Consider the following 72,089-nt stretch of genomic DNA (forward strand, 5'->3'; position numbering starts at 1 on the left):
TTCTTTCTCTTTCTTTCCTTCTCTCTCTCTTTTTCTTTCTCTTTCTACATGAATATTATACTTGACTGTGTTTAAATTCACTTGTAGATTTTTATTTTTAGTTAATTAGTCCTAAACTTTTGATTAATAGATTTTTATTATTAGTCATAGAAAAACTATAGTGTTATATGTATACTCGGAAAATTTTACTTGTTTTAGTTTTAAGTAACAATAACTGCTTGTAACGTCAGACTGATCTCAGCATGACATGAATCACAGGCTGCTTGATCACAAAATCTATTGTGTTCACATATTGCATATATAGATTTTTATAGATTTTTAAATTTTTACTTTTATATTCTGTTATAGATATAGTCTATATATTTCGAGCTATTACATATATTTTGTTGTATTACTCATTCTTAATTAAATAAATATAATATTTTAATTCTCTTTTTGTACCCTATTTATTTGTAATTTACACGTACATATATAGGATGTCCATTTCTTTCTCAGATATGTCTTCTTTCTTTCTCTCCCTTTCTATTTCAGATATGAATTAAAAAATTATTATACCCTAATTTACCCTAAACGTTTTAATGTAGGTAATTAAAAGATTATAAAAAAGTTTTTAGAAATGTTAATTATTTACGTTCTATGATCGTATATAAAAGTTCTCAAAAAACCTTTTCTAAACGTAATTAAAAACGTGCTGAAAACAATGAAATGTCGTTTTTAGGATGTTTTAAAAACATGAAAATGTTTGCTGGGAACTATCAGGTACACATCCGTGTACTAACCACTCCCCATCAATGTCTACCTTGACATTTTAAGGAACACACCTAACGTTTATTACATGTATCTAAAAATATAAAAAAAAATTCCTATACTATATCACAGGTTTCAGCTGACTGTACAGCCAAGTGTTCTCACTCACTAGAAGTGTCAATGTTTATATTGGTCCGCCTCTCCTGTGTTCAAACATTCTGCAAAAAAATAGCACAACATAATTTTCCATAACCGTTTGTTCTGGGCTGAGACAATTACACAGGGGCTTCGATTTTGATTACTGACCAATTTATAGAGTAAAATTCATATATTATACCAGAATTATTATTTTAAATCTGTTTTTCAACATTTAAAAAATATTGTGATTCTAACTCTGTTTTTCAACATTTAAACAAAAGTGTCCAGATGTTCTTTACACAGATGTTCAGAGCCAACTTTGTTGTTTGTATCAATTGTTCATATTGAGTAAACGATAAAAAAAATCGCTGCTGCTGGATGCTGAATGTAGTCGCTAACGATGACGATGTCGATCTTGCTTCTTCCCATGTGTAGACATCAATACCTGGTCCTCTTGTACTCCCATCCGGTACTCTTGAATGACGACAGAGTGTAGTAGAGCTGAGTGCCAAGTGACAGCTGTAGAATACTGTTACTTCGGCCATTAATCTTGCTCTCGACAGTCCACACGCCTTCATATCAATCACAGTTCACACGGCAGTCTTGGTGTTAAACTTGACGTCGCAGATGACCACAGCAGAGCAGGACTGGATGTACCAACGGTGTCTCTTAGCAGGAGTGGTGTCAGAAGGTCGTAGAGGCGGGTTGCTTGTTTGCAGAACAGGTGAATCTCGTCTTCCATCATTGCTCACGTCATCTCAGGCGTTTCTTGATGTCACCAGGTTACTAGGCCGTAAACACCAACTGTGTATACCCTCGTACCGCCGACTTTAGGCCAAAGGAGACAATTTTGCGACCTTCTATTGGCGAGTCCCGGTACTCTGTAGGGAAACCGTGCCTTCCACCTGTGACCGCCTTACTTCCGCTTTCTTGTTACTTCAGATGACGTAATCATTAATCTTCCGGCGAAATTCTTGAGTACTGCTACATGCTTTCCATTTCTTGACCTCTCCTCCAACACTGCTGGAATGGCTGCAGTCTTGATGACGCAGCAGATGGGTAGTGGTGATCTCGAGACAGCTACCCCGGCGTTGTATGGCACCTCCGGTGACTGCTATAATGTGGACAGCTCGCTGGCCCTGACAACCTCGTTAGTGACGTGAGGCGTCGGCCGGGTGACTCTTGGACAGTCACTTATCCCGAAAGTAACTGATGTATGGGTTACTGGGTCTGGTGGGGGGGAGGGCTTTGTGTAACGTGCCTCCCCCCTCGGTCTTTACAGACAAGGGTTCACGTGTGGCTGGAACAACTGGGTCGGTGTACCAATCAGACCTGGGAACAGACAGACACAACACAGCGGAAGCATAGATATACTCTGGGTTTGGTGGAGGTGGAACCCCAGAGCACGGTAAAAGTTGCTACCTGAGTCAAGTATAGACATAGTACATCTCATTGCCTTTACAGGAAAATCTAATGAATACTAAATTATACTAACCAAGGAAGTTACTTTACTGTATAGCGCGAGATCTCGTCACCATAGGGTGGCGAGACTGCACCTGACTACTGATGAGCGATGACAGAGGGTCATCCTCATCTTCTGACTCGTCGGTGAAGCCATGAGTCAGCACTGCTGAGTCAGGAACTAGATCCGCTGAAGGCAGTTCTAATTCCTCTCTAGCATGATAATGTTTCAATTTATTCACGTGAATTGTCCTTTCCACCTGGTCCTCGAACACTCCTTTTATAACAAGATTAACTGGCCCCGCCCTTTTGATTACTCTATATGGTCCTCGCCACCTCGGAGCTAGTTTCCTGCTCTGATTGGCGGGCGCAGCCTCATTCACTCTCAATACGAGGCTTCCTTCCTTCAACTCAAGAGGGCGCACTTTCTTGTCATAAAAATGAGCATACCGAGTCCGTGCCTTCTTGGACGCTTCAGCTGCAATATTCCATGCATTTCTCATTTTACCCAGGACCTCTGAAGGATAGTCCTCCCCGTATGCAACATTATGTCTGTTAAGCAGACCTGACGGGAAATTGCATGAATTACCAGTAAACAAATGAAGTGGTTGGGTGTTAATTGATTGGTGGATGGCAGTATTCAAGGCGAACTGAACATAGGGTAGGTGTTCATCCCAGGTGTTTGCATCATGTTCAGCAAGGATTGCAAGCATATCCTTGACTGAACGATTAGTCCGTTCCGTCATTCCGTTTGCTTGTGGGTGGTAGGCTGTTGTAAAAGCCGAAGTTGTCTCTAAAATCTTACAAACTTCTCTAAATATATTCCCATTGAATTCTTGACCCCGGTCAGAGACTAAAACTTTAGGAGGTCCGAATACAGTAACGAACCTACGCAAGAACGCATCTGCAACCGTACGAGAATCCTTCTGAGGTAATGCAACTAGTGTAGTGTATCTAGACAGATGGTCAACTAGCACCAACACATATCTGTTACCTGAATGACTGTGGTGTAAATCAATCAGATCGGCCCCCACACGATCTAACGGTTCACGAATTTCAGGAAATTCCTGAAGTGGGGCTTGTACCTTAAGGGTGCCTTTCCTCCTCTGGCAACGAGGGCACGACTTCACGAAATTGATTACCTCAGAAAGTAATCCTGGAAAATAAAATAGAGACTTTGCTTTTAAGTGCGTTTTAAAGATCCCTGGATGCCCTGCAATTTTTGAAGCATGCGCAAGCTTTAAGGCTGATGACCGCAACGCGTCCGGAATAACTAGCTGAAATACTGCCCTATCATTCTGGCTATTAACATAATACAGGACGCCCTGTTTCATTTCAAAATCATGAATAGGTAAATTCTTTTTCTTTTTCGGGTATTTTCCTCCCTCTAAATACTCAATAATCTCTTTCCATCTCGGCTCGTTCATCTGGTATTCTCTCATTTTATCCGATGGAATGGTTTCAATATTTTCATTAATCTGTACTGCCGCTATATTTCTACTTAGCGTATCTGGCACAACATGTGCTGGACCAGGCTTGTACAAGATCTGGAATGAGTGGGCCGAAAGTTCGTGAGACCAGCGTGACATTCGTGGGCATTTCGTTCGCTTTTTAAATATGTGTGTTAATGCTCGATGGTCTGTGTAGATTACAAAATGCCGCTGAAATAGATAAGGCTCGAAATACCTAACTGATTCTACTACTGCCAGTGCCTCCCGATCCGTAGCTGAATAACGAACTTCAGGTCCTTTGACCTTCCTACTGAAATAGGCTACTGGATGGGGTAAATTATCTGCGTCTCGCTGAATTAAGCACCCGCCAATAGCAATACCGCTGGCGTCAGTTTGCACCTCCCACTCTTTCTCAAAATCAGGAATAGCCAATACCGGTGTCGTGATTAGTTGGTCTTTCAGTTTGCGATAGGCCTCGTCATGTTCTGATTTCCACACAAACTTCGCATTTTTCTTTGTCAGATCAGTCAGGGGTGCTGAAATGCCAGCGAAACCTTCAATATGACGACGAAAATATCCGGCCGCCCCCAAAAACCTACGCACGTCCTTTGCTGTCCTTGGAGTAGGCATGTCAGCAATGGCGCGGCAAGAATCTGGGTCAGGTCGGATACCGTCTGGGCACACCTGGAACCCCAGAAATTTGAATTTCTGAGCCGCCAGGGTGCACTTCTGAACATTCAGCCTGAAACCTGCCTGATCTAACAACTTCAAAGTCTCAGTCAAGTCCTGTAGGTGTTCCTCAAACGTCCTGGAATATATCACAACATCATCCAGGTACGCTAAAGAATGCCTACCCAGTACCGGACTAAGGATAAAGTTGATGGCCCTCTGAAACGACGAAGGCGCTGTCTTCAAACCAAACGGCATCCTACGGAATTGATAAGTGTGCCTACCATCCAAGAATGCTGTTTTTTCCCTATCCTGTTCTGCCACCGGAATCGCCCAATACGCCGATTTTGCGTCAAGAGTTGAGAAATACTTAGCAGCACCAAATTGATCTATTATCTCCTGTATTCGGGGCAACGGATACACATCACCCTTAGTTAGTTCGTTCACCTTCCGGTAATCAACACAGAAACGATAACTACCGTCCGGTTTCCGAACTAGCACAACAGGAGAGAGCCACGGTGACGTACTAGGCTCTATCACGCCCTGTCTCAACATTTTCTGGCACTCCTCCCTGATAATGTTCTTTGCCTGTTCCGGCAACCTCCACTGTCTTGTGTACACAGGCAAATGGTCACCAGTTGGAATGGTGTGCTCGATCTTGTCAAGGAGACCAATCTGGTCATCCTCTGTCGCAAACAATTTCGGGAATTTTCGTAAAACTCCTCTCAGTGCCTTCCTATCCGCCTGTGCAACATGTTGCAAATCAAGTGCTGAAATTAATTTTTCCACTTCCTCTACATTCTGTGCAACATTTCTCGTTTCGTATTGTACTTTGGATGGTGTTTTAGTGTTCAACATGTTCAGTGCACTACATTGTGCAGTGACGGCTGGCGTCTCAGCTGACTCATGGTGAAAGATTTCTGTGTCCTCCACCATGGTTTCCTGAGATACCCTATCACCTGCCCTGAAGCGAAAAGTCTTATGTGAAAGATTGACAACTGGAATGAGTGCACCTTTATCGAGCACTACAACTAAGTGATGAGGAATTAATAAACTATCACATCTCCCAGCCACCTGAAGGGTGGTACCTGGTTGTATGTGACGTCCCACGGCTACTTTAATAAATTTAACAGAATGTGGTGGGCAACTCTGTTTGGTCAATGCATGCAAGGCGCATGACCTCTTAACTGTGTCTGGAAGAGACTTAAAAATCAATTTTGGAAAGTGCGCATTATATTTCAGCTTCCGTTTAATTGAAGCTACAACTGGGGGATGGTCGATCATCTCCACTGGGTAGGAAGTCTGTCCCAACTGCAACCTGCAGTTCCTAGCCCCTTTTTGAGCAGACAAGGAATAATCAAATCGCGACAGAAAATCAGTTCCCATTAAGATGTGACCAGGAAAATCAAGGTTCTCTACGATCGTACATGTGTGAGGCTGCAATTCCCCATCAATCTCAAAATTAACTGTACCTTGACCTACGATCTCAATCTTTTCCCCATTGACTGCTGTTAATGTCTTTGCGCAACGTTGAAGACGTGCATACTTAAAATTGCTGAAGGCTGACTTTTTAATTACCGTTGCCTGGCTTCCTGTATCAACAAAAGCTGTCAATCTCACACCTTCCACTTTCACCTCAAAAGTTGGCCGACCATCACTAGGAGCCTGCTTTCATGCTTTCGTAGGAGTGACTTCACAGTCCCTCTGTATATGCCCGCGCTTCCAGCAGGAGTAACACCTCCGCGGATCTCTGTTGTTACCCCGCGCAGGGTGGCTCGAACTTGCAGCTGAGGGCTGCTTCCCGCCTAATGAACCCGCGCCACAGTTCCTCGGCTTGGCTCCCTCGCCTTTACTTAACGCCTCTACGTATGGCGAAAACTGAGTGCCCGGCGTCTCCGTGCGCATCTGCCTGTCTAAGGCTGTGGCGGCCTGGGGTTGGGGTTGAGGTATGGTGTGGGTGGCCTGGGGTTGGGGTGTGGATGGAGGTTGGGGTTGAGGTATGGTGTGGGTGGCCTCGGGTTGGGGTGTGGATTGAGGTTGGGGTTGAGGTATGGTGTGGGTGGCCTGGGGTTGGGGTGCGGATTGGGGTTGGGGTTGAGGTATGGTGTGGGTGGCCTCGGGTTGGGGTGTGGATGGAGGTTGGGGTGGGTATGGGGTGGCCTGGGGCTGGAATGGGTATGGGTATGGGTATGGGGGGGCCTGGGGTTGGAATGGGTATGGGTATGGGGTGGCCTGGGGTTGGAATGGGTATGGGTATGGGGTGGCCTGGGGTTGGAATGGGTATGGAGTGGCCTGGGGTTGGGGGAAGGGTTGGTATGGGAACTGAGGATGGGGTTGGTATGGGAATTGAGGATGGGGTTGGTATGGGAATTGAGGATGGGGTTGGTATGGGAATTGAGGATGGGGTTGGGGTTGTTGTAGTGACGGATGAGGTGTACCTAGGTGGTCCCCAGTGGTGTCGGAAGAGGTGCTGTCCTCTACACTTCCACTTCCACTCCCACTGGTCCCTACTGACTGGTCATTATCTGGGTTAAACATTTTCTGTGATTCCTGGTGTGCCACGTCTCTTCTAAACTACCCTTTAGTACACCCTCGACCCGGACTCACTACAACCGTGATCTTATACAAAATAAAAAAAATCACAACTCTATTCTAAGAGAAAACTACTAAATTCCCAAAATAGGAAATACAACGATTTATCGAGAGAATCGCTGAAGTGAATCCAATGAATGAGTGTCTGCCCCGCACTCGTGTCTGACCGTGAAATATCCCGCAGTTCTATTGCTGAAACCTAAGTCCTTTACGTTAAAAAAATTAAAGAATCTAATTTATATAAAACAATTTAAATGATAACGCAACTAACGCGCAGCGCTCGTGATGGATTAATAAAGAATATTTACTGTACTTGAATACTAAACGCGCTTGAAGTGAGCAGCGTGGCCACTGATGACTGATGGAGCGGGACCAGCTGCGCTGAAAAAAACTAAGTCCCGCGCTTTTTCGCTTAAACGCTGAAAAATAAAAATTTTTGTTCTGAAGGAAAATAACTAGTTTTACGTTAATAAACCGCTCTAACAATTGATATAGACACCCAGGACATATATTTGCTTACCAAAAATTGAATTTTTATCAAAAACTGCGTTTTTACTCAATTGCTGGACTCTGCCAATTTTCCTGACTCCGAGGGAAAAATATTCTATCACCCCAAATATCACAAAACTCCTTTAATTCACAAAAATTTGGGTTTCTCGTTTCCAGATATAAATAAGTTATTATTTAATACTGACGTTGTATACAGAACAATACTGACACATCGGGCGGTTTCAACACTCACTAATTCGAATTTTCGTCAAAATCCGAGATTTTCACTTCAAATGGACTCTGACAAAATTACAACACGATTTTCTCGAAAAATAACTAAATTCGGCAAAAATGTAATTATCACTGTTTAATATAATAGGAAGGATAAGAAATTTAGATGATTGTCATGCCCTTCAAGAAAACCTGGATAAAATAAGTATATGGAGCACCACTTGGCAAATGGAATTTAATGTTAATAAATGCCATGTTATGGAATGTGGAACAGGAGAACATAGACCCCACACAACCTATACATTATGTGAGAAATCTTTAAAGAATTCTGATAAAGAAAGAGATCTAGGGGTGGTACTAGATAGAAAACTATCACCTGAGGACCACATAAAGAATATTGTGCGAGGAGCCTATGCTACGCTTTCTAACTTTAGAATTGCGTTTAAATACATGGATGGTGATATACTAAAGAAATTGTTCATGACTTTTGTTACGCCAAAGCTAGAATATGCAGTTGTTGTGTGGTGCCCAACAACAGAAGTTGGCCCATATCTTAAGAAGCACATCAACAAACTGGAAAAGGTGCAAAGACATGCTACTAAGTGGCTCCCAGAACTGAAGGGCAAGAGCTACGAGGAGAGGTTAGAGGCATTAAATATGCCAAAACTAAAAGACAGAAGAAAGAGGTGATATGATCACTACATACAAAATAGTAACAGGAATTGATAAAATCGACAGGGAAGATTTCCTGAGACCTGGAACTTCAAGAACAGGAGGTCATAGATTGAAACTAGCTTAACACAGATGCTAAAGAAATATAAGAAAATTCACTTTCGCAAATAGAGTGGTAGACAGTTGGAACAAGTTAGGTGAGAAGGTGGTGGAGGCCAAGACTGTCAGTAGTTTCAAAGCGTTATATGACAAAGAGTGCTGGGAAGACGGTCTCATCCTGTAACTACACTTAGGTAATTACACACACACTATATATATATATATATATATATATATATATATATATATACATATATATATATATATATATATATATATATATATATATATATATATATATATATATATATGTCGTACCTAGTAGCCAGAACGCACTTCTCAGCCTACTATGCAATGCCCGATTTGCCTAATAAGCCAAGTTTTCATGAATTAATGTTTTTTCGACTACCTAACCTACCTAACCTAACCTAACCTATCTTTTTTGGCTACCTAACCTAACCTAACCTATAAAGATAGGTTAGGTTAGGTTAGGTAGGGTTGGTTAGGTTCTGTCATATATCTACGTTAATTTTAACTCCAATAAAAAAAATTGACCTCATACATAATGAAATGGGTAGCTTTATCATTTCATAAGAAAAAAATTGAGAAAATATATTAATTTAGGAAAACTCGGCTTATTAGGCAAATCGGGCCTTGCATAGTAGGCTGAGAAGTGCGTTCTGGCTACTAGGTACGACATATATATATATATATATATATATATATATATATATATATATATATATATATATATATATATATATATATATATATAGTGTGTGTGTAATTACCTATATATATATATATATATATATATATATATATATATATATATATGTCGTACCTAGTAGCCAGAACGCACTTTTCAGCCTACTATGCAAGGCCCGATTTGATTTGCCTAATAAGCCAAGTTTTCATGAATTAATATATTTTCTCTATTTTTTTCTTATGAAATGATAAAGCTATCCATTTCATTATGTATGAGGTCAATTCTTTTTTTATTGGAGTTAAAATAATATAGATATATGACCGAACCTAACCAACCCTACCTAACCTATCTTTATAGGTTAGGTTAGGTAGCTGAAAATGTTAGGTTAGGTAGTCGAAAAAACATTAATTCATGAAAACTTGGCTTATTAGGCAAGTTGGGCCTTGCATAGTAGGCTGAGATATGCGTTCTGGCTACTAGGTACGACACATTATATATATATTTATATATATATATATTTATATATATATTTATATATATATATATTTATATATATATTTATATATATATATATTTATATATATATATATATATATATATATATATATATATATATATATATATATATATATATATATATATGTCGTACCTAGTAGCCAGAACTCACTTCTCAGCCTACTATTCAAGGCCAGATTTGCCTAGTAAGCCAAGTTTTCCTGAATTAATATATTTACTATAATTTTTTTCTTATGAAATGATAAAGCAACCCTTTTCTCTATGTATGAGGTCAATTTTATTTTATTGGAGTTAAAATTAACGTAGATATATGACCGAACCTAACCAACCCTACCTAACCTAACCTAACCTATATTTATAGGTAAGGTTAGGTTAGGTAGCCAAAAAAAGCTAGGTTAGGTTAGGTTAGGTAGGTTAGGTAGACGAAAAAACATTAATTCATGAAAACTTGGCTTATTAGGCAAATCGGGCCTTGAATAGTAGGCTGAGAAGTGCGTTCTGGCTATTAGGTACGACATATATATATATATATATATATATATATGTCGTACCTAGTAGCCAGAATGCACTTCTCAGCCTACTATGCAAGGCCCGATTTGCCTAATAACCCAAGTTTTCATGAATTAATTGTTTTTCGACTACCTAACCTACCTAACCTAACCTAACATTTTCGGCTACCTAACCTAACCTAACCTATAAAGATAGGTTAGGTTAGGTAGGGTTGGTTAGGTTCGGTCATATATCTACGTTAATTTTAACTCCAATAAAAAAAAATTGACCTCATACATAATGAAATGGGTAGCTTTATCGTTTCATGAGAAAAAAATTTGAGAAAATATATTAATTCAGTAAAACTTGGCTTATTAGGCAAATCGGGCCTTGCATAGTAGGCTGAGAAGTGCGTTCTGGCTACTAGGTACGACATATATATATATATATATATATATATATATATATATATATATATATATATATATATATATATATCGGACAATTAGTAAAAAAAAAAAAAAAATTAAAATTATTTTACCTTGTACCTAGATCCACCAGGCCTGTTTGGTGCATGTTTCAGTACTTCAGAAATCTGGAAGGTCACATCCTCCTCCTCAACTTGTGGATGTGTGTTGATAGATGATTCTGTAAAATTAAGTTATTTATATAATAATAAATTCAGTATAACAGTAATATTCTGTTAAATTAAAAGTAATTTATACATCAATCAGATAAAACTCTCCAGAGATGGTGATACACAACATATAAAGTACAAGTTTCAGAACAAAATATGCATTTAGGAATAAGGTTTTGTACATGTAGGTAGCACATGAGAAAATAAGTGGAAGGTGATCAAGTTTATATTAACATGTTAATGGCTTTGTTAAGGCTTTGCAAGAATGAAAAAATATTAATAATATAATATCACCTACCAATTAATTGTACATCATTTATAAGTCAATTATTTGCATTATTATTATTCAATACTAATGATATAAAAATGCATTTTGTAATCTACTATTTATGCAAGTATTAAGCAAAGGATCATGAAATAAACTGCAAAATACTGTAATGGATAAACCAATTAAGTTTACATTTTCCTATAGCTAAGTCAGTCAGTTCTATTAGCAGCAGAGAACAATTATGACCAACCTCTATTAAATGAAACAATCTTTAGAGCAAGTGATAGAAATATAATCATTTATGCTTGGGAAAATATTATGGAATGGTTCCAAATATGAAAAATATTAAGTTTTTTGGTTAAAATTTTTTAACTTAAAATTTAAATTTTTAAGTGAATTTTAAACTTTAAAAAAATTATTTAATTTTTTGGTTACTTACTTAAAATAACATTATATAGTTCTTGTTTTTGTAGAAATGCCAATTTCTTCTTTTGCCCTTCCAGACTGTATAGTGACCACAGGCCGTTTGTTCATATCTTCATTATTCTTCGAACCATGGTTGCACAATCAGACCCACGTACACTGGTTAAAAGCATCACCTAAAAGCAACAACAAAAATGTAGTACACTGACGAATTTTGAATAAATAAATAAATATATTATATATATATATATATATATGTATGCCATATACATATATATGCTATGTTGTATGCTACAACTTGGCTGATAATAAAGCCATTCACAACTGCAGGCCTAATAAAAAAAGGAGGTGGCATAGCAATATCTTACAAAGATACCTTCATCTGCAATAGTGTCATTAGTAATAGAGGCGACTATTCTGAATATACCTTTGCCAAGTTCTCCAGTAAATCCCTTAAATCCTCCTTGAACAAGAGGGTTTTTACTTGATCGAACCATATTCTTAACCTGCTGCAGGTAATTTTCAAATGGAAATGCTGAACATCTGTCCAAACTACCAAACTCTTTGGCATCAGAGAATATGTGTGTTAGGCAGTGTACATTGTACACTAAAAAATCCTTACCATACAGCTCACGAGCCTTTAACACAAAGTACAGCAAAAGATCATGTGCATATTGGCTGTAATTTAACTGAATCAATTTAGGTGATACAAGAATAGAAATGGCTACACTCAAGAGTCAGGAAATGGTCATTCAATTCTTTGGGTAAGATTCCCTTCAGTACAATCTTACCGGTGTAGAGAAGGAGTTGCCTGTATTCAGTCGCTTTCCATCTATCAACCTCTGAAAGACTTCGAGGTTTACCTGTTCTTTTAGGCGTCGCTTTTTGGCCCGTGACATACGCTGCCATCTTGTGTGGTATTCTCTTCTTCTTTCTATAATGTGTGCATACATTCTGAAGGAGAAAGGCCAAGTGCTACATTACCAATTACTATTACAAGATTATTAGTAAAGTATTGTACTGCAAAAAGCAAATAAAATGGGGTAAACTAAACTTTGAAAACAAATAATAATTAAAACAGGTAAATTAGTAAAATAACAAAGGCTTAAGCAGACATGACTCTGCTTAAGCCATGTAAAACAGACAGATAAGATGGCAATATATAAGGGGAAAAAATTAAAAAGCTAGGATATAAAACTAATTGAGATCAAAAGCATAAATTTCTAAAGTAGGGGAAAAAAACACAAATGACTTCATAAAAAAATTATCCAATTGCCAACAGCAACTTGGTAGTACGAGTCTAAGTCTAAGAAACAAAAAAAATTTAAATGCTGTTATCTGCAATGAAACAATACATACTATTGCACGTACCGAAACATTGATGACTGTAAAAAATAGAGAACTATTTGCTGAATGTCCCATAAATGGATTTAAACTATTTTACACAAAGAGGGGGGAGAAGCCATGTATGTTAGGGAATATTTGAAATGTAGTCTCGAAAAGTACACAACTGTGATAGGAAAATTCGGTCACATGGAGGAGTGGGTCTGTATACTATGGAAGACCTTGTATGCTCGGAGCTTCTTAACATTACAAATGAGGTGGTAGAGGTATTGGGATTAAAAATAGAGAAAATAAATTTAGTGATTATTCTAATATACAAACCGCCAGATGCATCAACACGCCTCCAGGGCCACCAACACGCCTCCAGGGCCACCAACACACCTCCAGGGCCACCAACACACCTCCAGGGCCACCAACACACCTCCAGGGCCACCAACACACCTCCAGGTCCACCAACACACCTCCAGGGCCACCAACACACCTCCAGGGCCATCAACACACCTCCAGGGCCACCAACACACCTCCAGGGCCACCAACACACCTCCAGGGCCACCAACACACCTCCAGGGCCACCAACACACCTCCAGGGCCACCAACACACCTCCAAAGCCATCAACACGCCTCCAGGGCCATCAACACAACACCACCATCAACACACCTCCAGCCAGGGCCACCAACACACCTCCAGGGCCACCAACACACCTCCAGGGCCATCAACACACGTCCAGGGCCATCAACACAACACCACCATCAACACACCTCCAGCCAGGGCCACCAACACACCTTCAGGGCCACCAACACACCTCCAGGGCCACCAACACACCTCCAGGGCCACCAACACGCCTCCAGGGCCACCAACACGCCTCCAGGGCCACCAACACGCCTCCAGGGCCACCAACACGCCTCCAGGGCCACCAACACGCCTCCAGGGCCACCAACACACCTCCAGGGCCATCAACACACCTCCAGGGCCATCAACACAACACCACCATCAACACACCTCCAGCCAGGGCCACCAACACACCTCCAGGGCCACCAACACACCTCCAGGGCCACCAACACACCTCCAGGGCCATCAACACGCCTCCAGGGCCACCAACACGCCTCCAGGGCCATCAACACGCCTCCAGGGCCACCAACACGCCTCCAGGGCCATCAACACGCCTCCAGGGCCACCAACACACCTCCAGGGCCATCAACACGCCTCCAGGGCCACCAACACGCCTCCAGAGCCATCAACACAACACCACCATCAACACACCTCCAGCCAGGGCCACCAACACACCTCCAGGGCCACCAACACACCTCCAGGGCCACCAACACACCTCCAGGGCCACCAACACACCTCCAGGGCCATCAACACACCTCCAGGGCCATCAACACAACACCACCATCAACACACCTCCAGCCAGGGCCACCAACACACCTTCAGGGCCACCAACACACCTCCAGGGCCACCAACACACCTCCAGGGCCACCAACACGCCTCCAGGGCCACCAACACGCCTCCAGGGCCACCAACACGCCTCCAGGGCCACCAACACGCCTCCAGGGCCACCAACACGCCTCCAGGGCCACCAACACACCTCCAGGGCCATCAACACACCTCCAGGGCCATCAACACAACACCACCATCAACACACCTCCAGCCAGGGCCACCAACACACCTCCAGGGCCACCAACACACCTCCAGGGCCACCAACACACCTCCAGGGCCATCAACACGCCTCCAGGGCCACCAACACGCCTCCAGGGCCATCAACACGCCTCCAGGGCCACCAACACGCCTCCAGGGCCATCAACACGCCTCCAGGGCCACCAACACACCTCCAGGGCCATCAACACGCCTCCAGGGCCACCAACACGCCTCCAGAGCCATCAACACAACACCACCATCAACACACCTCCAGCCAGGGCCACCAACACACCTCCAGGGCCACCAACACACCTCCAGGGCCACCAACACACCTCCAGGGCCATCAACACACCTCCAGGGCCATCAACACAACACCACCATCAACACACCTCCAGCCAGGGCCATCAACACGCCTCCAGGGCCACCAACACGCCTCCAGGGCCATCAACACGCCTCCAGGGCCACCAACACACCTCCAGGGCCATCAACACGCCTCCAGGGCCACCAACACGCCTCCAGAGCCATCAACACAACACCACCATCAACACATCTCCAGCCAGGGCCATCAACACGCCTCCAGGGCCACCAACACGCCTCCAGGGCCATCAACACGCCTCCAGGGCCACCAACACACCTCCAGGGCCATCAACACACCTCCAGGGCCATCAACACAACACCACCATCAACACACCTCCAGCCAGGGCCATCAACACGCCTCCAGGGCCACCAACACGCCTCCAGGGCCATCAACACGCCTCCAGGGCCACCAACACACCTCCAGGGCCACCAACACACCTCCAGGGCCACCAACACACCTCCAGGGCCACCAACACACCTCCAGGGCCATCAACACGCCTCCAGGGCCACCAACACGCCTCCAGAGCCATCAACACAACACCACCATCAACACATCTCCAGCCAGGGCCATCAACACAACACCACCATCAACACACCTCCAGCCAGGGCCATCAACACAACACCACCATCAACACACCATCCAGCCTACCACCACAAGCTTATATATATACTACACATGTCTAAGAGCAAATAAAAGAAAACAGTTACCTTAACTATTGAAGATGCAGCAGGATTTTGTGGATAAGACAGCAGCAGTCCCTCTCGACACGGTTTTAAAATGGCGGCGACTACCACAACATGCAACGAGCCTAAAGAATGTCCAGCGCTAGCATTATCTAAACGCTATTATATATTATCAAGCAATACGGAAATCTAAAATAAAAAAAATGATACAAATAATTGTATTAAATATTTATTTGCAATTACAATACCTCGGGAATATATTTTTGCGTTAGCAAAACATATTAAGTTCGTATTTAGTTTAATTCATTTAAATTCTTTACAAATAATAACCTGATTTTACCTGATGGCCACTAACATTAATGTTTTATGTTGATACATTTCATACCCTTATTATTTCAATTTCTTTCTTTATTATGCACCCCATACCCATCCCGTGGGCGGTGGTGTAAAGGATTACAGAGGCACATAATGGGTTCAGGAACTGAACTCTCTAGTTTGTTTAGCTAAGCAAATAACAATTTTTGACGCTAGTTACAAAATTATTAATGTTATATATACATGTACACACTCTCATACATACATGTACATATATATATATATATATATATATATATATATATATATATATATATATATATATATATATATATATATATATATATATATATATATATATATATATATATATATGTATACATATATACATACACATACATATTTATAATCACCCACACAAATACACACATCAATAATCTCTGTGTCACTTATTTTATACATGTTCTTGTAGAACATTCTATTGCGAACACATTGGGCGCTGCCCAATAAACTCGCCCCTCGGGGCAAAATTTTTTTTTTTTTAATCTTGGTGGAACATAAAATGGCCGCCTGTGTTTATGCTGTCGTCAGATGGCGCTGTGACGTCACAGATGAGGGAAGCACGTACTGCGCATTAATGCCTCGATCCCTCGTTATTTATTTATTTTATTTATTTATATATATACAAGAACGTACATTGGGGGGTTAAGAGACAACATAGAGCTTAAGTTAGAATTATTATCTTGTAAAACCACTAGCTTGCATATAGCGTTTCGGGCAAGTCCTTAAACTAATCTTTGAGCAAATTCTTAAACAAAGTTTTAGAGAAATAATTAAATGTAAAATTGATAAAAAGTGTTTAACAGGTACATTACAGCTTTACTTTACAAGTACAGATGATTTTAAGCAGGATAATTACAGTAAAATTGTCAAAAAATTGTTTACAGGTGCGATGCAAGAATTTTCGACACAAAAGCAGATCAGAACAATACACAATAATGAACAAGGAATCCTAAGTACAATTAGGAAAACATCTCAGGGTTATACATTGGATTACTGAAGCACAATATGAGGATCATTACAAATAGTAATGCAGTAGAATATGCACTCATATTCTATTATTAAGTTAATATTAAGTTCCTTCCTCATGTTAAGTATCTTTGTGGTACTAGGGACATCCAAGGATTATCTTCAAGGCTTCGTTCTGCAAGTTTTCAAGCCCTTTAAGCTTTCTTTCAGTCATCAAGGCAAGCAGAGATGCAACATAATCCACTACCTCCTTTATGAACTGGCGTTACTCTTGCGTTTTTAAGGATATCAGGGAAGGTATGACACTCAAGGGATTTGTTGAACAGCAGAGCTATAGGTGGTGCAAGGGCATATGGGAGGCGCTCTTGTATACAATGGATGGGATTTCACTGATGTTCCCAGCTTTGGTTTTTAGTGAATGTATGATGGACACAACATCTGACGGGCTGACTGGTGAGAGGAGAAGAGAGTTTGGATAGCTGCCTGAGAGATATGTGTTGATATGTGTCTGACTCTGTGGGATTTTACTTGCAAGGTTAGCACCAATCGATGAAAAGAAGCTATTAAATTCATTCGCCATTTCTAAGTCAGATGACAGTGTAAGGCCATCCTTAGAGAGTGTTATCTGGTTGTGGGAGTGTTGTTTAGTTCCCAGGATGTTAGAGATGGTATTCCATGTGCTTTTCATGTTGCCTTTTGCTTCTTTGAATCTAGTCTCATAGTATGAAAGTTTTGCTTTTCTTATGATACTGGTAAGCACTGACGAGTACCTTTTAACTACTTCCATTGAAACTAGGCCACTCCTAAATTTCTTTTCGTATTCATGTTTTTTGTTGATTAATTTAATTATGCCACTTGTGAGCCACGGGTTATTTTTTCTTTTATCAGTTACTTGTTTGGTAAGGAGGGGACAGTGAGTGTTGTAGAGGCTTAGAGTTTTGGAGAGAAAGAGGTTAGTTGATGAATTTATATCCTGTGAATTATTAAATTCAGATTCCCAGTTAATATTGTGGAGTGCATTAGAGAGATTGCCTAAAGCTGATTCACTGTGTAGCCTGAATGAAAGTTTTTTGGTTTCTGGTGGTGATGTGTCAATGTTTGCTATGAGGAAAGTAGGATAGTGGTCAGTTGTTCTGTCATAAATTAACCCAGATGTAAGGGGAGCTGTTATATTAGTCCATAGGTGATCCAGGGTAGTGGCAGATGCTTGAGTGACTCGGGTGGGCTTGGTGATTGTGGGGATTAGCATACAGGAGTGCATGCTGTTACGGAAATAGTCAACTTGAGGGTTGTTTTAAAGACCCAGGTCAATATTGAAATCACCTCCCAGAATAATGTGATTTTTGTTGAGATTGTTATTTATGATAAGATTCCTTACATTGTCAGAGAATAAAGCTATGTTGGTATTAGGAAATCTATAGATGGCACCGATTATCAGGGAGGATTTAAGGGATTTACTGGAGAACTTGGCAAAGGTATATTCACAATAGTCGTCTCTATCACTAATGACACTATTGCAAATGAAGGAATCTTTGTAATATATTGCTGTACCGCCACCTTTTTTTGTTAGGTCTGCAGTTATGAATGGCTTTATAACCAGCTAAATTGTAGAGTTGGGTATAGTCATTACTTAGCCAAGTTTCTGTTAAAATGATGAAAGATAATTTAGTACCTAGTGCTGTAAGTAGTGCATTTATATCATCAAAATGTTTGCCAAGTGACCTAACATTTTGATTGTAAACTGATAAGCAGGTGCTATTTAGGAGTTTGTTTTTTGCAAGATTTGCTGTGTAATACCTGCAATAATGATGATCAATGTGCTGATGAGTGTGGATATGGGACAGAAGATTTCGATCAGGATCAATATCAGTAAGCATATAGATAAGAATGTCACGATACAATAAGATAAGCAATTACAGGAACAGATGAAAACTAAATCTGCTGTAAAATAGAAAGTAATTATAGCAAAACACAACAATATAATAATATAACAATACAATAAGAGCTTACAAAGTATTGAGTCAGCTAAATTAGAGAATAATTGTGGCAAGACACAACAATAAATGCAAGTAAACAAAAGAATTGAAACAATTAGAGGTAGAATTAAGGTCACTAGATAGCCATGGAGGATACACAAGTTTGGTGGAGAGAACAAAAAATCAGTAGAGACTGTCAAGATGAATATATAAAAAAAATTTGACAAATGATAATTGTAAAGTAAAATAATCTTAAAGATAATGAATTTTATTTAGCTTAGTTTTAACCTATAATTAGTATGAACTTAATTAAAAGAACAAAAATGAGATCAATAATTGATTTCAATAAATGACATAGATCAATACAAATAAATTTAAAATATAAATGGAATAGGGTAAGATTAGATTTAAGAGTAAAATTTTACAATGAAACTGAGGTAGATGCTTGCATAAGTGCATGGAGACTTGGTGGATTATTTAGGAAATTATATAAATGAGAGAACATTAGGTAAATGGTAAGGCAGAGACAGCACCTTAGACAAAGTTAGATTAAGTTAGGTTAGGCTCAGGCACTGAAAGAGTTATTTTAAGTACTGGCATTGGTCGGGTTCAGGTTTTCAGATATACCACAATCACTTAAGAAGGCCAGGAATTGTTGGTCACATTTTATTTCATATCTTTTTCCTGTACTTTCCTTCTTCGCAAAAATCGTACCATTCCTAGTGTAGCACTGCTTGATAAGACCAGGGTTTTGTTTGCGAATTTGATGCAGCCTAAAGAGGAGGGATCCACGCTGCTTTGTAAGACACTCATTTATATAGAGGTTGGTTTTTTGCTTAGCAGCTGATTGATATAATTACCAATAAGATATAATTACTCTTACCAGTTTCTACAAAACTCCTCTCAAACAATGTATTTTTAAACATGTTTAGGTATACACAGCAATGTGCTGCTTCCCTATTCTGTATAAAGGACCACACAGTGTAGATAAAAAACCAGCTACAAGCTCACCCAACATCCTCACCTCACAGGATGGCCAGTCAAACATGGAATTAGGAGAGAACAAAATACTTAATGCTGATCTATTAGCCTCCACTGGCAAAATCTAGGTGCAGCACAAGAATATCTTCCAATATTCCTGAGTGTATGAAGTAATTACAGAGCTCAAAATACCTCATACCATTTGGTATGAAGTCACTGATAACAGGGCAATCACAGATATAGTGTTGGAGAGTATGTTCTCTCAAGTAGGACTGAAAACAGATGTTTTTTTCCACCAAGAGGGCTATAAACCCATGGAACCGCCTACCCGCTGAAGCCGTAAATACCAAATTCCAGCTAAAAAATATAATTAAGACAATTGGCGGGCCCTTTAACAAGCCGCCGGCTTTCTGTCCTCTTCGAGGTCACTAGATAGTTAGTGGCCCTTGGGTAAATTCAGTAAATATATGCAATAATTGTCAGCGCATCTTCCGAGCAACAAGGACAGCTACACAGTATCTCTTAGAATTACGTAGGAAAACAACAAATGTAACATATTTGTTTACTACAATGTCGGTGCTGGCTGTAGGAGTTGAAAAAACATTGTTTTACTTCGAAATATACTAATTTTATAAGAAAATTCGACGTAAATAGGAGGCAGTAGAGCTCCGATAAGCCAGCGCTAAATCTTCAATATGAAGAATGTTGCTGCTCTCTGATTGGCCATACGAAACACAGTAGTGACCTCTATCGGCACGCAGGTGAACCAACAATTTTCTTCCTAAGTATACCTTATTGAATCGCACCTAAGCATCTTCTTAGGGCGCACTTAGGAACCTTCGTAGCAAACCCACTTACGAAGAAATACACAGAGCTTCCTGAATCTAGGTCCAGGCTTGAAACTCTTAGACTGGAGACGGGTTTGCCCTCTCTACAAGAAAGAATATCACAAAGGACAGCTACAATTGTCAGTAAGATAATTATTTCTTCTGATCCAATCCCAGTACGGCAGGCCTTGGTGCTTGGACTAGGCCAAAACAATGGAAACTCTTGGGTTGCAAGAGCAGGAAAAGTCGTAAACAGACTACATTTAAAAAGCATGATTCTTGATAAAGAGGGTGATCATCCACACCCAAATTACACTCCTTCCGCACCGTGGGAAGAGCCTACTTTCAAAATAGTAATAGAAAGTCTCCCAATGAAAAAGGCTGCCTATGATCCGACAATCCTAAGGCGCATAATAGAAGAGCAAATGTATAGCATAGCAGTAGCAGGAGCCACCCACATCTTCACAGACGGATCGGTGGACACAGAATATGAGAGTGCTTGCGCTGCTCTTTGCACGGCCAGCGTACAGGCATATTGGAGAGTGGGAGGACTAGTATCATCAACCCAAACTGAGCTGTTTGCCATACAACAGGCATTCACATATGTGATTGCACAAAACACTCAAAATGCAATCATACACACAGACTCAAAAGCTGCACTTCAAATACTAGGACAAAAATAGTGGAAAGATAATGTGGAAATAATTACCACCATTTTGTATCTTGGAGCAGTCGCTAAAGGCAAAGGACTCAACATAACCTTAAACTGGATCCCATCCCATATTGGAACCTTATTAAATGAAAAAGCTGGTGAAATTGCAAAATTGGCAACTTGTCATCCAATGATACATAAAACAATTCAACCCAGCCTAGAGAACATAAAAAACATCATCACCAAAAAACTCACATCTCAACAAAGCCTACCTACCCAAATGAATTTTTTCATGAATATGATACCAACATCAAATCATATATCAGACGTCACCCTATCCCCACTGGATTTTGAAAAAGCCATAAACAGTATGCCTATGCACTCTGCACCAGGCCCGGATTCTTGGAACTCCATATTCATAAAGAATTGTAAAAAAACACTATCGCAGGCCCTCCACATTCTGTGGAGACAAAGCCTAGATACTGGCGTTATTCCTGATATACTAAAATCAGCAGAGATAGCACCACTTCATAAAGGAGGAAATAAGGCAGAGGCAAAAAATTACAGGCCGATAGCACTAACATCGCACATCATAAAATTTTTTGAGAGAGTGCTAAGAAGTAAGATCACAAAATACATGGAATCACAGCATCTCCATAACCCCGGACAACATGGTTTCAGAACAGGGCGCTCTTGCCTGTCGCAGTTGCTGGACCACTATGATATGGCATTAGATGCTATGGAAGACAAACAAAACGCTGATGTAATTTATACAGCTTTCGCAAGAGCTTTTGATAAATGTGACCATGGTGTTATTGCACATAAAATGCGTTCAAAAGGAATTACCGGAAAAATAGGCAGATGGATCTACAATTTCCTGACCAACAGAACCCAATGTGTAATAGTCAACAAAATAAAATCCAGCCCATCAACCGTAAAGAGCTCAGTCCCCCAGGGTACTGTGCTTGCTCCAGTACTTTTTCTCATCCTCATATCGGACATAGACAAGAACACAACCTATAGCGCTGTATCATCCTTTGCAGATGACACTAGAATCTTCATGAGAGTTGGCAACATAGAGGACACGGCGAACGTCCAGTCAGATGTAGATCAGGTCTTTCTATGGGCTACAGAAAATAATATGGTGTTTAACGAAGATAAGTTCCAGCTCATGCGCTATGGAAAAAATGAAAATATAAAAACGGAAACCACGTACAAAACTCAGGCAAATCATAACATAGAACGAAAAGGCAATGTAAAGGATCTGGGTGTACTCATGTCGGAAGACCTTACCTTTAAAGAACACAATAAAGTAGCCGTCACAACTGCAAGAAAAATGACAGGTTGGATAACAAGAACTTTTCACTAGAGATGCTATACCGATGATGATACTTTTCAAAACGCTTGTGCTCTCTAGAGTAGAGTACTGCTGCACAATGACAGCACCTTTCAAAGCTGGAGAAATTACTGATCTGGAGAGCGTGCAGAGATCCATTACTGCTAGAATCCACTCAGTAAAACATCTAAACTATTGGGACCGACTAAAGAGCCTAAAACTGTACTCCCTTGAGCGCAGGCGGGAGAGGTACATAATAATTTACACGTGGAAAATATTAGAGGGGCTGGTCCCAAACCTGCACACAGAAATAACATCACATGAGACCAGAAGACATGGCAGGATGTGCAGAATACCCCCGTTGAAAAACAGAGGTGCAACTGGTACTCTGAGAGAGAACTCTATCAACATCAGAGGTCCGAGACTGTTCAACACGCTTCCACTACACATAAGGGGCATAACTGGCCGACCCCTCACAGTGTTCAAGAGAGAACTGGATAAGCACCTCCAAAGGATACCTGATCAACCAGGCTGTGACTCATACGTCAGGCTGCGAGCAGCCGCGTCCAACAGCCTGGTTGATCAGTCCAGCAACCAGGAGGCCTGGTCGACGACCGGGCCGCGGGGACGTTAAGGCCCGGAAGCACCTCAAGGTAAGGTAACCTCAAGGTAGCTTCGTTTTTAACTTAAACTGGTTGAGAGAGGTACAGTCTTTAACATGGTTGGGAAGGTCATTCCACGTTCTGGACCCCTTGATTTGTAGAGCATTTCTAGTTTGATTAAGTCGTACTCTTGGAATATCAAAACTGTATTTATTTCTGGTGTGATGCTCATGGGTTCTGTTACAACCTTCTATGAAGCTTTTGAGGTCAGGATTGGCATTACAGTTTAGCGTTTTTTATATGTATAATACACATGAGAGAATGTGCAGTGACTTAATGTCTAACATATTCAGAGATTTGAGTAGGGGCACCGAGTGATGTCTGGGGCCAGAGTTGGATATTGTCCTAATAGCAGCTTTGTGTTGAGTAATTAGAGGACGTAAATGATTTTGGGTAGTAGAACCCCAAGCACGAATACCATAGTTGAGATATGAATAGATGAGGGAGTAATAGAGAGTAACCAGGGCAGGGCGGGGTACATAATATCTGATCTTAGAAAGAATGCCAACAGTTTTTGAAACTTTTTTTGATATATTTAGAATGTGTCCCTGGAAATTCAGCTTGTGATCAATGAGAATGCCAAGGAATTTGTCATCTAATTTGTTACAAATTTGGGTATTGTTTATTTTGAGATTTATTTGATTAGAGGATTTATTGCCAAACAGAATATAGAAAGTTTTGTCGCTACACGAGGGGATTAGCTCATGACCTCAGGGAATACGACGTACTTGACTGCTGTAAACCCTCTCGACAGTGTAATATGTCTGCTCCCTGGAAAGTACAGAAAATAGACGTCGAAATTGTACCCCTCAAGGCGAAAAAGATTCATCATGAACCGGGACAATTACGGTGTTTGTATGGAAGCATGATATCTCGGTTACCAAGAGGCAACAGTTTACATGTATATTGCGACGGGTCGGTGGCGGAGGATGGCAGGGCAGGGTGTGGTGTCCTAATAAGGGATTATACGGAGTTTGGGACTGTGGACAGGATAATTGAACTCCGGCTTAGTAATTATATATCATCCACACAAGCTGAACTGCAGGCCATTCTGGCGTGTTTGGAGGAAGTACGTCATGACGACAAAAATGTTTTTGTATTTGTCGATAGCCGAGGAGCACTGGAGTCCTTAAACAGTCGAAACCCAGTCTTCATGTCTATAGTTGAGGACTGTAAGAGAATAATAATTGAGATACAGCTGAAAGGTTATAGTGTGAAATTCATGTGGATTCCATCTCATGTTGGAATTTATTCCAACAAATTAAGTCATCCGCCAACGAATTAAGTCATCAATTAAGTTAAGTTGGAATTAAGTCATCCGCCAACGAGGTGGCGGATGACTTGGCCAAACGTGCCACATCAAAACCACAAGTTGACATTGAATGTGAATTCACAATGAGACAAATAAGAAGCAAAATCAGAAATATTCAGGCACAGGCGGGAGTGGAGAGGAGAGAGATAATGTATGAGAGTAGTCAAACCATGCAACACTACATGTATGTGAGTCAAAACACCCATTTCACTTATGGTAAAAGGAGAAATGCTTGGAGTGACTCTGTGTACATGCGACTCAGGCTTGGGTACAAATATTACTGGGAATATGGGTTAGATGTTCATGATAATGACACGAGGTGTAAACTATGTGGTATGTTAAGGTCTCACACCCTGGCCCATTATGTTCTTGATTGTCCGTTGATTAATGTATATAGAAACACTGAGATAAGGACTGTTCCTGAACAAATAGCCTGGATGTGTCACAACGGAAAGGTTGATGATATTCTTGAGAGATATAAGAATTTTGCACCAAGATTGTAATGTTTTGTTGAATTATCTGCAGGTGTCTTGCAAATTGTCTATACAGTATACCTAGGTCATAAAAGTATTTGTGTGTACGTCTGATAACATACTACTTGTGAAGGAGGAAATGTATATGTTTACCTCTCAGAATGTTTGGCAATATGTTTATTTGTGATGTGTGTCTATGTATATATTAACACGTTGTACTGAATGGGGTGAGAATAGCTTGAGCTACCTCATCCCTTTGTGTGTATTTTACCTCAATAAACTTATTTCAATTTCAATTTCAGCATTTACTGTGGCATTTAGAGCAAGAGGGTCAGGACTGGAGTAAATGAAGGTTGTGTCGTCAGCAAATAGAATTGGTTTGAGGTGTTGGGAGGCATTTGGAAGGTCATTAATGTAGATGAGAAAAAGGAGAGGGCCAAGTATGCTGCCCTGAGGAACACCAGTGTTGATGGGTAGGGTGGGAGAAATTGAATTATTCACAGAAACATACTGGAGCCTGTCAGTAAGGTAGGATTTGAGGTATTGCAGGGAGTGTCCTCTGACTCCATAATGATGTAATTTAAGAAGAAGGTTTTGGTGGTTGACAGTGTCAAAAGCCTTACGCAGGTCCACAAATAACCCAACAGGGAACTCATTTTTATCAAGAGCTGTATGAATCGAGTTAAGCATACTAATAAGTGCATCGTTAGTGCTTTATTTGGGTCTGAAGCCATATTGGCAAGGGCTAAGTATATTGTGTTTAGCTAGATAAGAGTAAAGCTGCTTATAGATTAGTTTTTCAAAATTTTTTGACAAGTTTGGCAGGATTGATATAGGTCTGTAGTTGTTAACATCTGTGAGATCACCACATTTGTGGACAGGCGTTACTCTCGCTTTTTTTAGAATATCTGGAAAGGTTTGGAGTTCAAGTGACTTGTTGAAGAGCAATGCAATAGCAGGAGCTAAAGATCTGGAGGCTTTTTTGTAAATTAATGTTGGTATCTCCTCAAGGGCACTAGACTTGGTTTTAAAAGAAAGGATTATCTCATTGACGTCAGTGGAATTAGTAGGCTTTAGGTACAGAGACTGTGGATAGTAACGTACGTTTATATTACTTTGTTGGGTTGATTAGTTACACAGTGTTTAGTGAGTTTCATATTTATTTAGTAGTCCTGGATACAGCAGTGTCGTAGACGTTGAGTCGAAGCCTGGAGCAGAGCAGAGAGCTGAGTGTGGCCGGAGTCGTGGAGCTCTATGTGGGAGAGCGTGGCGGCTCGATTGAGAATTGTGAGTGTCTGAACTCGGGGAGCGAGAGCGTGGCGGCTAGATGCGGTCGTAGTCTGCTGTCTGCTCTGTGTCGAAGCTGTAGCGTCTTGGGTTGATTAGGACTGTACACGCCGAGTGCTACATTGTTGACTGTGGAAATTGAACTGGAAAATTGAAGAACATAGATAATAATTAACGGCACAACAGAAGTCGCCCAAGCAGCAGACCTTACGTCGACTGGGTGAGGGAGCTTAAGGTACAGGGCTGAGCAGATTGGGGAGGTGGGGGGTGGGGGGGTGGACAGGCCTCCTCCCGATTGTGCTTCAAATAACAGCCACCTACTGGAGAAAAAACCAGTGCCCCATAACAACACCGAGGGTCACCTCCCCCTCTAGGTCCACTGCACCTGCATTTGGTCGTCAAGGCTGAACCAACAGGCGTACGTGCTTCAGGGGCGCGCCAGGTGTGCCACGGAGGGACCGTGGCGCGCCAACACAGACACAAACACTGTACCTTGTATGTTGAGAAGGGCAGGACGCCCCTGACGGGTCGCTCTGAGTCGTTGTCGATAGGGACTGGTGTAGGGTCCATGCTGGGGGAACAGTTGAGCGGGCTAAACTTCTGTGTTTACGACTCGCTAAGCAGCAGTGAGCAGCGTTTTGTAAGTGAGCAGCTGCTTGCTTGACGGGAAGAGGGGCCACACAGTCTGCACGCCGAGCTTTATAACCTCGGCACGTTGCGTGCACAGCTTGGGCGGTTAAAGTCAGCTTCCAGACATACGTTTTCTCTTCCCTCAGAAAACCCACCGTTTTTGGGAAAAACAGTGTTCTTATCTACAAACAGCTCTATTCCTACCTCGTAAAATTCGACATACTCAGCCCCTGCCAGTTTGGCTTCCGGTCCCAAAAAAGCACCAACGATGCAATCATTAATCTCCTTGACGTAATCTACTCAGCCCTTGACAAAAATGAATTTCTGATTGGACTCTTCATTGACCTAAGAAAAGCCTTTGATACTGTTAATCACAACTACCTCTTACTTAAACTCCATCATTATGGAATCAGAGGCCTTGCTCTGGACTATATCCAATCCTATCTTAGTGACAGACACTAATGTGTAACCATCAATGATACAACTTCTTCCACTCTACCAATAACCGTTGGAGTGCCACAGGGCAGCATCTTAGGAACTCTTATATTTCTTATATATATCAATGATCTGCCTAATGTCTCTAATATTCTTAAACCTATACTGTTTGCTGATGATACTACTCTCATCTATTCAGACTCCAACCCACATACACTAAACAATGTTGTGAATAATAAATTAAAAAAAGTCAACTTATGTCAACTAACAAACTAACACTAAACATAGAAAAGACCTACTACATCTTATTTGGAAGCAAATCATCGAGTGCAATTCAGCTACAGATAGATAACATTAACATTAGTAATAAAAATGATGGAAAGTTTCTTGGCTTATTCCTAGACAAGAGACTCAACTTCAGCACCCACATTCAACACATAACTAAGAAAGTCTCTAAAACAGTTGGTATACTCTCTAAAATCAGATATTATGTTCCTAACTCTGCTCTCCTCTCACTATATTATGCACTAATCTATCCCTATCTAAATTATAGTATCTGTGCATGGGGGTCAGCCACTGCAAACCACCTTAAGCCCATCATCAACCAGCAAAAATCTGCTATCAGAATTATAACAAACTCTGCTCTCATACAACACTCAGCTCCCTTGTTTAAATCCCTTAACATGCTAAATATTAACTCCCTCCACACATTCTCTTGTGTCAACTACATTTACAAAACCCTGTTCTTAAATGCAAATCCTGCTCTGAAACTCTCCCTGGACAGATGTAATAGGACCCATTATCATCACACCAGAAATAAATATCTCTTTGATATCCCCAGGGTCAAACTTAATCTGTGTAAACACTCTATGCAAATAAAGGGACCTAGTCTATGGAACTCACTCCCTAATGAATTGAAAAGCTGTCAAACTTTTGCCCCATTCAAAAACAAAACCAAAAAGTACCTAATTTCATCTTCGTAGTTTCCCACGCTGAGCTTTAAATTTGCTTTGTATCTAGTGTTACCAAATCTCCCAATCTTTATGTACTTAATCCAAACAACTCTATCATTGTGTTCATTGCTGTCTTCTTTTTATGTGCTTTTGGGCAAGCTATATACTGTATTGTGCCTACTAATTTTTGTTAACTACCATTCAAGCTGTCATTGCAATCAATCTGAGCTACCTATGTGCCTTAATATACCTACAAATTTTTCTCATCTTTTTTTTTCTTGCTATGTATCTGTTATCATTTTTATAAATTTTGCTAGTATTTACCTACTTAAAATTTTCTTAGATTAAGAACCTGCCCGAAACGCTGCGCGTACTAGTGGCTTTACAAGAATGTAATTACTATGCTATGTACTAGCTCTAGCTAGTACTAGCAGATAGATAGAGCTAGCAAGTACTAGCTCTATCTATATATCAATCCATTAATGTAACATCACTTGTATGTATATACCTTACCTGAATAAACATCTGAATGTATCCTCACAATCCCAATGTACCTTTTTGTATATATAAATAAATAAATAAATAAATATATAACACTGCAAACCAGCATGACAGGGCGGAGCTCATCGAAACCTTTCAAATACTAAACAATTTGGACGATGTCGATCTGGACACTTTCTTCAAAAGGTCAGATTCTCGGGTTCGAGCTCAACAAGCCACAATGTAGGACAGAAAACAGGAGATGCTCTTTCACCTGTATGTTGTAAACCCATGGAACCGTCCACTCGCTGAAGAGTAGGTAAGGTAAACGCCAAAACTCTACTGGGTTTTAAAATACAGATAGAAAAGATTATCTGGGCAAATGGATGGAACCTTTGACAAGCCGCCAGCTTCCTGTCCTCGTTGAGGTCACTAGTATTAGTGGCTCTCGGGTAATATGTAGTACACTTAACGTCGGCAAAGATCAGTAACCAAAGAAAATGGGAAGAGCAACGTGGCGGGTAAGCGAGCGAGCGAGTGACGTCATCACAACAAAGGTTGCTATAGACGTCTCCACGACTCGTGAAGTTCGCCTGTCTTAAAGACCTGTGTCCACAATACCCGCCAAATTGTCCCTCCCACAGTACTCTCAGGACACTTATGGCAGTGTAAGTGTGTAGTGAGGCCACACCACTGAAGACATTGAGGATATACCACGAGGGAGAGACAAAACTGTTGAAGGAAGGAGTCACTGGCTCCACCTGACCACCTTGTTCCTCGCACTCTCATCATCCACCGTAAGTACTGGAGTACTTTCTGCTCCACCATTGTCTTACACCCCAACATGCAATTGTTGGGGTGTGAAAATAGGCCTATGGCATTGTTGGGGTGTGGACATTGGTCTATCGAATATGATAATTTTTATAATAATAATAATACGAAAATCCACTGGGACTGTGTGGTGTTGCAAACCAACAACCAAGGCATTGCCAGTCGCATACTCTACCACTGTACCACCACTGACTTCCTAAAAGTTTTATAATCGGATTTCTACTGATAACACAGGAAGTCTGTGATATCCTGATATCACAGGAAGTCCTGAAGCCAGTCCAAATTTTATGTAAGACCCCTAAGCACTCAGGTGAAGGATAAAGTATTGTAGTTCAACACTGTATGCACAACTTCAGATACACAGAAAATCACATTAAGGTGATATACATCAATGAACAATCCACTGAGGCTGTGAGGTAATGCAAACATTGCAGGTTTGCCTCATCTCACAGCCCGAGTGAATTTTCTCATTGATGTATATCACTTTTGTGTGATTTTCCGTGTGTAAATAATAATAATAATATTATTATTATTTATTCAAAAGATTGTGTGTACAAAGAACATAAGAGTATTGTTCAATGAAGAGACAGGAGTTACATATACTAATGAAGCTACTATTATGCAAAGCGTTTCGGGCAAAAATTATTAATAATATAAAAATTGTTTAATTAATGTTGTGACGAGGTAAAACACTTAATACTATTAGAGTAGTAAGCTAACAAAATGAGAGTGTTCCAGGAAAATAAAAAATTAATACAAAGAAGGTGATACTTAAGGATGACAAGCATAGACTATTACATTATGGAGTCAGAAGTTCTAGCAACAGTACAGTAGTTTATTTGCATTAATTATAGAATGGAAATACAAGTTGTAATTTAGAAAAGCAAGTGAACTGCTCCTCACAACATTTTTTTTTTAACAAATCAGAACATAGAGTAACATACTATAATTTAAGGTTAATGGGGCCAACACTTACAAATAACGAAGATCATAAAGGACACGAGTAAACACTTTATCAAAGAAATGCATGAAATTAGATGACATTAAATGTTGACAGTAAATATAGAAATTAAATGAGTAATACAGTGTGTCCTCGGCTATGGGGCATAGCCGATTTATTCCAGTGTGGAATTCGTTCCATCCGTTCGGCCCCAGCAACGCCCTTTCCCCTCCCCCCCCCCTCCCCCAAAAAAAAATACAATCACATTAATGCATATGCCAGTACACATTTGCCTTATGAAAAATTTAAATAACAAAGAATGTATATTGAAATGAAATAAATTGATATGGCACGTTGCAGTACTGTACTTACCTTACCAGTTGAGTTGTAATTACCTAAATGCAATTACCTAAGTGTAGTTACAAGATGAGAGCTATGCTCGTGGTGTCCCATCTTCCCAGCACTCTTTGTCATACATATCACGCTTTGAAATTACTGATGGTTTTGGCCTCCACCACCTCACCTAATTTATTCCAATTGTCTACCACTCTGTTTACAAAATTGAATTTTCTTATATTTCTCTGGCAGCTTTGTTTCGTTAGTTTAAATCTATGACCTCTTGTTCTTGAAGTTCCGGGTCTCAGGAATTCTTCCCTGTCAATTTTATCGATTCCTGTTACTATTTTGTACTTGGTGATCATATCACCTCTTTTTCTTCTATCTTCTAGTTTTTCATATTTAATGCCTCTAACCTCTCCTCATAGCTCTTGTCCGGTCCGTCTAATTACCACAAGCTACACAAGCTTCACAAAGCTTCAGAAAGCTTATGTTAGTAATGAATAAATATGATATATTTACTCATTATAATGTTGGTGCTGAATGTACAACACGAGAAAACATAATTTTAATCTGAAAAAGTATATTTTTGTTAAGAAATTAGATGAAAATAAAGAGCTGGTGACGCCAAATAAAGTCGACGATCCAAGCGTCGGTTAGGTTAGGTTTGGTTTGGTTAGGTTAGGTTAGGTTAGGTTAGGTTAGGTCAGCCTAACCTAACATATCATATTTATTCATTACAAACGTATTGCCAGGAAGCTTTGTGAAGCTTGTGTAGCTTGTGGTAATTAGACAGACCCCTCTTGTCCTTTACTTCTGGGAGCCACTTAGTGGCATGTCTTTGCACCTTTTCCAGTTTGTTGATGTGCTTCGTAAGTTATGGGCACCATACAACTGCCTCATATTCCAGCTTTGGTCTTACAAAAGTCGTGAACAATTTCTTTAGTATTTCACCATCCATGTATTTAAAAGCAATTTTGAAATTAGAAAGTGTAGCATAGGCACCTTGCACAATGTTCTTAATGTGGTCCTCAGGTGATGGTTTTCTATCTAGAACCACCCCTAGATCCCTTTCTTTGTCAGAATTCTTTAAAGATTTCTCACATAATTTATAGGTTGTGTGGGGTCGATGTTCTCCAAATCCTCATTCCATAACATGGCATTTATTCACGTTAAATTCCATTTGCAAAGTATTGCTCCATATACTTATTTTGTCCAGATCTTCTTGAAGGGCATGACAATCATCTAGGTTTCTTATTCTTCCTATTATCTTAGCATCATCAGCAAACATGTTCATATAATTCTGTATTCCATCTGGTAGATCGTTTATGTAAACAATAAACATTACCGGTCCAAGAATTAAACCCTATGGTACTCCACTTGGGACATTTCTCCAATCCGACACATTGCCTTTGATTACGGCCCTCATTTTTCTATCAGTTAGGAAATTTTTCACCCATGTTAGAAGCTTACCTGTCACCCCTCCAATATATTCATTTCCAGAACAACCTCTTATGTGAAACTGTCAAAAGCCTTTTTTAGGTCCAGATAGATGCAGTCAACCCAACCATCTCTTTCCTGTAAAATCTCTGTGGCTCGATCATAGAAACCGAGTAAATTCGTTACACAGGATCTTCCAGATTGAAAAACATACTGTCTGTCTGATATTATATTGTTTTTGTCCAGGTGTTCTACCCATTTAGTTTTAATTATTTTTTCCAATATTTTGACAATTACAATTGTTAATGATACAGGTCTATAATTGAGGAGGGTCTTCCCTGCTGCCACTTATGTTGATTGGAATGATGTTAGCCTTTTTCCACACATCAGCTACAACTCCTGTAAACAGGGATGCCTGAAAAATCAGTTGAAGTGGAATGCTGAGCTCAGGTGCACATTCTCTCAGAACCCAGGGTGAAACTCCATCTGGACCAACTGCTTTGTTCTTACTTAGCTCCTTGAGCATTTTTTCCACTTCGTTTCTAGACACCTCTATGTGCTCTGTTGTTCTCTGGAATTCTTATTGTGTCTGGTTCCCTGAAGATTTCATTTTGTACAAACACACTTTGAAACTTTTCGTTTAATGTTTCACACGTTTCTTTTTCCGTGAATCTATTTCCCATTTTCAACCTCTGAATATTATCCTTTACCCTGCAATTTGTTGTTTATGAATTTATAGAATAGACCTGGTTCTGTTTTGCATTTGTCCACAATTTCTTTTTCAAAATTTTTTTCTTCCTCTCTCCTCACTGACGTGTAGTTGTTTCTCGCATCTTTGTATCGCTTGTATGTTTGGGGGTTTGGCCTCTTGCTATATTGATTCCATTTTTGTGTCTTTTGGTCTCTGGCCCTCACAATTTCTGTCAAACCAATTCTGTTTCCTAGTTGTGTATCTCTGCTTTGGTATAATTTTTTTTGTGCCTTTATCATATATTTCACAAAACTTGACATACATCTCATTTACTTCCTTGCCTAGCAACAAGTCTGTCCAATTATACTCACTAAAAAAAATGTCTAAGGTCGCCATAGTGTCCTCTCCTGAAGTCAGCTTTTTCAACTGCTTCAACCTCCTTATTTTCTACCAGATTATAACGCATTGCATAGTTTATTCCCAAAAAGACATGGTCACTTTTACCCAAGGGAGGAAGGTACTGAATATCAAATATCTCTTCCTCCTTCCTGGTTAATATAAAATCTAGCATGGAGGGAACGTCTGTGGGATATTTGGGGCTTGAATCTGATTATTTAAATATTAATGTAGTAAATTAAATTACGAAGGACCACCCGCTTTTATAGTAAAGAGGGAAACTGAGAATTTCTGATCATTAAATAATTCCTAGATGAAACCAGTAACTATGGATAAAAATACTAGAATTTATGATCATAGAAATAATTAATGGGCTGTATTATTAAATGAATCAAACCCCCAAGCACCTACATTGGGGGGTTATTACTGGAGGTAAGTACGTCCAGGAATTAGTGTGGTTCGTTCACTAATTCAATTAATAATAATCTAATCCTATAAAAATTATATTGAAACTGCTATCATTACCATAGATGGAAACATAGATTATGAGTATAGCAATGAGAGTTACAGTAAACCACATATTAATCCTGAGGGATTCTGCACATAAGAAATTGCAATAGAATCATGAAAGAAAATATAGTCTTAGCTTAATGATGATTTCTTTAGACAAGCCATGGAAGTTCCTCTTATTCTCTGGACTCGGTCGGCTGACGAAAGGGACGGATTAATATGGGAGAAGGCGGCATAGAGAGTTCCTCTCTTGTGCTGCAAGACAAATATGTACAGTAGTAACTAATTTAACTACTAAATCTATATTCAAGAAATTGAGAGTTACAGGTGACAGAATTTAATCACCTGTTATTAGATGTTATCGTGCGTCATAACGGACAATCACCCAGCTACCATTAAACTTTTACCTGATGCATCACATAAAGGAATATACTTAGCTGTGGGCACTGTATAAGTATTAAGATTGCCGTGCTTCGCGTCCCAGGCTCCGGTTTGACCTATCCTGGATAGTGACGCGCTTCGCTGGCCGGTCACGTGTCGTCAAGAACCAGGTTAAAAGGTTCCTTATTTGACACCAGCACTAGCTGAAGATATTATCTGCAAGGTTATTCACGCCTCACAGTGGCGACTTTCATCTGAGGATGGATAACGTCTGCCCTAGTGGCTGGACAATGGCGTCTCCTTGTGAGTACGGAATACGCAGGTCTGCCTCTGAGCGGCTCTCCGCGTGTACTGAGTTGGCCTTCCTCTACCCACGCCGCATCCGCGTTCATAAAACAAATTATTGTCACGAACATTAATATTTCTCGCATTTACGCTTGAAACGTTGAAGACTAGACGGGTTTATTATTTAGAGGAGGAAATTATTATTATTTATCAATTTAAGAATAGTAAATATATAAGGGAGAGGAATTAATGTCTCCCCATGGCATTCACTGGTGACGTTAACGTTATTACGAGATAGACGCTATGACTCCAACGCTCTATTCGGCATTTAGTTGGAAGTCAATTCATCTGCAATTAGTTATCATACAGAATGCCTTAGGTATAGAGAATCGTGTTTAATTCTCACATACATTGGATATAATGTGTTTACTGTAAGGAAATCTGACGCAATACTGGCGTCAGGTGACGTGAGACTCCTAGCCTACTGCACAGATGAAATTATTAGTACATGAGAATTCTACGTGTTGTTAATTTTACTTACTACAATAATTAGTATTGTTAGTAATAAGTAATGAGAATACAACAGTGTTGTATTCGGTGTTGGAAATATCCAACATAACTCCGGGGGGAGGATTCTAGGGTCGTAGTGTACTGTGTTGTACTGACCTATCCCGAAGTGATATTAAGATTAGTACATTAGTATGTTAATATGTTAGTATGTTGGTACACACATAACGAACGTCCCAGATTGATCAAGGACTTACAAGAACTTAAGTCTTGCTAATTACATGTAAATGAAACATGTTACTTATAGCCTACACAATAATTAAAGAATTGCTCTTAGTTGAGAACTATAATAGGCTTGTAGTTTCCCTTAGTGGAAACATGTGTTAAATATTGAAACATTAAATGATTAAGTTATCGGTAATCAGGAACACACTAAAGCTCACAATAAACTCAACAACTAGGGTCGCAGTGACATGTAATGGTGTATTACGTAGCTGCTGAATCGTAGGCAAACTCAGAATAAGTTCCTAAGAACTGATAACACTATTGTATGATTATACAGTAAAGTATTATTAGTCCTTCAAGATCTAGGAGACTATGACACTACAGTAAGATCACTGTCTAGGGTCGCTGTGACTTGTAACTATTGGGTTACTAGACAATAACATCACGCAGTATCACGATCACCCCAAATTCAAATGAGGAAATTGAATTTAATGTGCACTGCCGTGCAGTAGTCATTCTGACTGATGGTACAAATAATTTGCTAACTAGCTAAAATAATAGAAAAGTAGAGAACTGAAAAGTTTATTCATTAAAATCAAGGAAAATTCTGAGTCGACAGTGAGATTAGCAGCCTAGTCATTCTGACTTATGAGCTAATTAAATGGCAGCTCATAGGCTTGACACTGTAAACTGGTTAATACGAAATCACCTTTACATGAATTTGAGTTTATTAAATCAGTCTCTATAAGTATAGTCAACTGTAATTAATGGTGAGTACAGATTAGGCTAGTACTCAGTTGACACTACTAAAGTCCCTAAGCCTACCTAAATAAATGGTTTGAATTTCTAACCTACCTAAGTAAGGGACTAAGCTAATTGTGAGCAAAGTACTCGAATTAAGATTGTGAGCAGTATTGAGCTCATTAACAGGTTGAGCTATATTGAACTCGTGAATATGGTGAGCTACAGTGAGCTCGTTAGCAGTGCTAACAGGGTGAGTTACATTGAACTCGTCAACAGTGTTGACTGGGTGAGCTACAGTGAGCTCGTTAACAGTGTTAACAGGGTGAGCTACAGTGAGCTCGTTAGCAGTGCTAACAGGGTGAGTTACATTGAACTCGTCAACAGTGTTGACAGGGTGAGCTCGTTAGCAGTGCTAACAGGGTGAGTTGCAGTGAACTCGTCAACAGTGTTGACAGGGTGAGCTACAGTGAGCTCGTTAGCAGTGCTAACAGGGTGAGTTGCAGTGAACTCGTCAACAGTGTTGACAGGGTGAGCTACAGTGAGCTCGTTAGCAGTGCTAACAGGGTGAGTTGCAGTGAACTCGTCAACAGTGATGACAGGGTGAGCTACAGTGAGCTCGTTAGCAGTGCTAACAGGGTGAGTTGCAGTGAACTCGTCAACAGTGTTGACAGGGTGAGCTACAGTGAGCTCGTTAGCAGTGCTAACAGGGTGAGTTGCAGTGAACTCGTCAACAGTGTTGACAGGGTGAGCTACAGTGAGCTCGTTAGCAGTGCTAACAGGGTGAGTTGCAGTGAACTCGTCAACAGTGTGAGCTACAGTGAGCTCGTTAGCAGTGCTAACAGGGTGAGTTGCAGTGAACTCGTCAACAGTGTTGACAGGGTGAGCTACAGTGAGCTCGTTAGCAGTGCTAACAGGGCGAGTTCAGTGAACTCGAATTAACGAGGTGGAGTTTTGCATTATTCAATTATCATGGCGAGCAATATTAAGCTCGTACGCATGGGGAACAAGCACTCATATTATTACGTTAATTCTAAGGTGAGCTATATTAAGCTCAGGAAGCATGTTAATTAACAATGCTAATGTTTAACGATAATGCATTAAACATATTAGTTCTCTGTAAATTCGCTTACATATTAGTAAGTTTGCAAGTTTTGTTCGTGCTGCGTTCCTACACTAAATAAGCAGAAACGAAAGAAAAACAACTCAAACAATTAATGCAAGTATTTATCACTAACTCTTAGTGCAGAAAACATGGTATTAAGAAGGTTTTCTTGGCAAACCTTTAAGCGCAAGTATAGTGGACCAGTGGTTTTAGTGAATTTGTAATTACTGAAGTTGCTTGATGACTTCATAGAATTACTAAATTCAGGAAATGCCAGTGGCATTGAGTGCTAGATTCTCTAGCCTAACATTATTAATTACCTAGGGGGTACTAGATTCTCTAGCCCAACATTACAATTTAACTAGGAAGACTGAGTGTGGTCAATTACTACTTGTCGAGAATAATTCTAGGTCTGCAGTGAATTCAATGGTTTGGTCGTTGTGACTTGTACTTGTTTGAGTACGGACCATTGGTTTTCACTGAGAGCTATGAAACATCTCGGCGAGTATCAATTGCACTACATTCAATCTGAGTTTATTACTCAGCTGTGTTTTTCCTTTTAGCTTGCTGCTGGAGAATTGATTTACTGCTGACTAATTTATTATTATTGGCAGGTTTAGGCTTGTTCACATTCAGAACTTTACCAGTAAGTAAGTAGCCACCTGCAGATTGGAGCATATTCATTCCCAATCGTTTAACATGTCCAGTTATGAACTGGTAATAGTAGTCGGCTCCTACTAGTACATCTACATTGTTAAGGCGGTCAGACGTTAACTTGTTGTCAGCCAAATTAATTTCACGTTCCTGCAGGAAGTGGGCTGTGTACCCCAGACCCTTAATATTTAAGTCTAAAGGTATTTGATCTACAACAATGGCTTGGACAGCCTTGGCATGACTACCCAGTCGTACAAGCGGTTGAACTACTGTGTATTCATGGGTTCCTCGATTTATCATGGACCCTGACAAGTTTAATTTTACCTGTCCTATTGGTTGTAAATTAAGTGCCTCTGCTGCCCTTTGAGTAATGAAAGTTCTCTGGGAACCTTGATCAAATAGTCCACGTATGGTGATCTTGGTTCCTCTGTTCTTCACTTGAAGTTGGGCAGTAGGCAGGGCAGCATCCACTTGAGATGCTTGTGTAGTTACGCTGTACACATCTCGCACCTTGCAGCACTGTACTGGTGTAGATTCTCTACGTCCTATTCTAGGATTGACATAATTAGTCCTAACTAATTTGCACAGTGCAGCATGATGCTTGCCCCTTCTACACCTATTGCAGGTGTTCAGTGGGGTGTCACAGCTGTTAACATTATGTGGTTTGAGACACCTAGTACATTTATGTAACTGTTTGAGTCGTCTGACTCTTATGTCTCTATTAGGATAATTAGTACATTTGTACAGAGAATGTTTTTGATTGCAAAACAAGCACATTCCCCATCCTATAGTTCGTTTAGGGGTTACCGTTTTAGGTAAAACAGTATTTGCAGGTTGTGATGGTTTTGCTGTTTGCATTTGCTTGTTATTTATTCTCTTGGGAGTACTTGGTGTACTCTGGGGAACCATTAACAGGTTCTTGGGAGTGCTCTTTGGACTATTAGGTCTCTTAGGAGCACCTGTGGAGTTATTAGCAGTGCTCTTTGGACTATTAGGTCTCTTAGGAGCACCTGTGGAGTTATTAGCAGTGCTCTTTGGACTATTAGGTCTCTTAGGAGCACCTGTGGGACTCTTAGGTCTCACTGATGAATCAGTATTTGACTGATTCTGGTTACATGGGTTATTAGCACCTTTGTTACCTAGTGACAGTGTCACTTTAGGAGTTTCAGGCAAGGAAACTGATGTAGGTACAGTTTTGGTGCATTCAGATTTAGCATTAATTGCTTGGTCTGCTGTATGATTGCTCATATTACGCAAACCTGTAAATATATCCTGCATTGACAGGGTATTACCATTCTGGCATACATATAGTTTATTAAGTGTGTCACCAGACAATTTTCTCTGGATGATAATTTTAGTCATCCACTCAGTAGTTGGGTGATCCACCTCTTTACTGAAAGAATTTATCAGTGACTCAAGCTGGAAACTAAAGGCTTGTAAAGAGTCAACTGATTGCTCTGGTGAAGATAAATTTAATAATTGGTGCACAAGGTTTATAATAGTCTTCTCATTGTTAGCACTTACTTTAGAAGGCTGTTGTGAGCAATTGTCACCATTACTTGTGTTGCTTAAGGCTTCTTGTTTAGCCTCAGCTTTGATTACAGCTTCGACTGCTGCTGCAGCATTAGCTTTATCATTTTCTGGTTCAGATTCACTGATTATTGCAGCTTCACTTGTTTCATCTGCAACTTCACTTGTTTCTCTGGATTCTGGTGATAGGCTAGTTAATTCAGTAGCCTTATGTATTGAACTTATAGAATCCAAGGAACATTGAGAAGAGTGGTTTGAAATTTGATCAGACTCTGTAAACAAATCATCACATGAAGCGGTATTAGATGAGAGGTTAGAAAATGAAGGTTGAACTTCAGTTGTTGATCCTGTATAGTGATCAGCATTGATTAGAGGATTCTCCTCGTCTTGAGGTAGTTCAGGTATTTCATCTGAACTGAGTGTTAACTTGGATACAGGTCTATTAATGATCTGATCCACCCACTCGGGAATATCTTGTCTCGCAAGCACCTCCTTATATCGGTCTAACCTGATTTGAACAGAATGTTCATAGTTATCGAGATCAGATTCTGTCAGACGTAAGTGGTCTGAGACAGTATGACCGACTTGGAGTAAATTCCTGTGGGACTCGATCACAGTCTTTACATGATCATATTTTTGGATGGCGTATCTTATGTAACTTGCTAGTCTATAGACGTCACCTGGGTCAGTTTCGACACAGAAATGACATTTCATAAGCAGTTTTCCTAAGGGACGTTGAAGAGCTGTCAAGAATCTTGCATTCCTTTCTAAAGGATTCATTCTTGCGGTAAATTGAGCCTGATAGGGCTTATGTAGCTAGTGGTATAGCTATAGTCTGCTCCTTGATGCAGAGCAGGCATAATTATTGACAGCCTGATAGGGCTTATGTAGCTAGTGGTATAGCTATGGTGTCTGCTCCTTGATGTAGAGCAGGTATAAGTAATGACAGCCTGATAGGGCTTATGTAGCTAGTGGTATAGCTATAGTCTGCTCCTTGATGCAGAGCAGGTATAAGTATTGACAGCCTGATATTTCTTGAGGCTGGTTGTAATTTACCTCATTTAGAGGTTAGCTACCTACCTAATAATAAGCAACTAAGATTTGAGTGGTACCTTGGTCTCACTACAGGTGTTCCTCAGCTTAGCTCTTCTAAATCAGCCTCGGATGGGTAGTTGACTTACAGTAACACTCAAAAACATACATAGAAATATGCAATAAAATAATTACACAATAAATGGTTAATCCCACCCTTGATAGGGTCAGCACAAATGAATAATATATGTGTCACTAACTAGCTCAAGCCTAGTCGTGAGAATTTCTACTTGAGAAACTACAACTATATTTAGTCTGTGCTTGTGCCAGATTCAACACAATCACAGCCTAAATTGCTACCTACCTAAGGTTGGCAAAGATTATATTATGGTGCAGTAATGTGCAAATAATTGTGCTGTGTTTTTGGTTTTTTTTGTATTTTATATAATATACACTTGTGTAATTATGTGTATAAGAAATTAAATGAACACAAAGGAATTAATTGTGTTTGGCAAGTATTCTACTGCCGTAAATATTATCTAACTCCTGAATGTACTCCTAATTATGGAATAAAATATTATCAGGGTTAGTAATGATTAACTAGTATGAGATCAGTAATTTATATTAGTATACTGGATCCCTAAATGTTAATGATCCACTGACTTGAGTGAATCAGTAATTATAACATGGATTCAGGCTATAATGGACAGTCTGCTGACAGCCATATATTGAAACATTGGTATAGCCTAAATGGTTAACACTTAATTGGTGTTAGTGATTAATATAAGGTTATGAGCTGTTGCTCTTGGTGACCTAAAGATTCTACTTCAGTATGAAGAGTAGGTCTAAATGTTGTGGGTAATTGGTTATGACCCACTAAAGCTATGTATAAGGTAGCTATGTTAGTGTGATCTAGACTAACTGATGTGTTACACTGTTAGTTGACACAATTAATTAAATAGTTAGTCTAGCTTCTGTCATACAATGATTAGTTATTAATGGTTAATATTTTAATTATAGATTTAATGCCTATCCGGTTCGATAAGGACCATAATGTGGGATATTTGGGGCTTGAATCTGATTATTTAAATATTAATGTAGTAAATTAAATTACGAAGGACCACCCGCTTTTATAGTAAAGAGGGAAACTGAGAATTTCTGATCATTAAATAATTCCTAGATGAAACCAGTAACTATGGATAAAAATACTAGAATTTATGATCATAGAAATAATTAATGGGCTGTATTATTAAATGAATCAAACCCTCAAGCACCTACATTGGGGGGTTATTACTGGAGGTAAGTACGTCCAGGAATTAGTGTGGTTCGTTCACTAATTCAATTAATAATAATCTAATCCTATAAAAATTATATTGAAACTGCTATCATTACCATAGATGGAAACATAGATTATGAGTATAGCAATGAGAGTTACAGTAAACCACATATTAATCTTGAGGGATTCTGCACATAAGAAATTGCAATAGAATCATGAAAGAAAATATAGTCTTAGCTTAATGATGATTCCTTTAGACAAGCCATGGAAGTTCCTCTTATTCTCTGGACTCGGTCGGCTGACGAAAGGGACGGATTAATATGGGAGAAGGCGGCATGGAGAGTTCCTCTCTTGTGCTGCAAGACAAATATGTACAGTAGTAACTAATTTAACTACTAAATCTATATTCAAGAAATTGAGAGTTACAGGTGACAGAATTTAATTACCTGTTATTAGATGTTATCGTGCGTCATAACGGACAATCACCCAGCTACCATTAAACTTTTACCTGATGCATCACATAAAGGAATATACTTAGCTGTGGGCACTGTATAAGTATTAAGATTGCCGTGCTTCGCGTCCCAGGCTCCGGTTTGACCTATCCTGGATAGTGACGCGCTTCGCTGGCCGGTCACGTGTCGTCAAGAACCAGGTTAAAAGGTTCCTTATTTGACACCAGCACTAGCTGAAGATATTATCTGCAAGGTTATTCACGCCTCACAGTGGCGACTTTCATCTGAGGATGGATAACGTCTGCCCTAGTGGCTGGACAATTTCGTCTCCTTGTGAGTACGGAATACGCAGGTCTGCCTCTGAGCGGCTCTCCACGTGTACTGAGTTGGCCTTCCTCTACCCACACCGCATCCGCGTTCATAAAACAAATTATTGTCACGAACATTAATATTTCTCGCATTTACGCTTGAAACGTTGAAGACTGGACGGGTTTATTATTTAGAGGAGGAAATTATTATTATTTACCAATTTAAGAATAGTAAATATATAAGGGAGAGGAATTAATGTCTCCCCATGGCATTCACTGGTGACGTTAACGTTATTACGAGATAGACGCTATGACTCCAACGCTCTATTCGGCATTTAGTTGGAAGTCAATTCATCTGCAATTAGTTATCATACAGAATGCCTTAGGTATAGAGAATCGTGTTTAATTCTCACATACATTGGATATAATGTGTTTACTGTAAGGAAATCTGACGCAATACTGGCGTCAGGTGACGTGAGACTCCTAGCCTACTGCACAGATGAAATTATTAGTACATGAGAATTCTACGTGTTGTTAATTTTACTTACTACAATAATTAGTATTGTTAGTAATAAGTAATGAGAATACAACAGTGTTGTATTCGGTGTTGGAAATATCCAACAACGTCCCCTTCCCTCATCCTCGTAGCTTGTTTAACATGTTGATACAAAAATGTTTCCAGGATGAGGTCTACAAATCTACTGGTCCAAAAATCCTCTGTTCTAGCTTTGTATGCTTCCCAGTATATGGATTTTAAGTTGAAGTTGCTGACTATCAAAAGTCGTGATCTATATTTATCCGCTCTTACTATAAACTCTCTCATTATTGTTATAAGACCCTCTCGTTCACTATCTAGCTCCCCCTTTGTCCATGTGTTGCATGGCGGTGGACTATGTGCATTTATGATCATTAGTTTATCATCCTCATAGGAGATCTCTAATGCTATTACGTCAACTTCTCGTGGATTGGCAATCATTATTTCGTTCACCATTAGGTGTACTTTCACCAGCACAGCAACGCCACCGCCTTTCCTAATTTTTCTGTCCCGTCTCCAAATTGAGTAGCCTCTTGGGAATATGACCTCATTTAAAATAACATCTTCAAGTTATGTCTCCGTGAGTGCAACAATGTCTGGTGTCTGAAGCTGTATTACATCACTTAACTCCAGTATCTTTGATCTTACTCCATCTACATTGGTGTATACTATTTTCAGGAACATGTTCCCCCTCTCCTTATTCATCACTACCCCTCTCTCTAGCAATTTTGTTGGGTTGCCTTTTTGTACCATTTTACAGGCCTGCCTTCCCTTATCAATTTGTAGAAAAAAGAATTGATTTCTTCTTCATTTCTGCTCTCATTTAGTTTTTTACCTCTATGAGGTTTAGTTTCAGCTTCTCTCTGTCTTCTCTTGAAAGATCTCGTCTTAACGATCACACTTTCCCATCCTCATCACTTTGTAATTTTCTAGCATTCCTTAGTACTTCTTCCATCTATTTGGCACCGTTTAGGGTGATCCTCAAAGATCGATCTTTTCCTTTTACGTACCTGCCTATTCTCCTGTAGTCGCAGACATTCTCTATGGTAGTAAGACCTTCCACGAGGCCAACAATTTTATCTACTACTTTTGCTTCTTCTACAGCTCTTTCTGACCTAGATATTATCTTTTCTTTGCAACCAAAAATTATCAGGGACTTGCTCCGATCAACTGTGTTTTGTACCAACTTTGGGTTAGATGCCAATTCCTTCCTCATCTCCAGCCTAATGTTTGTTTTATCTTGGTTGCTGCAGTGTTTGGCTTCCTTTACTGCTTCTTCAATTTTTTCCTTCTCCTTGGCCACTTGTGCATAGGTTAGTTGCATATCCTTCTTGCACTGTTCTATTCCCTGTGTAACTTCCTCCATCTGTGCTGACAAAAGCTGTTTCTCCTGTTGAATTTCCTTACTTAACCTATTGTAGTCATTTATGTTTAAATTTGCTTCTTCCAAAGCTATTTTTTAAGAGTTTATTTTCCTCTTCCATGGCTTTGCAATTTGTTTCCAATTGAGTCTTGTCCTTGCACAAGTCTTTCACTAAACCCTCAAGACATAAAACTTTGCTACACAACTAGTCATTACTTTCTTTCAATTTACTGATTATTTCTACATGAGAGTTTACTATGGTATCTAATTTTGCCAACTTGTTGTGTAGACTGCTTATATCAATGCTTTCTTCATTGAATCCCCCAAAATCAAACTCTGTTTTTCCTCTTGCTGGCGGCCATCTTGAATATTCTTGTCTGCACTAGAACACTAGGGTAACTTTGAGTTGTGTAGTGCAAACTTTGTTAGTCTCAATATCCTGAGAGTGCCACACATATGATATCAATATAAATTGTTTAAAGAACAGTAACTTTTCTAACAAATGTACATTATACACTACAGTCTGTACATAAAGTACAGACCACTAGAATCACACTACTGCAGTACACATATATCACTTAAACTACACTTTGTACATTTAGTGTCATTAGAACTGTGCTGTACAGCTCAATTGGTACTCTCAGGTAAGTTATGGCTAGTGCTGGGTGCTGGTCCAGTTGCCTGGGCATCCTCGGAAGGTGAGTCCTTGCTAGTGCTGGGTGCTGGTCCAGTTGCCTGGGCATCCTCGGAAGGTGAGTCCTTGCTAGTGCTGGGTGCTGGTCCAGTTGCCTGGGCATCCTCGGAAGGTGAGTCCTTGCTAGTGCTGGGTGCTGGTCCAGTTGCCTGGGCATCCTCGGAAGGTGAGTCCTTGCTAGTGCTGGGTGCTGGTCCAGTTGCCTGGGCATCCTCGGAAGGTGAGTCCTTGCTAGTGCTGGGTGCTGGTCCAGTTGCCTGGGCATCCTTGGAAGGTGAGTCCTTGCTAGTGCTGGGTGCTGGTCTAGTTGCCTGGACATCCTCGGAAGGTGAGTCCTTGCTAGTGCTGGGTGCTGGTCCAGTTGCCTGGGCATCCTTGGAAGGTGAGTCCTTGCTAGTGCTGGGTGCTGGTCTAGTTGCCTGGACATCCTCGGAAGGTGAGTCCTTGCTAGTGCTGGGTGCTGGTCCAGTTGCCTGGGCATCCTTGGAAGGTGAGTCCTTGCTAGTGCTGGGTGCTGGTCTAGTTGCCTGGACATCCTCGGAAGGTGAGTCCTTGCTAGTGCTGGGTGCTGGTCCAGTTGCCTGGGCATCCTCAGGTGTGTCCTTGCTAGTGCTGGGTGCTGTTCCTGTAGGCCTTATGTGAAATCATACCAAAAACTTTTGAATCATAGTTTGTCTCTTTGTTGTGCCAACCACAAAGATATTATAATATCTTTCATGTCCTTTAGGTGCCAGTAATAATCTGTCAGCTCTTCATTATCAGTTACAGCAACCAAATCAAGCAGATCATTAACCTTTTGCAATGATGCAGCATATGGAATAGGTAACACACTATCATCTTCCTCTTCAACATCCTCAACATTATTACCAGTAACTGACTAGATAATCACATCATCAGCTAATTCACCATAACCTGGATCATCAGCATCATTATCTAACCATGCATTCACATCAGAAAGTTGCACATCTTCCTCACCTGCATCTCTGAATGTCTCAAAAATCACATTATCAAAGCCCTCAAAATCATAGTAATCTTTGTCTTCATTCTAACTAGGTACCGGACTCAGAATTTTATTCCATGCATTCTTTAATGTGGTGACCTTCAACTTGCTCCATTCTTTGGCCTAGTTGTAAATTGCGTCCTTAATTGAATATTTCTTGAAGTTTTCTATTGTTCTACTAACCTTTGTATCCTTATTAGTCACTGTGCTGCTCGGGCTCAAAATATGGCAACCCCCCCTGTGTGCAGGAAATAAATTCTTGGCTTTTTCTGGGGGGAGCCCCGCCGGCTCCCCGGAGCTTTACCGGCTGATATGCTAATGTCAGACTTTGGCATCAGTCATGTGTATGGAGTTCTAGGGCCTACCGGGGACCACGGCCAGAACCTGGCCCCCTCAGAGAGGCAAGGGGAGCAATGGCCTATAGAAACCCCCGTGTGGTTGGAAGCATTCTATGTCTGCCATCGACCGGGTCAAGCATCCAGAAAGGTAAGCATTCCAAAACAAACCCCTATTCTGGTGAAAATTGCTACCTAAAGCCGAACTAGTGGATAGAACTCTTCAACAGAAAACATGGAATCTAGTATGACGTCATACGTCACCGCGCCGCTGTCTGCGCAGTTCCCCCCTCCCCGGGAGGGGGAAGGGGGAGCCCCAGACCTCCCACGCCGACTATCCACCCATCAGTTCTTCGGCTGATGCTATAGGCAACGGTTATGTGCTCCGGCTCCAGTGGTTGTTTCAGCACTGTACCTAGAGTGTGGTGTCTGTTTTCTAGGTGGTGCGTGAGCCGGGAGTGATTCTCCAGTACTCGGGCTGCATGTGCCTAGGGTTCCCTTCCCTAGGTGCCCTGTAAGTACTGCCCTTGGGGCCACCTTCCACAAGTTCCTTGGGTCCTGCCCCTGCTTGGCCGTTTACTGCTTGGTTTTCGGCCACTCTTTGTGTGCTCGAGTGTTCTGTCTCCCTTGTTCGCCTTAGGGTAGGGGGCAGTTTGCACTGGTAGGGGCGCAGGGTGCTGTGCAGCTTGTCTTTACCAATCATAGCGGCCGGCTCTGTTCCGCTTGGGTACGCTGTCCTCTTGCGGGGTTTTCTTTTTCTTTTTGTTTATCTACCTGGTGGGGAAGGGGGTCAGCCTTCGTTCTTGCCCCTTGTGTCCCTTGTGTTCTGAGTATTTTCTGGTGGTACCCCCTGCTAGGTCCCCGTGAGTTTACACGTCCCGGGGGTTCAGCTCTTAGAAAGTTGTTTGGTAGCTTTGGGTGCCGGTTAGCAGTACCCTGCCTGGGATTACCTGAGCGCGAGTCTCTTATAGTAAACGCTCGGGACCCTGGGAAACCCCTGGGGGCGTGCGGGTCCGATGGATGTGACCCCAGAGTCCCCCCCTCGCTTCCAGCGAGTTTGAGGGTTGCTCTCGCCCTTTGTCTCTGGGTGACTCTGTTTTGCCTCCGTCTGCTGCCTGTGGGGTCGGTGACACCTTCGACCCGGAGTCCTGCGAGTTTGGTTGCTCGTTGTGGCTTGGTTACCCGGTTGTGCTAACGAAGCGGGTGCGGGCAGCAGGGGCATTGCACTTAAGCCTTGGTGGTGGCAACGTTCTCGTGGTTTCCTCCCCGGGAGCCCCGGGGCTGCCCCGTTGTAGTTCGTTTTGGGACTTGGGGGTGTTGGTTGCTTCGGTTCCATCCACGCCCCCTTGTCTTTCCCCTGGATCACCCTTCCTGCCTGCGTCCGGTTCCTTACCATCTGTAGGTTCGGGGCGGGGTTTTTGGTGGTGTTGAGACTCAGGCAGTCTCGGGGAATTCCCCTTCCAGGGTAGTGACGGGGGCATTTGAGCCTGTTCCTCCAGCCGTGTTGTATGAATCTGCCAGTGGGCTCCCTTCCTTAGTGTTTTCACGGCTGCCCCGGTTTTCTAGTACGGCCGGGGCTTTGGGGGAACGGCTCGGCCCCGGGGCCTGTCGTGTCGGTTCCCGGGGCTGGGGAGGGGCTGACTTGGGGGGCCTTGGCCCCGTTGGACCCCGTGGGATTTTTTATCCCCCTCTAGGCGGGGCTTGTGGTTACGCGGAGTGGGGTCTTTCCTCCCCACTCGCCGTGCATGCTGTTGGGCGTCGGCCCCTCCCCGGGCTCGGTTCCTTGGCCTTTGAGTCGGTTGGTTCCGTCCTGTGGGTGGATGTTTCCTCCCACCCCTTTTTGGGACGGTGTTTTTGTCATGTTTCCCCATTCGATGGGGTTCTGCGTGACTTCTGATCTCGGGTGCGCCTGCGTGTGCCTTCGGGACTAGTGTTGGCTTCTGTGTTCTCGAGGGTACGGGAAGGTTTTTCGCTACTTCCCGCATTATTGGAACGTCTGTCGGCTCCTCTTCCTTGTCGCCCTGTTGGGCTACTTGTCGCCCTGTTGGGCTACTTGTCGCCCTGTTGGGCTACTTGTCGCCCTGTTGGGCTACTTGTCGCCCTGTTGGGCTACTTGTCGCCCTGTTGGGCTACTTGTCGCCCTGTTGGGCTGCGTGTCGCCCGGTTGGGCTGCGTGTCGCCCGGTTGGGCTGCTTGTCGCCCGGTTGGGCTGCTTGTCGCCCGGTTGGGCTGCTTGTCGCCCGGTTGGGTTCCTTTTTGCGCTCTTTGCTTCTTTGGCCGGTTTTATTGTTCCTGCTTCATCTTTTGGCTACTTTTCTCGTGCAGTAGTCCTGGCTGGCGTTTTCCCGCAGAGAGGGTGTGCAGTTCGGCCAGCGTGTTATGCGCATGCGCCGTGGAGTTTGTTTTGGTCTGGGCGGTGTTTCAGTGCTGGTGTTTTGCGCCCTTTTTGCTACAGTGCTTTGCCTCTCGTTCTTCTCCCTGGCTGCGGTATGTGCCCCTTCGCGCCGGGGGTGTCCTGGTTCCCAGTTGTGGGGAGGACACCGCGGTTTTCCCTGTGTCATGGGTGTGGACCGCCTCCTTCGCCTCTCCCTGCTCTCCTGCGGGTCCGGCGGGGTCCGGCTCTGGCGTCTTCACCTGGCGGTGCTCCCTGGTTCTTCTGGGCACGGTTGAGTCGTGTCAAGTTCGTGCCACCGTTCGCCAGGTGAGTTTCTGCGGTCTGGCGTCTTTTGGCCGGGCGCTGGATGCAGAGTTGTTTATATACCTGTCTTTATTTAGGTATATTTTTGTACGACTGAGACCGTTCGCACACCAGTGACTGTCCCTTTTTCAACCCTTCCTGTCCCCCTCATGTGCATGTCCAACTCATGCTGGAGTCATTCAGGGGACCCTCCTTTTTTAATGTTGTGAGGTGTGGGGGTTGTAGGGTTGGTTCTGTACTCACCTGGTAAGGCTCCTGGCTGTGCTTGCAGGTTTTGAGCTCTGGCTCTTGGGTCCCGCCTATCTGGTAGAACTTGCGGGATAGTACCAGTGGAGTGTAGTGGTGCTATTGGCACATTTGGGGAACACTGTATTACCATCAGAGGTCTGTGCTTGTTACACGACCTACTTGCAAGCATAAGCCTTCTTGCTGGTTCGTCCGTGGACTTCCAGGGCGCACTAGCCTGTTTTCGTATGGCAGTTCCGGCCCGTCCTGGTTGTGGGGGTATGTGGGCCGGTGGACTGCTCCTAGCAGCTGCCTGGTGGGCCACCCTCTGGCCGGTCTAGCCTGGCCTTGGGCCGGGCTTCAGGTGTAAAAGAGTACCTCATCCAGCAGGTATCGAGCGGGGTTTCTCCGCCGTCGGTCGCCTGGTGCAGGTTTCTGGGCCTGCAGGGTTTTGTTGTGTGTCCGTTGGCCCTGTCTGGGGTCTGCCTGCTCCGTTCTCTGCCTTTGCAGAAGGGAGTTGCTATTTACATGTTGCAGTGGTGCCTGTTGCTGCTGCTGCACGTGTGCATTGGTACCGTGTTTCACGGTGGCATGTCCTTGTTCCTGTGTCCGGTTGTGGAGTGGCACTTTGCTGCCGTTTTGTGCCTGGGGATTGCGTGGGTTTTTTTCTGTCCCTGCCTGATTGTCCACCCCTGGTGGTTCTCCTGGGGTTTTTGTGCTTCTGCTCTTTCTTCCTGCTTCCTCTGCAGCAGGGATGTTCTGCGTGTGTTCTTAGGCGTTGGTCAGCCTGTGTCCTGTGATGTGCTTCTTTGTCTCAGTCTATTGCAGTTGTTCGTACCCCTTGGTTCGGGTACTGTTCTGGCGGCGACCCTTCCGCCTTCTTTGGTTTCCTAGCTTGCCCTGCCGGTTGTTTTTTTGGGGGGTCTTGCGATGTCTCGCGTTGGACCCGTCGTTTCTGAACTCCTGGCGGGCTTGCATGCTTTGGGGAGTTTTTCTGTTCGGCAGACGTTCCATCTCCTTGTGCCACCTGGGTTTCGGTGGTCGCGCACGAGATCTTCCCGCGGCTCCGCCTTTTTCCTGGGCTCGGAGGGGCCTTGTCGGGGCTGCTTATGTTCTGCCTTGCGGTCTCACCTCCGGTTGGTGGTCGGGTGGCTTCGTGGTAGGTGTCCCACCTGCGTGCTTCTCTTGGCGGCAGTATGGGGTATTTTGGCGGTCCTTCCTTTTCCTGTCCCTTCTTAGGTGGTTACTCTTGTTAGCTTGGTTTACTCTCGGCTTGGTTTTCTGGTGGGGGTTGGGGGCCGTCGTCTTGCCACATACTGTCGCCTCTTTTCGTGCAGCGCGGGCGGAGCCGCTTCAGCTTGCTTTCGGTCTTGGTGTTGCTTCTACACCGTTAGTCAGCTGTCTTGTGCGTCGTTTCACCTCCGGCCTGTTCGTGCGCCGCTTGCACCATCCTGGTCTCTGGTCAGCGTGCTCTGTCTTCTCCTCGGTTGGTAGTGCCCCTTCGGTTCCGGTGTGTTTTTTCGTCGGCTCTTTCCTTTGGGCCTTTGCCTCTGGGGGTCGCGTCGCTGAGTTTTCTTGCTCCTTCGGTTTTAGCGTTTTGGTTGTTTGGTGGCAGCAGTCTCCATCTTTTCTGGCGCGGGGTGGGGCTGCTGCATTCTGGAGGGGTCCAGGGTTTGTTGGTGCTTCGTTGGTCGGGCCGGGGGTGTGTCGTTTTTGTGTTCAGTGGCGGCCCTTCGCTGTTGTTTGCGTGCCACGGCGTTTGGGTCCGGAGCGCGTTTTGCGTTGATGCGGTTCTGTTCTTCCTGGTTCGTGGGTGATAGTGTCCCGGGTGGTCAGCCGTGTTCTTGCGGCTAAGCTGCCTGTGTTCTTCCCTCATGCCTGTGGCGTTTGTGGCTTCGCTGCTCTCGCTGCCGTCTGGGTGACGTGGCCTTGCGGTGTTTCGGGCATGGATTTTTGGTGTTCGTGCAGGGGCCTTGCTGCTCATGGTTCTCGTGTTGTTCCCGGGATTTTCGGGGCTGTGGCGCCTTGGGTTGGCGTTTGCTGCCGGTTGTCTCGCCTCTTTGAAGGGTGCGTGGTGTCCGCCTCCCGGTTCTGTCCCTTGACCTTCCTCTGTGTGTAGTTAGCTCCGGGGAGCCGACGGGGCTCCCCCCAGAACAGCAGCGTTGAATGTAATGAAACGCCATTTTCTGGGTGAGACCCGGAGGCTCCCCGGCAATCCTCCCTCCCTCCGGTCGGCTTTTTTCGTGTGTTTTGACATCCAGCCTCAGAACTGATGGGTGGATAGCCGGCATGGGAGGTCTGGGGCTCCCCCTTCCCCCTCCCGGGGAGGGGGGAGCTGCGCAGACAGCGGCGCGGTGACGTATGACATCATACTAGTTTCCTTGTTTTCTGTTGAAGAGTTCTATACACTAGTTCGGCTTTAGGTAGCAATTTTCACCAGAATAGGGGTTTGTTTTGGAATGCTTGCCTTTCTGGATGCTTGACCCGGTCAATGGCAGACATAGAATGCTTCCAACCACACGGGGGTTTCTATAGGCCATTGCACCCCTTGCCTCTCTGAGGGGGCCAGGTTCTGGCTCGTGGTCCCCGGTAGGCCCTAGAACTCCATACACATGACTGATGCCAAAGTCTGACATTAGCATATCAGCCGGTAAAGCTCCGGGGAGCCTCCGGGTCTCACCCAGAAAATGGCGTTTCATTACATTCAACGCTGGGTTTTTTAAAACAACGCTGTTTGTCTGTAATTGTCTGTAATAATTTGTAATTGTATTTGTGCTGCTTTTTCAGCCATGTTCCCCCTCTTTTATCTCTATTTTTATTTGTTCTCAACACATTTTATTCTTTATACCCATTAGTATTAAGCTTTAGTCATTAATGTTTTTCCTGCCCAAAATGCTTTGCGTAATAGTGGCTTTAGGCATTGTATGTACTAGCTCTATCTATTAATCCAACAAACTTTGTAAAATCTCTTGTATGTACCTTACCTAAATAAACGTTTATTTATTTATTTATTTATTTATTTATTATAAGTATCTACATTTGTGTTCACAATAGTGAACCACTAAGCTAGTATGGTGAGCAAAACAAGAGTAGCTGCCACATACTGACGCTACCTCGATTCCCTCCCTCCCTCACCAAAATTCCACCTCCCACAATACTACACACACTGCTAATTATCACCACAATCCTGGTCACTAAATCCTGTAAATGAATAATCGATCACACATTTATTTTGTAAAGGAATGTATGAAGTCGTTTGAAGATTCCTAGATGGACGAAATAATGCTGTGGTGCTGTGGCTAGCGCTGTGAACATCTTGAAGAGCATTGATTCACTGACATTTGAACATTGTACACAGTCATTATCACACTCAGGCTCTTCTGTAATACTATCATGGCTAAATAATACCAGTTACATATATATTTTGACATTATTCGGCGATGCTGTGGTCACAAGCTGAACAGCAGTGCTGTGAGCTCATGCTGCGTGCGCCAGCCTTGGTTGCTCACTCAATACTGAGGCTCTTACACCCAGGAATGTTGCCCACGATTTTTTTTTTAAATGGCATCTGTTTACAAAAGAGCCCTGAGGAAGCTGATGTGACCCCCATGTATCCGCGGGAGTTTTGAATCATACGCTATACCTATAAGATCCCTGAGGTGTGTTACGCACCACCCGTTGAGCGCCTACAAGCGCGTTGCGCAGTGCAGTGGTTAAGCATCTCGTCTTCCTCAGAGAGCAGAACTTCCATATCTGAATTCATAGCTCTTTTATAAAGCCTTTTGAGAGCATTGATAAGCCCTTAATCCATGGGCTGTATTACAGATGTAGTGTTTGGTGGTAAAGCCATACATGTTATTTTGCCATCAGGCGATGTTAATTTAGCAATGGGGTGAGCTGGGGCATTATCAGTCAACAGCATTACCTTTACCTCAGTAGGATGAATTCTACACTCTGAATTCTACATCTGCTGCTTTTTTTACTTCTTTACAAGTGATTCTGGAACCAATCTTCAAAAATAATCTGTGTGAACCAGGCATTTTTTGTGTTGTAGTAGATGACAGGTAATCTGATCATGCAGTTTTTCAGTGCTCTGAGGTTGGCAGATTTCCCAACAATTGCGTACTTTGTTTGGTGACTGCCATCTGCGTTAGAGCACAATAATGCTGAAATTCTTTCCTTCTTTATCTTGCAACCAGGAATACTCTTCTCAAGCCTGAAGGCCAAAGTGTTTCTTTGAAGTCATTTCCAGTTAAAGCCTGTTACATCTGCATTGTACACTTAAAACCAGCTTAGATTATTAGATATCATGTGCTGAGAAAGTTTATGCTTATATGCATTAGCACTTCCAACATCTGCACTTAATGCATCGCCACAAATTTTCTTGTTAATGATGCCATACCTCTCTTTAAATCGACATACTTATTCAATGCTAGCCTTGAAATTGTCTATGTTTAACTTTACAGCAAGTCTTTCAGCTGCATTTCTAATAGAATCAACTGAAACAGCAATTCCTTTCGTACCATGCTGTGTAAACCATTTAAATACAGACGAGTCCAAATCCGTATACTTAGCAGGCCTCAATTTTTTCTGTTGCCTATTGTATCAGTTTGAGCAAAGAATTTCTTAATATTATCCTTCTGCTTTTTTATATCACAAACTGTAGCTTTACCGATGTTGAATTCTTGGGCGAGTCGAGTGACAGAGTATCCATGCTCTACTTTCTCTATCAAGTCAACTTTCTAATCAATTGACAAATATTTTCTCTTTTGTTTTATACCTTTAATACCATGAATGCTGCTCTGAGACATCTTGACAGATTAACCCTTCAATTGCGCATCGCATCATATGATGCTTTGACCGACTTGCAGTAAATTGCGCATCGCATCATGTGATGCTTTGGAGTACTACGCAAGATTTAAACGGCCCGCGGATACACGGGGTTCACCAGACCTTCATCAGGGCTCTTGTAAACAGACGCCATTTTTAAAAAAAATCGTGGGCCAAACTCCCGGGTGTTAGGGGCCTCAGTATTGAGTCAGCTACCAAGCCTGACGCACGCAGCATGAACTCACAACACTGCTGTTCAGCTTGTGACCACAGCATCGCCTAAAAATGCCATAATATACTTGTTCACGCTATTATGTAGCGATGATATTACAGAAGACCCCAGACAGTGATAAAACTGACCAGGGTTCTGATAATAGCAAGATTGTGGTGATATTTGGCGCTGTGCGCCATGGAGGGAGGAGTAATGCTGTGGGAGGGAGGATGGTGGCGTTGTCTTTTGAGTGTGTGTGGCCACCTTTTATTGACTGCACTCACCATACCAGCTTAGTGGTTCGCTATGACCACAAATGTAGATACTTATATGTAACGTGTGTATAGTGTGAGATAACAGCGAGAGTAGGAGGTTGGGAGCCGCCATTTTGGTGAGGGTGGAGCGTCGTCTGCAGGACTTATCATGTTGTTTACTGATGACCACGATGGTCTTTGGGCACCATACCAGTTTACTTGTACAAGTATGGTGAATAAAACTGGTAGATATTTATATATAATGTGTGTATATATAGCGTAATAACACCACACAGTATTGTTGTAGGAGAAATATTAGTGCGTCTGGCCTTGAGGGCGGCCGCCACCAGCTGACTGTGTGAGAAGCTATGTCTCTGTGACTTTATTCACCATACAAACTTAGATGTACAGTTATGGTGAACAAAACATGTAAATACTTATATATAACGTCTGTATATAAAAGCAAAAACAGTATGGTGGGTGGAGAATGGTGGCAAGTCAGGTGAGGTGAGGTGAGGGAGGGAGTGGCAGCCAGTGGCAGCCAGTCACTGCCTGCCACTGCCACTCAGCATACCAACTTAGTGGTTTGTCATGGTGAACAAAACATGCAGATACTTATATATAACCTGTGTATATAGTGTAATAACCGACAAAGTATTTGTTCACTGTTTGATGAACCTAATTGAGTCAACAATATGCACACCATATTTTTGAGTACAGCGATGATTCACTCATTTTATTATATAAATATATCACACTACACACTATTGAATAATATTACAGCAAAAAAACTACAAAAAATCAATCAGAGACATTGAAATAATTAGGTAATTATCTCTTTGTGGAAACTCTGGCCTGACAGCTGGCGATCAACAGACCGCCTGGGACGCACGCTCAGTCAGCGCCTGATTTTTGCCACACTTCCCCACCCTATAGTGGGCAATATATGCCACTTACAATTTTTTTATTATTTTTACCGTGATCAGTGAACACAAATTAACAGGTTAGGAAGAATAAATAATTTTTTTTTTTTTTTGGTATGCGCCTGTGGGTGTCAAATGGTATATAGCTATGCGCCTTTTAAGGGTTAAATGAGTTCAAACAGTAAAAATTGTTCAAATTTATCACGAAAATCCATCGCGCGTGAACCCGACGTTTTTACCCCAGGAAGAGGAGAAGCACATGGTGCCAGCCATCTCATCCAGGCCCAATGCGTTGACATGACCTGTGCTTATTTTATAGGCATACTCAAAATTTAATGTACATGTTACAAGTTATCAAATGACTGTTACAATTTGTTTTATTTAAAATATTATTCTAATAGGATTGTAGAACAGACAACTGTGCACATTATTTGTAAAAATGGTGAGAATTGGTCAGAAACGGAATTTTTTGAAGCTGACTCAAAGTTTTAGAGATAACTGAAGTTAAAGTTATCGACAATGAATAAGGTAGTTCTAATTCATTAATTTACTTATATGTTTTAATAAACGTTGTTTGGCATTCGTACTCGAATATGTGAAAGTTGTAGGTCAATATGTGTTGGAATGATGTCAAGAAAAAATACCCCCCCCCCAAAAAAAAAAAACGGCTAAATACTGTATAGGGAAAATTATAATGATTTAGGGGATAAAAATGTATATAGTGGCACCTCGATTAACGAGTTTAACCCTTTCTGGCACCGAGCTCGTTATTTGGAAACTCGTCTTTAGAAACAAATTTCCCCATATAAAATAAAGGAAATAAATTTAATCCGTTCCACTCACAAAAATATCCATACTTGTATGACATTTTATAATGTAAATATAATACTGCACATGTATTTATGAATGTTTTGTTGTACTATTTTCATGTTTACCTTATGAAGAGTCGTTGCTTGCTTGAATGAGACGATGGGGAGGTGGGAAGGAGGAGAGGGGTTATGGTGTGGAAGGAGAATCCACCTCTGAATCAGGGGGGCTCTCTCGGGAATTTCTCCCCACTGGGACCGGATTGTGGTTCACTATCACTGGCTCTTCTTTTCTCTACTTTTCCAAAGAACGTATCTATTGACAATTGCTCTAGTCTTTGTTTTAGGATGTTCCTAAAACGAGTCAGCAAATTATCATTAAACATGTTCACACACAAGGTTGTCACTGCTTTATCAGGGCAGCTTTTCCAAGAATGCGGTTACCTTTTCAAACATTCCCAACACTTCACTGATCTCACTGGAAGAGGCAGCATCCTCCCTTACCTCCTCATCCCCTTACTAATGGTGCAAATTGTTGATGAGGATCTGCCATACTCCCTTGTGAGATCAGCCACACAGACACCACGCTCATGCTTTGCTATAATTTCCTTCTTCAAATCCATAGTAATTGTGTGTTTCTTCCTCTTGACAAGACTATCTTTAACAAGCAGCTTCTTTGGCGACATCTTGCGTTACAAATTGTTGTCACAAAACCACAAAATACCGAAAGAAAAGCGCAAATAAATGCAGAGGGATGCTTGTCATGCGCGATACAACAACAACACTGGTGTCGGAGGCGTCCGAGAATTTGTGAGAACCCGCGAGACGCTAGGAAGCACCATGTGGTTTTGCTCGTTAATAGAGGTGAAGCTCGTCAATAGAGACAAATTTGCTGTGAGTGGCTCACTCGTTACTCAAAATGATCTTAGATACAGCCGCTCGTTAATCGAGGTGCTACTGTACTTTATAAAAGTGATAAAGCCCTGATCATCAAAACTGCCTAAAGAGACAAAGAAAATAGAATTTGAAATCTGTGAAAAACTCAGTCAAAAAAATTTCAAAGTCCCAAGTTCTGCCAGTTGTGACTGATTTATTGGGTGACCAATTTCATTCTATCTTGACATAGTTAGGGATGGGTATGCACTCTCCAGGATGTAGAGGTTACATCAAAATGAGATAATAAACAAAGGAGATAAAAAATATATATATTTTTTGGATATTGGTGACAGTAACAGATATTAACATTAGGCAATACATTTTTATGATATTTAACAAAATAGAGCATGATAACATACTCATTATTATTGGTATTATGATGTATTACTCAGCAATGCTATACAGGCACCAGCTGCATATCCACTTTGTCGATACTTCTTGCTACTATTCTTCTTCTTTGTACATTGTACAAGTGCTTGCATTCCTTTATTACTGCATTATCCCTCAGTTCCAGTTAATAGGAGCTGTTCTCCTTATCAACAAAATGTTCTCCTTTTTAAAAAAAATTGTCTAAAATATATTTTTGAAAATATTAGGATGAAACTTGCATGACGCTTATGCCAATAAGTTGGAGATTTGTCTAACATTTCATATTAATTTTCACATAATTCAAATATTTTTGGCCCAGCCCCCATTTACAGCATTTACAGGTTAATGCACATGGTTTGTATTACGTAGGCTGTTAGAGAGGGAGGGGAGGCAGCCGAGAACCCGCCCATACCCCTTCCCCTTTCCTGCCCCACCCTCCTTACTCCTGTCCACCCTCCATACTCCTGTCCACCCTCTTTACTCCTGTCCACCCTCCTTACTCCTGCCCACCCTCCTTACTCCTGCCTACCCTCCTTACTCCTGCCTACCCTCCTTACTCCTGCCCACCCTCCTTACTCCTGCCCACCCTCCTTACTCCTGCCCACCCTCCTTACTCCTGCCCACCCTCCTTACTCCTGCCCACCCTCCTTACTCCTGCCCACCCTCCATACTCCTGCCCACCCTCCATACTCCTGCCCACCCTCCTTACTCCTACCCACCCTCCTTACTCCTACCCACCCTCCTTTCTCTGGCCTACCCTCCTTACTCCTGGCCACCCTCCTTACTTTTGCTCAAAGTACAATACCTAAAAAATATTATTAAATTTTTCAAAAAATTTACTATGTTTTGGTGGGAAAAATTTAGCCATAGAAACCTTAAATTTGTTTTATTTTGCCTAATAGGTAATACTGCTTCCATCTCTGCTCGGCTACCAAGGACGATAGCAAACACAACTTCTGCCCATTAATGATGGTAAGGACAATTTTATTCTTACTGTACTACCAGTGTGTGTGTGTGTGTATCATATTGTTATTAACTAGTGATGGTAAGTATATTTATTATGTTGTCATTAACTAGTGATGCTGAGTGTATTAACCCTTTAAGTGCGCAACTCATCATATGATGGGTTGAGTGACTTGCAGTAACTTGCGCTCCACATCATATGATGCATTGGAGTACCGCGCAAGATTTGAAAGGCCCGCGAGTAGAGGGGACTCCCATACGCTGCTTAGGGGTTATAGTAAACAGACACCATTTTGTAAAAAAAAATCCAGCTCGCGCTACCATCGCGTGGGAGGCATCAGTTACCCAGCAGCCACCATGTCGAGCGCACGGCCGAACGCTTATCGGGCGCGCACCACGCAATCACTCGCCCAAGAGCAAATAACCAGTGAATTATTTTCTGATGGTGAGGAAAGTGATTTTGATAACTAATATTGATAAAGACTACACACAATTGACCGATGATAGTAGCACTGACAGTGAAAATGAGATACAGCCGCCTCCCATGGCGAGGCCTATATGCTCACTAATACCACTTTGCCCAGTGTCTACTCCAATTCACCCTCGACCACACAGTTCATGTGCTTATTTAGAGTCTGAGGATATTTTCGGTGACGAGTCAGAGGAAGGTGACTCATTTTCTGGTTTTAGTGAAGTGGAATCAGAACATAGTGTTACTGGGCCTGGTGCCAGTACCAGTGGTGTTACTGGGCAAGAATTTGTCGCGTCAGCAGCGTCTCGCCCTGCCAAGCGCCACCGCATGGAACAACATGAGGCACCAAGAGTAGTGTAGTGATGGTGATGTTCACGTGCTTCCACCTTATGTGCACGTAGTGGCCGTACTGTGCGTAGATGGGCTTCAGCTCCTGGTCCACGGTGTACATCGCTTCCTCGCCGTCGTGCCCCTGTTGCGTCTCGCAGGACACCAGGTGTACTAGTGTGGAGTGATGGTGCTGGTTTTATTCCTCGAATTCCTGCCTTTGACAATAAAGATGGGATTACCGAGCTTTTCCCTGATAATGGAGAGGATATGAGTAAATTAGATTATTTTACAGCATTCTATGATGAGCCGCTCATGGAATATATTGTACACCAAACGAACCTTCATGCGGCTCATCTCATTAGAAGAGAGATAACAGAATTTTCACGATTGCAACATTGGAAAACCACCAATGTAGGTGAAATGTATGTGTTTTTAGCAATATGTATGTTGATGAAGCACTGTGTCAAACACGCTATCACAGATTACTGGAGCAAAGATCTGACTATTCCAACACCTTTCTTAGGGAAATATATATCCCGAGATAGGTTTCAGATACTCCTCAGGTATCTGCATTTTGCATGTAATGAGGACCGGGCAGAGGATGATAGACTTTGGCGAGTGAGACTATATGAATGAAGTGATTGATAAGTTCAGAGATTTTTACGTACCAGCACAGAAGCTGGTGATTGATAAATCCCTTGTGCTTTTCAAAGGATATGTTTCATTCAAGCAGTATATTCCCTCCAAACGAAACAGATTTGGATTGAAATTCTTTGTACTGTATGACTGTGAAACAGGATACGTGTTATACATGATTCTGTATTCAGCTAGCGATGTAGACATTCCCGGTAACAACGAACATGGTGTCTCGGGTAGTGTGGTGAAGTCACTGATGGCACCATGGACGAACAAGGGCCACATCTTATACACAGATAATTACTATACTAGTCTATTGCTAACTACGTTTTTGGTTGAAAATAGAACTGGATTGGTTGGCACAGTAAAGGCACGAAGGAGGGAAATGCCAGTGTTTGACGGTAGACTTGCAGTTGGTGAGTGCTAGCTACAGAAATGTGATCAAATACTCTCGGTTCGGTGGAAAGACAAGAGAGAAGTGAACATGCTGACAACCATTCATGAGGGTACAATGGTGAATAGTGGCAAGGTGAACTGTGTAACGAAAGAACCAGTATATAAGCCAGATTGTGTTCTTGACTATAATATCAACATGCGTTTGATTGATAAGGCTAACATGATGGTTGGCATGATCGAGTGTGTGCAGAAAACATTGAAATGGACGAAAAAAGTGTTTTTCCATCTTGTTGACATGAGCATGTTGAACTGCTATAATATGTATCTGGGGAAAACTGGACATAAACCTAGTTTCTATGCATTTGCTTTTACACTTGCAACACAGTTATTAGCAAAGTTTGGTCAAGATGTCCCTGGCATACAAAGACCAATCATGAACCCAGTGTTGCAGCATGCTGCTACACCCAGGCTTGCTCACATGGAGGCCTTTCAGCAACACAGACTAAAACATTTGCCACCAGCTGGAAAGCGTGCAATAGGCCAACGTGAATGCCTAGTATGTAAAAACAACAAAAAGGAGAGAACAGAAACGTAAAGTGGTGCAAACATCGTGTGAAGCGTGTGCAGTGCCATTGTGTGCTGTCGACTGCTTCAACGACTACCACTCTCTCCAAGATTTCTAAATGTGCAATAATAGTGCAAAAACCTGTACATAGTGCATGCTTGTGTGTACATATAATAATGAACATTGTGATTACATAATATAATGGCGTAATGGAAAACATTTGTGTGCACATGTGTATACTCGATGTATGTAACATTTATTGACAATGACTGTGATGTAACATTATGTGCAACACAATTAGTGACTAATATTGCTAATAAAATAGGCCTAGACACTGTAAATAATGACGCAAAAATAAATTTGTGGCAACTCTGGTTGCTTGAAGACCGCACGCGACGCCTCTGGGACACACCGTGCATGAGCGATCATGCAGGGTGTGATGTCATCGCCCATCTTGTCGGCTCAATTACGTCGTCTGTAAGTTCAATTTAATTTTTTTTTCCCGTGGTCAGGGAACACGACTTAACAGGTTAGGAAGAAAAAATAATTTTTTTTTTTTGGTATGCACCTGTGGGTAACAAATGCTAAATAGCCCGGAGCCACACAAGAGTTATTCTTGGTGTTTTCATTACCCAGTAATGGTGAGTGTATTCATCATATTGGCATTACCCAATGATGTTGATTGTATTAGTCATGGTATTAATAACCAGTTTTGTTGAGTGTATTAACCCTCTGAAATGCATTAGCGCCTAATTTCGCTCAGTCAAGCGGTGCACATAACACCTTAACCACTGCACTGTGCCAAACGACAAATGCTTTTCGCCATTAACTGTCCCCACCGACAAAAGTTTTTTTTTTCGTACTCGGTCAAAACACGCTCGCGGTAGGTTGGATACAAAATGAACTCTTGGGACCTCCAGTGAGAGGCAGCTTTCTTTGAAAAAAATTCCCAGAATGTCCTAGGGCTGCTGGCTGGGTTAGTATTGAGTGAGTAACCATGGGGTGGTGCACGTGCCTCTGGCTCCCAAACACCTGTCCGACGCAGTGTTGAAAGATTGCTCTCTGTCGGTGAAATTCAGACCTTATAGCTTGAAGAACATAAGGGTCATGATATTGATGAAGCTAGGTCATGATATTGATGAAGCAATAAGGACCTAACACAAAGGTCGGATGCAAGTGATACCGCACCTATTAGGACGACACAGCGAGCGTATCCAGTTGTAGCTGTGAACGCCACCCATGCCCACCTATGCCATCTCCAATTTATATAGGTGATACATAGATGAATCATTTTCTGGGTTCAGTGATGATGCATCTGATACAAGTAGCATAGATGAACAGTGTTAGCGGTTTCCATGGTGGTGTTTTCCATAGATATTTTCAAGATTAGCTGAATCTCTTCCAGAATGGCTGAATCTCTTCCAGATTGACTGACACTTGCCATAAATGACTGAATCTTCCAGTCAGGGACCTTACAAAGCAGTATTTTCAAGACTACCTTACACATTACAAGCTTGGCTACATACCACTTACAAGTACTAAAGCCAAGGGTGTACATGAGTGCGTTATTTGCAAAGCACATAGAACAAAGAAACAGCGAAAATCTATGTACCTGGTGCAACGAGAGCGAAGTCGCGCTTTGTACCATGGACTACTTCATTGATTATTACTCACTTCTGAAGTACTGAGTGTGTAATACAGTGTGTTAGTGTGTAAATAGTGTGTGAAACTATACATATTGTAATCTTAGTGAATTTTTAGCAAGTAATATTGCAACAATAAACATTGTGGATACATTACTGACACACAGTATCACAGTTCCATGGAACATTATGAACGTTCTGTTGTATACATATTGTAAATAACAAAAATATGCATCATATACAATAAAAAAAACTAATAAAACCGCATTGAAAATACATAGAACAAATAATTAAAAATATATTTGTGGCAACTCACAATGCTTGAATGGCCTGCACACTTGCTTCTGGGAGTTTCTGGTACGGGCGACCAGCCATGATGACGTCACAGCGCACCTTGTCCACGTCCCCACAGCCAAAGTAAGTGGAATTTTGTATTTATTTTTACATAGACATGTTCAGGGTTAAAAAAAACATTTTTGGGGGAACACTTGATTTCATGTGCACGGGGAATGTCACAATAAACTCAGCGCATCACAGTGGTTAAGGCACTCGTAGATATATTGTAGGGTTCAAAACTTGGGTACAAGATGGATTCCTGAGGTGTTTGCCAGCTTGAAAAAAATTCCCAGCATTCCCCACGGTTGTGGGCAAGCTCATATTCAAGGTAGCAACCATTTTGTATGTATCCATATTGAGCTCCAAGTCTCTAGTTGGCCATGTTTTTGAGAAAACACTCTCTGATGTTGAAATACTGTACAGGGCTTATTCCTTGAAGATGAGCATGCCAGTGATTTTGATAACTCAAATCTGGAAAAAGACCTAAGACAGGTGTCTGATACTAGTGATACGGATATTGAAGTGAACGATGTGGAGAGTGTGTACAGTACACAGCTCTCACAGCCCTGCCATACCGGCCTAGGTCATCACCATCAGTGGAACAACACAAATGAATTTTTGTATGTTCTACTGAACATTTAGTGCCAAATGCAATTTGTTCGGATTATCCGGGAATGCTTTAGAGTAGGGTTCGTTAGAGTGAGGATGCACTGTAATTGAATCACTAATATGCTCACAATACTTTTTGAGTATAGCGATGGATCACATTTTATTATATAAATATATCACACAACACACTATTGAATAATATTACTCAAAAAAAAACAGAAAAAAATCAAAGACATTGAAATAATTAAGTAATAATATTTTTGTGGCAACTCCCGCCTGACAGCTCGGGTGGAGCTGACTGCCTCCGACGATTACTCTGTCAACGCCTCACGTTTGCCAGACTTCCTCGCCCTATTGTGGTCAAAATATGTCACAAATTATTTTCTATTTTTCCCATGATCAGGAAACACACATGAACACTTTTATAAGACGTGTTGCAGGCTAAAATCGCAAGAGAGCAGCCCAAGGGTTAACAAAAACCAACTAATAATATCAGGGGTTTCGCGGCCTGATGAACGTATCGACATCATAAAACCAAAACACGCTGAGTCCCTGATGAAGGTAATGCCATCATCAATTAATGCATTTTTAAAAATCCCATTTATTGTCCGAATATTATGGGACTGGTTTTAAATGTGCCCCTTTATATTGTGAACAGTTTGATAGCAAAATGAATGACGTAGCATGAAAATTGAGGTTAGAAAGCTGAAAAGAGTACAGTTCATCCTCACTAACGAACCCCGTTCTAGCGAATTCCCAGAAGATCCGAACAAATTGAATTAGGTACTAAATGTTCAGTGGAACATACAAATGTTTGATTAAGCGAAGATTGTTCATCCAAGCAGTCACCGAGACCGAGCGTCGGAGGTGGCTGTCATCATCTATGATTCTCCAAAGTGTAAACAGTTATACAGTGTTTTATTATGCTTACCCATTGTTTCTAGGGCGAAATAGTTGAAGGATGATAAAATGGTGTCAAGGGGTCATTGGTGAGAGTTGTTGGCAGGGGGCAAGTGGTGTCAGTAGTTACGGTTTATTGTTAGGAGACAGGTGGTGGTGTAAGTTATTCTCATGGAAGGCAGGTTGTCAGTGGTGTAAGTTGTCAGGGAAGACAGGGTAATAGTGGTGTCAGGGGAGGCAGGTTGTGTCAGTGGTGTAAGTTGTCAGGGAAGACAGGGTAATAGTGGTGTCAGGGGAGGCAGGTTGTGTCAGTGGTGGAAGTTGTCAGGGAAGACAGGGTAATAGTGGTGTCAGGGGAGGCAGGTTGTGTCAGTGGTGTAAGTTGTCAGGGAAGCTGGAGTAATAGTGGTGTCAGGGGAGGCAGGTTGTGTCAGTGGGGGAAGTTGTCAGGGAAGCTGGAGTAATAGTGGTGTCAGGGGAGGCAGGTTGTGTCAGTGGGGGAAGTTGTCAGGGAAGCTGGAGTAACAGTGGTGTCAGGGGAGGCTGGTTGTGTCAGTGGAGAGCTCTGGCCAGAGTTATCATGTAAATGGCAATACGTGGCTGGCGCCTCCATGCTCCACCTTGATAGTTCACTCACTGTCTGCTTTTCACCAAATTAGCTGAGAAAATTTTACCATTTCAGTGGTTTGTAATGCATCACTCTACCATATTCCGTAGTCAAAATGAAGAATTCATAATAAAGTGTGGGGTCAGTGGTGAGGGGATGTATTGGGGGGGGGGGGGGGGGGGAGGGAGGGAGGGGTAAGGAGGCGGCTAGCCTCTATGCAGTCAACATTGGGTCGAGTTTCGTCGAGGTCTGGGTTCAAGGCCTGGTCTGAGGTCTGGCCTGAGGCCTGGCCTGAGGTCTGGCCTGAGGCCTGGCCTGAGGCCTGGTCTGGCCCAAGGCCTGTCAGTCTGGCTGCCACCCTTCCCCCCCCACTCCTATACCGCCAACATGCTACAACCCCCCCCCCCCCCCCCCTCCTCCCCTCCCGCACCTGACTACCAGCGGCCGGCCCTGACCCTCCTTCCCCTACCACCGGCGGCCCGCCAACCACCCCTCCTCCAGTTTGTTGAGAAAATTATGTGATTTTGCTTTTTTGGATTCAATAATGCTCATATATGTAGAATTTTTAATCCAAATTGTTTGTAAGTGATTGTTCTATCATGTGCCATGTTCAAAATGATAAATACATAATAAATAGATTTTCTGTGATTTTTTGTTTTGTTGATAGTGGATGTAGGACCTTTGTTATTTTCACATGAAGAGGAGGGACAGCCTGGGGCTGACGGGTAGAACGAATTCCGCAGTGAAACGAATCGGCCTCGCCTCATATAACGCCTACGCCTCGTTCGAGTGAGGTCACACTGTATAAACATTTGAGTGTGGTTTGTGTGCTCACGGCCAATGCTCAGCCTTCGTTGCAGTGTGTGCCAGGTCGCTTGCCAGGCCAGCAAAAGAGTTAATCTTCCTTGGAGATTTCAATTTACCGAGTCTAAGATGGAGAATGGTAAACACAAATATCATAGCAGGGAATGACCCGGGAAATAACCAACCACAGGTCAGAGAACTTTTGAGATTCTGTGACAAATTCTCGCTCAATCAACAGATTACAGAACCAACTAGGAACGAAAACACACTAGACTTGTTTTCTAGTGTGTTTTTGTTGTTTTCTAGTTTTCTAGACTTGTTATCTAGTTCATCATTAGTTCACAAACAATGATGAACTAATCAGAGACATCACAATCTCAGATACTTCATACTCAGTCCATAAGCTCATTGAAGTGCGAACTAGCATAAATAACGGTAGTAGGTCTAAGAGACCCAACAAGCGAGAAGGAATATTCAATCAATTCAATTTTAACAATAAGAGGATCGACTGGGAAAAAATAAATGTAGACCTTGCAACCATTCAATGGGAGACGGTCTTAAGCGACAAAACTCCCACACAGGGAATAGCTCAACTGACAGCTGAAGCTTACAAGGTCTGCTTGAAGCACGTGCCTGTGAGGAGGGGCAGAAAGAGGACCACTCAAGAAAGAGAACGCAGACAACTGTACAGGAGAAGGAAAAAAATAACGGAAATGCTTCGGCAGACACAACTATCACAAGCAAGGAAAATAAGCCTAAGCAGGGAGATCGAAGAAATAGAACAAACGTTGAAGCGATCATATGAGTCTGAGGAAATGGAATTGGAACAGAAAGTTATACAAGAGATAAGGAAAAATCCGAAATATTTTTTCACATACGCAAAATCAAAATCAAAAACCTCTACCAGTATTGGACCATTAATTACAAATGAAGGTACGTACACAGAGGACAACAAAGAGATTAGTGAAATTCTAAGAAGCCAGTATGAGGCTATGTTTAGCACACCAATAAACAACATGAAAGTTGATGACCCAGACAGCTTCTTTATGAATGACATTCAAGCTGCAGATAATATAACGGATATTACCACAAACTTGGAAAACTTTGAAAGAGAAATTGACAATATGCCTATGCACTCAGCTCCTGGGCCTGACTCATGGAATTCAATATTCATAAAGAAATGTAAAGTACCAGTAGCGAGAGCACTCAGCGTAATTTGGAGAAAGAGCCTGGATACAGGGGAGATACCAGCAGCACTTAAATCTGCAGATATAGCTCCGTTGCACAAGGGGGGGAGTAAAGCCTTGGCAAAAAATTATAGGCCAGTTGCACTAACATCACACATAATAAAAGTGTTTAAAACGTCTGTATATAGGGTAATAACACCACAAACAGTATTGTTGGGGGTGAAACTTTAGTGCGTCTGACCTTGAATGTGTGAAGGAAGCAGCCGCCACCTGACTGTGTGTAGCGACGTCTCTTAGTGCCTGAACTAACTATATCAACTTAGTTGTACAGTTGTGGTGAACAAAACATGTAGATACTTACATATAACATTTGTATATAGTGAATAACAGCAAAAACAGTATTGTGGGAGGAGAATGTGGGTGAGGGAGGGAGGAAGTAGCAGCCAGAGGCGGGCTGCCACTGCCACTCAGCATGCCAACTTAGTGGTTCATTATGGTGAACACGAATGTAGATATTTATATGTAACGTCTGTATATAGTGAATAAAAGCAAAAACAGTATGGTGGGAGGAGAATGTGGGGAGTGAGGTGTTGAGGGAGTGAGTGGCAGCAAGTGGCTGGCTGTGTGGCGGTCACTCCTCGTTGCTTTTTGACTCATATTAGCGACTTAATGGTACGTTATGGTGAACAGAACATGCAGATACTTATATATAACCTGTGTATATAGTGCAATAATCGACAAAGTATTTGTTCACTGTTTGATGAACATAATAATTGAATCAACAATATACACACCATATTTTTGAGTACAGCGATGATTCACTCATTTTATTATATAAATATATCACACTACACACTATTGAATAATATTACAGCAAAAATACTATGAAAAATCAATCAGAGACATTGAAATATTTAGGTAATTATCTCTTTATGGCAACTCCTGCCTGACAGCTGGCGAGCAACAGACCGCTTGGGACGCACGCTGAGTCAGCGCCTGTTTTTTGCCAGACTTCCCCACCCTGTAGCGGGCAATATATGCCACTTACGATATTTTTTATTATTTTTCCCATGATCAGAGAACACAAATTAACAGGTTTAAAAGAAAAAATAATTTTTTTTTGTATGCGCCTGTGAGTGACAATTGCTAAATAGCCTGGAGCCACACAGGGGTTAAACATAATACAGGGTACATAACACAATCAAATTTGCCCATAGTAGGTAAGCACCATGTAAAGAATTTGAGAATAATGATGTCTAACGACCTAATGTTTAGGGAGCATAACCAAGCAAATATTGCGTCAGCCAGAAAAATGATGGATTACGAGAACTTTCAAATCCAGGGATCCCATCACAATGGTTGTGCTCTTCAAATCACTTGTGTTGTCGCATCATGAGTACTGCTCAGTACTCACTTTACCCTTCAGAGCAGGAGAGATTGCAGAAATAGAGGGAATACAGAGAACATATATGGCATACATAGACCCGATAAAGCACCTAAATTATTGGGATCGTCTCAAAGCCCTCCAAATGTACTCACTAGAAAGACGACGAGAGAGATATCAAATAATATACATATGGAAAATACTAGAGGGCCAGGTTCCAAATCTACACTGTAAAATAACAACATACTGGAGTGAATGATATGAAAGAAAATGCACAATAAAACCAGTGAAGAGCAGGGGTGCCGTAGGCACAGAGAACACTGTATAAACATCAGTGGTCCGCGGTTGTTCAACATTCTCCCGGCAAGCATAAGAAATATTGCTGGGACAACCATGGACATCTTCAAGAGAAAACTAGATAGGTTTCTCCAAGGAGTGCTGGACCAACCTGGCTGTGGTGGGTATGTGGGCCGCTCCAAGCAACAGCCTGGTGGGCCAAACTCTCACAAGTCAGAGTTTGAGGAGTAGAGAGTACTCCTCAAGTACTTCCAGTAGAGTAGAAGTAGGAGTAGAACAACTCCCAGAACCCCATCAAGCAGGTAAACCGCCTCTAGATACAATGAAGATAAGCCTTAGGCTACACAATGAAACTTGTAAAAGCAACTGTATTGCTGCTGCCTCTAATATCAATTGGGAGTTTGAAATAGGTGACATAGTGAATATCAACCTTGCAGTGCAAACATTTCTTCACAAAACTTTTAGCCTTGCCTTAAGGCTACCTTGAGGTGTTTTCTGGGCTTAGCGTCCCCGCTGCCCGGTCGTCGACCAGGCCTCCTCGTTGCTGGATTGGTCAACCAGGCTGTTGAATGCGGCTACTCGCAGCCTGACGTATAAATCACAGCCTGGTTAATCAGGTATCATTTGGAGGTGCTTACTGAGTTCTCTCTTGAACATTGTGAGGGGTCGGCCAGTTATGCCTCTTATATTTAGTGGAAGCGTGTTGAACAGTATCAGGCCTCTGATGTTGACAGAGTTCTCTCAGAGTACCTATTGAACCTCTGCTCTTCAATGGGGGTATTCTGCACATGCTGCCATACCTTCCGGTCTCAAATTATATTATTTCTGTGAGCAGATTTGGGACCAGCCCCCTCTACTATTTTCCACGAGTAAATTACAGTAGTTGCATGTCTCTGCACCTTTTCCAGTTTGTTGATGTGCTGCTTAAGATATGGGCACCATACAACCACTGCATATTCCAGTTTTGGTCTGACAATAGTTGTGAATAATTTCTTTAGTATTTTGCCATCCATGTATTTAAAAGCAATTCTGAAGTTAGAAAGTGTAGCATTGGCTCTTCACACAATGTTCTTTATGTGGTCCTCAGGTGATAGCTTTTTATCTAGAACCACTTCTAGATCTCTTTCTTTATCCGAATTCTTTAAAGATTTTTCACATTTCATAGAGGTGTCTGAATATAAAGTGAAAAAAATGCCAAAGGAGCTAAGTAAGAACAAAGCATTTGGTCCAGATGGAGTTTCACCATGGGTTTTGAGAGAATGTGCACTTGAGCTCAGCATTCCACTTAACAGATTTTTTCAGGCATCCCCGTGAACAGGAGTCCTAGCAGATGTGTGGAAAAAGGCTAACACAGAACAAATGTTTGCACTACAAGGTTGATATTAACTGTACTACCTATTTCAGATTCCCTGTTGATATTAGAGGCAGCAGCAATCTACAACAGTTACAGCAGGGAAGATCCCATCAAATATAGACCTGTATCATTGACAAGTGTTATAGTCAAAATATTGGAAAAAACCAGCGTTGAATGTAATGAAACGCCATTTTCTGGGTGAGACCCGGAGGCTCCCCGGAGCTTTTCCAGGCTGATACCCTGGAAACACAAACCGAAACTATCTCCATTTTCCGCTTGTTACAACTTGTAATAAAGTTGTTACATCTTGGCTTAACATGTTTATGATGTATTAGAACGAAGTTACAACTTGCTATATTGGTTGTTATAACTGGTTAGGAAGTGTTAAAACTTGTTCGAACGTTGTACCAACGTCGTAGTTTCGGTGTGTGTTTGGAGGGTATGCTAATGTCAGACTTTGGCATCAGTCATGTGTATGGAGTTCTAGGGCCTACCGGGGACCATGGCCAGAACCTGGCCCCCTCAGAGAGGCAAGGGGAGCAATGGCCTATAGAATGGCTTATGCATCGTTAATGATGCATAAGCAACAGGGCTCCATTAAGGAACATATAATCTCTTCCCACAACCAGACCATCACCAGAGAAGTCTTATCAAAAAACACGGAAATCATCGATAGATACAGCGATAGCAGGCGGCCTGATATCTGCGAGGCACTACACATTAAGAAGTCGATACCAGCAATCAACAGCCAATTAATGCACAACTATATTCTACCCACTTCAAGACTCCGCACCAATATAGAAGCATCAAGAAATATGGGCCAATAGGCCCATTGCAGTTACTTACATTCTTCCTTTAAACTTACAAAATATTATACCCATTGTTTCGTGTTCTGTCTTGTGTTGAAAATTTGTTTTCACCTCATCCAAAACTGTTGTAACATATCACCTCACCCAAATGCAGGTATAAAATCAAAGCTGTTTAACCCTTACACTGCTCAGGGGTCCTGGGGACATTTACACCCCTGTGCGCAAGAAATAAAGAATTCAAAAATTTTTTTCGTCTTCTAGACATGTTAATTTGTGTCCCCTGAGCACGGGAAAAATAAAAAAAAAATCGTAGGTGACATATTTTGGGCGCAATTGACCGAGGACGTCTGGCAAAAAGTGGGCGTTGACAGCGCGGTCGTCAGACCCGTCAGCGTCACCCGCGCTGACAGGTGGGAGTTGCCACAAAGATATTACCTAATTGTTTCAATGTCTTCGATTTATTTTTTCTTAGTTTTTTTTGCAGTAATATTATTCAATAGTGTGTATTGTAATATATTTATATAATAAAAGTGATTAATAATCGCTATACTCAAAAGTATGATGTGCATATTAGTGATTCAATTATGTTTATAAAACAATAAACAAATAGTTTTGCTGCTATTACACTCTATACACAGGTTATATATAAGTATCTGCATGTTTTGGTCACCATAACGAATCACTAAGTTGGTACTGAGAGTCGAAAAGCAACGAAGAGTTACCACCACACACCAGCCAGCCACTCGCTGCCACTCCCTCAACACACGCACTAAACTTTCTTCCCCCAACAATACCATTTGTGGTGTTATTACACTATATACAGACGTTATATATAAGTATGTATATATTTTATTCACCACAACTGTAAAGCTAAGCTGATATAGTTAGTTCAGGCACTAAGAGTCGTCGCTATACACAGATGGCAGCTGGCGGCTCCCTCACTCATTCAAGGTCACACGCACTAAACTTTCTCCCCCAACAATACTGTTTGCAGTGTTATTACCCTATATACACATAT

Source organism: Procambarus clarkii, chromosome 35 (assembly GCF_040958095.1).
Source record: "Procambarus clarkii isolate CNS0578487 chromosome 35, FALCON_Pclarkii_2.0, whole genome shotgun sequence".
NCBI lineage: Eukaryota > Metazoa > Arthropoda > Malacostraca > Decapoda > Cambaridae > Procambarus > Procambarus clarkii.